At 42.2% G+C, this 72,089-nt stretch overlaps 2 protein-coding genes across 4 annotated transcripts; both read right to left on the reverse strand.

Moving 5' to 3' along the window:
• Positions 1 to 2,894: 2,894 nt before the first annotated feature.
• trit1 (tRNA isopentenyltransferase 1) lies at positions 2,895 to 52,468 on the reverse strand. Of its 3 annotated transcripts, none has more exons than XM_051955785.1 (11): positions 52,275 to 52,468; positions 33,201 to 33,343; positions 28,889 to 28,985; positions 28,322 to 28,476; positions 26,489 to 26,631; positions 26,243 to 26,354; positions 17,811 to 17,923; positions 17,583 to 17,660; positions 6,754 to 6,863; positions 5,374 to 5,491; positions 2,895 to 4,256 (listed from the first exon to the last, which is right to left on the reverse strand). In XM_051955785.1, exons 1-11 carry the CDS (start codon positions 52,431 to 52,433, stop codon positions 4,096 to 4,098), a joined length of 1,389 nt encoding a protein of 462 aa, XP_051811745.1. In that variant the 5' UTR covers positions 52,434 to 52,468; the 3' UTR covers positions 2,895 to 4,095. The 3 variants fall into 3 exon arrangements, with proteins under 3 accessions (XP_051811745.1, XP_051811744.1, XP_051811746.1); XM_051955784.1 differs by having other exon boundaries at positions 28,322 to 28,479; XM_051955786.1 differs by having other exon boundaries at positions 4,138 to 4,291; positions 28,322 to 28,479.
• A 669-nt stretch (positions 52,469 to 53,137) lies between these two features.
• Positions 53,138 to 59,975, reverse strand: myclb (MYCL proto-oncogene, bHLH transcription factor b). The gene is made up of 3 exons (XM_022197804.2): positions 59,569 to 59,975; positions 58,106 to 58,796; positions 53,138 to 56,404 (listed from the first exon to the last, which is right to left on the reverse strand). The coding sequence occupies exons 2-3, from the start codon at positions 58,749 to 58,751 to the stop codon at positions 55,623 to 55,625; spliced, it is 1,428 nt and encodes a 475-aa protein (XP_022053496.2). The 5' UTR covers positions 58,752 to 58,796; positions 59,569 to 59,975; the 3' UTR covers positions 53,138 to 55,622.
• Positions 59,976 to 72,089: the final 12,114 nt, after the last annotated feature.

A 72,089-nucleotide genomic window follows, 5' to 3' on the forward strand; every position in this document is an offset into this window, starting at 1 on the left:
ATATTCTTCACACCAATACTGATAGTTTTCTGGATGGCTTTCCTTCAAGCTCCAGTTGATGGTAGTGTGACTTTTAGTTATTTGGTTCTTGAAGACATTTCAGCACTCATCCAAAGGGCATCTTTAGTTGCAATCTACCAAAGCTCTTAGGATCACCATGACCTGGATGACAATCGGTATCTTTCAGTGAGTTTAAAAAAAAATGTAAAAATTGATCCATATGACAATGTTTTTACTAAATGTCTTTGTACATATAAGAACACAAAAGAACTACAAATGCAAAAAAAAGGGGTAAATTCAAAAACTAGCTATAAAACTTGTAGGACAGTCAGAGCAGCAACAGAGTTTTTTATTTTAAAGTCAGGTCTCAATAGAAGATGATCGGGGTGTCTAGGTGTAAACATAGCTGAGGTAATTGGGACAGTGGTTTCAGTAGGTTGCCTTCGAGTTCCCAGTAAGTGCACTGTAAAGATAAAAATATTACTTAAATCCAAATCTTGGCTATTTGTCTACTACCATGATTTCTTTCAGGATACAAACACCACACAAGAACATTGCGCTGTTCTGCCGTTTTGGTGAACTTTTAACTGCAGATGTTGTGGATCATGTAATATGGAGCAAAACTGATGCAGCAATGCCAAGTTATAGATGTGTAACTGCAAGTGGTAATCAAATGCATAGAAGCTGGTGTTTACATCTACTGTTGTTTCAGAAAAATGCGTGTTACACAAAGCAACAAAGAGCAGGCAAAGACTGAGGTGACATTATGACTGGTGAAACTTTTCATTTCACATTTCCACACGATACACAAACTAATAATTAGTACATGATTTCATCTACAATATTGCTTTCTATTTGTCGAGCGGACAAAAAAAAAAAAAATCAACCTCTGGCAATGTCACCAAGTAGCCCAAATTCATGTGAAAACCACAGATCTGGCAACCCTGCAGTCCAAAGTTCGAAGGCATTTAATTTAATGATAATAAAACAGATTTTTTTTCTCCCTTGCTGGACATTTTCTGGCAATTTCTTCAGCACTAACATCAGCCAATGCCATCCCGTATTCATCGTCATACAAACAGGAAGCCATGTCACAAGCTACTGTATAAGTGATGCATACAAAATATGATGTCTAGTCTAAGCAGTTTATTCACAGCTTACACTCAAGTCAGTGTATGCAGCATAAAGCCAGGGCCTGATGCCAAACAGGCCAGACAACAAGCATCTATAGGCTGCAGCGCGCGTTACATAAGTCAGGCTGCAGTTCCCCTGCGCTGGGCCTCATCCATAGGACAGTGTGTGCTCTGTGAACATATACAGCCACTGATCCGCTATTGGGCAGGACTGGACTGCGAGAGGAAGAGACAGAAACGGGGCTCAAACTGGGTGAATTATTGTGCGGTTTGCTGACTGATGCAGCTATACATACAAACACACACATACACAGGGGAGAGATTTATGTCTGTGCCGGTAGCAGCAAGCATCAAATCAAACACTCAAGAATGCAGAAAAGCCCACTTTAAAAGGACGTGTGTGTGTGTGTGTGTGTGTGTGTACGTGTGAGGTGGTTGAGAGGGGGGCAACGGTTGCAGGTCTCCCATTTCAAAGCCGACCTGTTGTGTTGATTCTTTGTGCTCAATGTCGGCAGCTAATGAATACACTGAGTGGATGTGCGCCGGCGTGTCCACAGATGATCCACTGCATCGCGGCACGTAAATCACTAATTAGCCTTGTGACCGTGGACACCGGCCTACTTCTCCACTTCTGTGAATGTGGACACAAAGTTCAATTGGCTTTGTCACTGAATTGCGCAAACTCGCTCCTTTAAATGCGGAGTGATTCAGCAGTGCCTGGAGGTGCCAAGCCAGACTCGCTGAGGCACTCGAGATAAGCACACATACCACACATAAATTTGCCAAAGAAGAAATGAGGCACTTAAAAGCGTATCGCAAGACTGATAACATTTTCCTCATTCAATGACTGCTCTTATCATGTAGGTTTTTAGAATTACAGAAACGATTGAGACGAATGAAATCATTAGATGAAAAGAAAGCGGCACAGATGTAACATAGATTAGTGTACAACAGAAGAGAAGGGAAAAAAGCCAGACACCAGTTGCACAGTGACCTTTGCTGTCACCGTGACTCCCATACTGTACGGTAAGCCCCCAGTAAGCTTGAGGCCTGACCCAGTTAGGAAAGAGAGAATGTGGGACACACACACACACACACACTTCCAGCTATTATATAGCTGGAAATATTTTTAGTCATGTGGATGAGGTCAAGCACTGACAGCCTGTGAACCGAACACATCCTGAAAGAATACGACTGCGACTGAAAATGTAAAGAAAGAGATGATGGAGTGTTAACCGGGAATACAGAACAATTGTGTGATTCTTGGGAGACGAAGGTAAGAAAAAAAAGAAGTGGCAGGTGAGGAGATGGAAAGGGAGCGCTAAAAGAGGCCTTTGGAGAAACGCCAGGTATTGTGTAAGCAGTTTTACAGCAGGGAGACACACCTTGGTTTGAAAGGGGTACGACATGCTGCTGGATAAACAAAGACCTGCAATCAGTGCTGTGAAAACACACTCCCCTCACAGCCTGAACCGGTGGTTTATACCACTGTCAGGGCAGAAATGAGCTCTGCTAAGCTCCACTGAAAGACAGCAGCACAAATCAGGTGAGCAGTCATTACCAAACAAAAGAACCCGAAAAACGTATTTCATGACCGTAAAACAAGGTGGCCGCCGACAAACAAAGCACAATAGGTGCTGTGTCAGCATGCCGATGAGAGCTCAGTGAGACAAAGACTAACCTTATGTCACTTTGCAAATCCAATTTTAAGGATTTTTAATTTTTCACTTGAGTGGAAAAAAACCAGCACCATCTACAAGCTGAGAAACATCCAGTGTTCTTTGCTTTATTCAAAACTAAAGTGAATTGTGGTTTAGCTTAAGACAAGCTTGCTTAACATTTACACATGGAAGGTTTTGAATAATAAACACTTTATTTAACTTCTGAATGTCAAAACCCGCCAGCAGGTTTGGTAATAATAGAGCCAGAAACTATACAAACAGAAAGACTCGTCTGATTTTCAGATTTTTCATGTGATGTTGCGCTCCATCAGGAAACTAACCCAAATCTAAGATTAAAATAATGATACTTTATCAAAACTGCTTTCATTGAAAACAATCCAAAATAAACCACCTGCACTACATTTTATAAAAACTATAAATTCTGTGCTCCTTGACCAAGAGGTCATTGGCGACCCAGCTGCGACCAACAGTCACAGGACAAAAGTTATTTTAGGTGGAACTGCAGGCTGAGTCGGACAGGTGTCAAACGTGGAAATAAATTTAAAATGAAGGTAGGAAAATATCTATAGTACGTACACCAAACATTAGAAAAATGATTTCTACTCCAGAATTTTTTAAATAAACTTTTGTAAAATATATATAGTAATCAAAGAAGTTCGACTTTTAGTTTTCTCTTTCTTTTTTAGTTACTTATGTCATTAGAACTACTAGCACAAAAGACATTTCTGAGTTCTGTCTACTTCTAGCTTTAGCTGTGTGCTTTCTTTATATTGCAGTGAAAAATGAGCTCACAGAAAGTAGAAATGCGACAGGAGAAAAATAAACACCCAGAGACTGCTTTTGGTTCAGAACGTTAAGGCACAATCTGTAGAAATAGAAAAATAAACCTCTTAAAATGTAAATGAAATTTAGAAAAAAAAGTCATTACAATGCATAATTCTTTGGCTGCACAGACCATTAAAGCTCTAATTTATCCTTTAGAGTTCACATCGCCACTACAAAACAGAACGGCTTCAAGGACCTCAGCTTGTGCCCATGAACATCCATGAATCAGAATATTTTATGCAGGATTTCAAAAGTGGTTTTTGTTCGAATCCACAGTCTTCTGAATTATTACTTCCATTCAGCTGCATGGGAGGAAAGAGCACTGTAATTAAGCGTCCATTTGTTAGCGCGCTACAATGGTGGAAATCTGAATGAAAATGGATGAGGTCCAGAGTCAGCTTTTAAAATGTCACAGGTACTTCCTTGTGTGTTGTCCTGGTGTCTCTGGAAGAATCCTAAGAGGCTTCACTGCAGCCCGGGGCAACAGCAGCTCCACGGTCCTCTGAGACAGAAGAAGACACAGGAAGTGCACTGGTGCTCAGAGACTGGTCACCAGCTGGATCAGACTTCCTCTTTTTCCTCACATGATAGTGATGCTTCTTGGATTTCAGGTGAGCTGCGGGCACAGAGGATAAACTCTCCTGGATATATCTGGCATGAGACAGCACCGGTTCATCTCAATGACACTCGAACATCATGATCCAAATGAGTCATGCATGAGTAAAATAAGCAGAAGTTTTACAGAGAGGTGGTCTTTCTTTAGCATCTTGTAGCTATCTAACCTTAAACATAGAGAAGAGAAAACTAAAGCATCTTCACTAGATTACATTTAGATAATAACAAGTAGAAATGGTTTATTACGGCTTAGGAATAATTCAGTGTCATTTACTGTCATGGGGCAGAAACCTTCACAGAAATCTGAGACTTTTCAGGATATCCAGAGACCAGTTTTACAGAACATATATTGTGATGTCCAAATGAATAACCCTCTCAGCTCCAAAACCTGCTGGAGGGGTTAAAAGGGTGTTGTATTTACAAAAACTACAACATTTATCTGAGCTAGAAACAGAGAAATGGAGAGAACTGTCAAGTTTTGAACTTTCCAACGGTGCTTGAATTACTCATCCGTGGGCTGTCGCTCATTCAGGAAACCTAAATCTAAATTTAAGCTTTAAATCATCATATAATCAACATCACTTCATTCTATATGTCTCAATTAAAAGGTCACCAAAATAAAATATTCGCTCTAACCAGATTAAAGCCATTAGCGACTTAGCTGTGACAAAACTTCGGGGACTTTTCGACTGAACTGCAGGCTGTGCTTAGACAGAGCAGATAGGAAATAGTGTAGTGATAACATATGTAGTTAAATATATCTAGTATGTTAATCCTCTTCTTTCAATATTGGTATAACCTGTGGACACTTACACGTGGACTCCAGTTTTTAATTTTTTTTTGCAAGACAAGCAATCAAAGAAATCCAACTTGAGTTTATTCTGTTTGTGGCATTATAACTCTGTCATACTTCACTGACAACATTATAGAGTTCTCACGACCTCCAGCCAAAGTTGTGCTATTTCTACAGAGGTGCAGGACTTTATATTGCAGAGAAAACTGGGAGTAAAAATATGACAGCAGCAGTAAAAAAACAAACAAACAAAAAAAAAAACCCAAAAACATCCAGAAACTGCTTTTCAGTGTGAAAAAATATCGGTTTATATGGCGTGTCTCACCTGTCCATTCCAGGTCGCCTATTATGACTTTATCACACAGGTCACAGGTGTGGTAGCTCCGTTTGTTTCTCAGCTCCGCCCCCTGCACTCTGATTGGTGCAATAGCTGGCTCCTCACCCTGATAAATGAAGCAAATAAAAAAGCTCACTAAATTAGACCTGATAGCACGTTTAGGACATGCTAAGTGTATGAGGCAATCATAAGTTTGCTGATTTTCTCATTTTATTCTTATGTTATTTACAGTATATATAATTTTTGCTGTAACTTTTGAATCTTAAGTTTACATATTGGTTTAATAGTTATTTCAGAGTAATGCTAATTGAATATGGTTATTTGTTTATCTTTTGGACTGGAACAGACTGTTCACTTTACACTAAGTTTAGAAACAAGGAAGGAGATAGAAAAGAAAAAATGTTTGACAGTTGGTAGGTGAGGAAGGAGAGCAGCAAGGAAGAATGAAACTGAAGGAATATATGATGAAATGGGACAAAAGTGACGAGAAAAAGAAAGGAGGGAAAACATAGCAGAGAAACATAATGGAAACATGATCGTACAGGAACAGAGAAATGTAAAAAAAAAAAAAGAAGTACAGGAGGAACAAGAAAAGCACAGTACTCTGCCAAGACTGCTCAGTTGTATCATTTCCAAAGGCTGAAATCTTGAAAAAATTTGAAAACAAAACGAGCTTGCGCCGAGCACAGGAGTGTGTTATGCATACGAACGTTATGTACGGATACTGAATCATGTGACCTAAATATGCAGCGGGTGGCGAGAATTGATGGGGCTCAGAAACACCCCCACAGTTTAATCAATTGTTCCTTGTATCCACAGTGGTGAATCTGTAGTGGGATCGCAATCATGTGATCATCAGCAAACAGCTGACGTAATCTTTACTTGTAGTCATAGTTACAGTGTGCCGCAATCTGGCAATAATACAGAAATATTTAACAAATCCATGAATTCAGACTATAAGCCGCATCACTGCCAAAATCCAATCACTTGGTCCTTGTGTCATTTCTGACCTTCCCTGAAAATTTCATTCAAATCCATTAGACTGTTTTGAGTGATGTTGCGAACAGACAAACAGACAGACAGACAGACAAATGTACGCTGATCATCACATAACTCTGCGTTCCTTGGCGGAGTAAAAATTGCAAACAAGGAAGGGAACAAATTAGGATGAAGGGAGTAAATGAAGATAAAAGATGCAAATAAGTTAAAGTAAAAGGAAGAAATGAAGGAAAAGCAAACAACTATGTTTATTGCAATGAAAATGGGCAGAATGAAAAGTGTATATGAACAAAAGGCAGTATATAAAAAGACCTAGCCCCACATCTACAGCACTACGTGGTGTAAGCAGCTGCCAGCTACAGGCCCCACCTTCCTGAGACTGTCCAGTATCTGCAGTGCAGGGTTCAGCACCGTCTCCTCCCACCTCGACACATCTGTCACATCCAGGCCAAACACCGACGGGATGTTGTCTCCTGGTCCTGCACACACACAGAGAGGTCAAACACACACAGTTAGCACAATTTACGCATCTCCAAGGTTCATATTTGATTCAGCGCTTACATTATTTAGTTTTATTGACTGGAAGTAAAGCCACTGAAAATTAGAGCTGCTACTAAGTTGCATTAGTGACAGCGTTGCTTTATAATTTACATCAGGAATCAGCCAGCACGCAAGACATGTGTCACATTCATTACACCAGAAAATCTCATAATGCTGTATCTGACCTGCTGATTTCACATCTTGTCGGAAACAAACAGGCTGTCAGAAAGGATCAGACTGACCAGCGCAAACTGGGAAATGTACAGGAGCAGTGATGTGCTGGAGCCGCACCCTGAAGCTCCGTCAACCTGCTGACTCACACTGGCTCGATAATGTCTCTGCCTCCCTCCTTCCTCCCACCCTTCTCTCTTGTGCACCATCTCTCTTGCTCTCGCCATCAGTCTTGCTTCGGCTTTCACTCACTCTCTGATTCTCGCTCTCTAACTGTTCCACCCCCGTGTTTCTATTTTGCATCAGTCAGCAGTCTACAGGCCAGGCCTCAGCACTAAACAGCAGCACCAGTCCATGCCCTGCTCGTCTGTCTGTCTGAGTGTCCGTCTGCATCAAGACCCGCTGCCCTGCACTGACTGAAGATGCACAGGAAAGACTGATGCAGCTTGTAAAGAAAGTGACTTCTAACAGGTGCAACTCTATGCAAACAAAGTCATGCGTTATGAGTGCATACTGCGTTTGCAGAGTGTCGGTCGGAGTCATAAGTAAAGCATTATACTCATAATACGGGAGCAGAAAATACAGAAAAACAAAATCATAGCGTGTAATAAATAGCTTTAATAAAACAAACAAGACAAAGAGCCCTACAAGCGCTACACTACATTAACGACACAAAGGTAACTGACAGTTTTTCTAAGATTTAACTGTTGTCATTTGGGTAAAAAAAAAAAAATACTGCTAAAGAAACAGAATATTTTTTCCGACTGTTAAAACAGTCTTTGAACCAACCACCAGACCGGCAGTTCTTTCTTTCTCTTTCTTTCATTTTCTACATTTAACCAGAGAAAAGGCCCGTTGAGATGAAGAATCTCTTGTCAAAGAGCATGACATCAGCTTAACTTAACAGGCAGACGTAAATCAATCTGAATAAGGTTTACATAAATATTCACATCACAAAGTTACAAAAACACATGTCAGAAGTCCACAATTATGGTTAACAAACAGGGCTATAATGCGTCAGTCTTAATATGAAGTTTCAAATACGCTGAACTCCAACTTAAAGTTGCTTTGAATGAATTTAATTTTTCAGCTTTAAGATTCAGCAAACTACACAAAACAAGCAAAGGGGTCTGCATATTTAAATGCCCTTTTCCCAGTTCAGTAGGAGCTGAAAAATAATGACCTTTCAAATGACCTTTAAGGCTTATATGGCACTGCTGGTAGTTTATCTTTTAGAGGATTTAAAGGTTGGCTCTATGAACAAATGTATGGGGCTAGTACAGGAGAGGAACAAAGCTTGGATATGGGAGGCTGTGATTAGACATTAGACATTATTCTACAGACAGACTAATGATTTAACCTTTGATGCTACAAAATGTAAAAAATGATTCTGCAAAACCTGGGGTATCACCTTTTTTATTTCATAGATTTTTCTTGTCAAAACAACTTGACAGCTGGCAGTTTGGTTGGTATTTTGGGTATTCTATGCTAGCAGTAGCATTTAAGCCTTGCGGATGCACACAGAAATCTGGAGACTAATCTATGACTTTCTAGTCCACTTGGACGACTCGCTTTCACACATGCACGGTGGGCTGGAATCTCGTGGTTTTGTGCCTGTACTAATGTGCACTACTGCCCAACTGGTGGATTTGTTTCCTAAGGATTAGCTAAGAAAGCACAAGTGGTTCAAGAACCAACAGTTTGTAAAGTAGACGGCTGCACTGGGACTGGGATCCCATGAGTCATGTGGAGTAGAACCCGACACAAATCTCACAGGAGCGGACTGTTTCAACTTTGCTGAAGGCGACAGCAGGCGGTCAAAAAATAAACTTCAGGTCCCAGAATTTCCTGCAACCAAAAGGATGGAGTCAACAAATGAAGCCGAAAAGAAGATTAAAGCAATTTTTAACAAAACAAAAGCAAAGCAAGGGAAGTTTGACAATGGGATGAAATTCTCAGTTGTTTATGACAAGGTTGGAAAAAGAACTGGACTTTGTTGCGATGAATGTGCAAAGTGTTGATGTCCAGCAGGCACAAATCTGATACAGTAGCTCTGGGTCAAAGGGACACTTTTTTCTTCACAAATTAAACAAGACACCATTCCAAAATGTATGAAGTAAGTACACATCAATTATGACCCTAGAATAACAAATAGTTTTTAATGCAAGTATAATTTTGCTGTGTTTTTACCAACTGTTATGCATCTTTTTACTAATCTTACACAGTAAAATAATGTGTTTTCCCTGTGGGATAGGAGGAAAAACAACAACAACAAAAAAAAATCAATGGACCCATACTGTACAGGTGAGAACGTCTACAAGTGGAGGCGGGAGTGGAAACGCAAATTGTGATGGCAGGCGGTAACGGTCAGAAAACCTGCAGAGCAGGATTTAGTAAACCGTCTGTCGGGGCATGAATGTACGAGCTGTTCCAACTGTTAAAACTGACACAACAAAGTCCTTTACAAATTGCAAAAGAGCGCGAGACAACCACTGCATCCTGTACTGATGACACATCTTCTTGGTACGCTCCTTTTGAGGATGCATCAGGATGCATTAGTGTTTATACTAAGAAAGAAAAACTGACCACTAATGGTTGAAGTGATCGAATCACGATGCAACACGATAGCAGGTTAGACTTACTTTTATCGCTGTCCACTTGTGATCCAATCTTCCACATTTAAAAACCTAATAACAACAGAGATTTCTTCCTAATGCTAGATGTTTTTTTCATTTTCAAACTTGTAGCTTTCAGGCTCAACTAAATGCAAAACCTGTAAACTGACTGAAGTGTAAATTTGTTGGCGCCTCCATTCACTCTGATGTGTAGCAGGTATGTTAAACATGTTGCCTGTCTTACTAAATCAAAGCAGATGCTAAACCAGCATACATTTAAGCCCGTATTTGTATAAAATATCTACGTGTTAAACCTGCACTGACGCAGATGAATCCCATTAACCTGTAAAGCACTGTCAGCCAACTCAATTATGGCTTAATCCTTTCTACACAGACTGAAGTGTGGATTTGAGGGCGGCAGAGACTTTGCAGACTGAAGTTTGTTAACTCTGCTGGGACTCGTCTGGGCCTCCATTATTGCAGAGGAACACAGAGCGGCAGCTGTGCGACTGGTCATCTTTATAACCAACAGTACTGACTGTGTGTTTGGGAACACTGAGTCTTTACACAGCCACACCCGAGGGAGATAAACTTACATCTTTGCATGATAAATGGCACATTTCATCTGCTTCTTGTGAGTTTAATTTGCAGTAAACTACATAAAACTGCATTTTATTCTCTTCACCTCAAGGCCGGATGAACTGAATAGCTGGTTTAAAAAAAAAAGGGGAAAAAGAATTAGTCTGCACCTGCCTCATTTGGCCTCACAGCATGTGGCTTTTTCTGTTATTTATTTTAGCACCACTAATTTCCAAAGCTCTGTCCTGCATGTGTTTATACAGTCGGTCTATTTGTCAGAGCGTTTTTTTTTTTTTTTTAACAGTAGTTACTGTTAATCAAAGCTTCAAATTTCACTCGCATGGTTACCGTGTGTGCGTGCTTGCAGCCCTTTGTGTTTCGTAGCATAATAGCAGGCAGGTGGCGGCCGTGGCGAGTGTCACCTGGCATACCTTTACCAGATGTAGAGCTTGAGCTCTCTCCATTAGGGGTTCTAACAAATAAATCGCCCCGACCGTCCTGCCTTCTCTGGTCACCACTGTCTGTTCTTTGTCTCTCTTGCCACAAAACCACACCTCCCTTTTTGCAATCACCGACCTCCCGCTGGGCAGAGTGGAGTGCTGCTAAAACAAAAGGGAGATACTGTATGGTGGGTTGCCAGATGCTGGATGGAACCCCCCTCCCCCCCCTCCCCCCCCCTCCTCACCTTCCACCCTTCTTGTTTGGGATCTGGTGAAATTTAACTCCGCTAATCCACTGTGTCTTGAATGAGAGTTGATAAGAAACGTGGAGGGGATGAAGAACAAGGTGGTCGGCGTACACACACACACACAAACTGTGAGCGTTGCCTTTCAAGCACACAGGGGAGATCGCTTTGCCAACAAGAAGGAGCATAATCTGTCGCCGGGCAGCTGCTTGCCAGTGTTGAGTGTGCGTGTGTTGAAACAGTAGTCCACCTGTTGCAACAAACAGGCCAGGAGTCATTTGCTGTGTTGTCCTTGTGTTTGCTGAGTGAGGATGTGTGCCTGTGTGTGCTTTGCTATAAAAACTCCACTACCAGCCTCAGTACAGGCGTCCCCCTCCCGGCCCAGCTGTGCTCCTTTGGCTGTAGTACACACCGGAGCACGACAGCTGGCCCCATTCACTCGACAGCCTCCTTCCTCTTACTATAGTTCCTCTTCCACTTTTTGTCTCCCTCAACTCCTTTGTTTTTTTCTGCCGTTTTATGATTGACACGTCTGAAGCAGGTTAAGCACCTCGGTTCAAGGATCTGTCTGGCAAATGGGCCCAGAGATGGTCAAAACATTCAGCATTGAAGAATTCATTTTGTTGGATTTTGTGAACTGAAGGAATCCAGCCCTTATATACATTACATGGCTTCTGTATAAACAAGGGATTCCACGGCTTCTCGCAACTGAATGAAGTTACTCTTAGTAATGAACCAGCAAATCGGCCAACACTGCAGTGCCATTCATGTAAACAGAAGACTTGAGTATTGTTTGGTTTTTTGTGGCTCCAAAGTCACTGTTTTCATTCCTTCTTAATGTTTTATAAAGCCGCCTGCTGGAGGGCTAAAAATACACGACACATCTAGCACTAGGTAGAGACCAAAAACAGAGTGAAAGCAGACTAAATATGAGATTTACTGTCACTGGGACTCAATACACGACCCCAAATTATAATGCTGCTCAGAAGCTGCCAAGTGTGTAAATAAGCAGCTGTTTGCTACCAAGTTTGCCTTAAAGGATGATAATTACCTCACTGTTGTGTTCAGTTAGTTTCTGTTGCATCCAAGTGGTCATAAAATCCAACTCTATTCTATTTTTCATTTTTTTTCACCACTGGAGTTCTGCAGATAATCCTGACTCAACTCTGCAACCTGAACTACTCGTCTGTGTTGTGCTGCTCAATTGGAAAAGGTGGAAAATCAAATCAAAGCTTAGGTATTTTATCAAACTCACTTTGTTCTGTAGGTTTCATTTTAAGAAACTCACCAAAAGTAGACGGCTGGCTCTCGCAAAATTCTGTACAAAACCAACTGGGCTGAACTGCAGGCCGTGTACACGGAGCACATAGGAGATAAGAATAGAAGCTGCTGGCTTATGAACAAATGTTGTACATGTTGAGTCCAATTCGATTCAAATTCAACATTTGCTTTCCCTTTTTTAATTATCCATGCCAATAAACTACTTATACAGCACATAAGACATTTTTGAGTTCTTCCTACGTCCAGCTGGAGGTGCAGGATTGTATATTGTGTTGATAAAAAAGAAAAAAGAAAAAACACCCAGAAAGTGCTTGCTTTTGGGATTCAGATGGTTAAATCGGCCTGATGCGAGCAACACGTGAGTCGGTTTGTGTTTTCAAACTGGATCAACATATTGCAGTGAATGCGACTGTGTATAATTAACGGAGCAACAGTAACTCTGACAAATCACGACATCTCAATGCAGCTTTTCACAATGCCAGTTGTGTTATGTCACGAATGTTTTTGTCTCCTCTGACTCACATGTACCCTGTGGTGTTTTTATGAGGCACTATGGTGGCAGAGAGGGGGTGACGTGCACCAAGGGCCCCTGTATGGACTCAAACCAAGGACATTAGGGTTACATACATACCTCTATGTGCCCCTGCTATTTCTGTTCTGTATTTATGTGGGATTCTACTGGAGCGGAGACATAAGTTCTCCTTCTCAATACCCTAACTCTTCCACCTCAGGAAAGCGATCATTTAGATCTAGAACCATGCCTACTACTGCGTCTCCCATTAACCCTTCCTGACATCCTCATCTTGTCCCTGCCAACTCGTGGAGGTCACAGAGAGGTTCCTGTGGCGACGACAACGCTGGCTTGACTTTAGCTGCGCGGGAGGAGGCTGCATTTATGCGTGTGTGTGCTCACGAAAGCTTCGCACTTGCTAGAAGACAAGGGTGTAAACTCGCCCCACACCTGTTGCTCCAGCTGGATCAGATTACCTTCACTCTCCATCCACCCAGCTATCCATGTGCCATTCCTCCCTCGATCCATCCCTCCCTCACTCCTGGGACTAAAAGATACCTACACCCCTGTTATTTAACACTCACGAGGCCTCAGTCCAGCTACACCTGTGTATCCTGGTTACAGGTGGAGTGCGTGTGTGTGCTTGCTTGCATGTGCTTAGGGAGTTTAAACCAACGCTCTCATAAAATGAATATAACCTCCGATTAACATTTTCTTTAAGAGTGATTAAATCCACTAATTAAACACAGACACACTCACAGCCTATATGCATACGCCCCCAAGCAGACGCACTTAAAGGCAAGTCAAATTAAGCGTAATTTCATTTGAGCTGGCTGGCCTGGTGTGTAAATCCCCACAGCAACCAGAGTCGAATCCATCTAGAACCGTGTATCCTGCGAAAAGCATTGAACGCCCACCTGCTCACTACTAAATGCTTCAACTGTGATCTGTAAAACTGGGTTAAAGTTGTGCCCTCTAGCTCTGCGACTCTGCCTCTTCCTGTATATTTGCATGCACTCGACATTCAGGTCATTTTCTAGCTTTTGTGTTTGCCCGACTGTCGTTTTTAGTTCGTCTTTCCCTTTGACCCCACTAGTCACTGTATGCCTGAGTTGGTCTGCGTGCACCCGGGTGACCCTCTGCCCCCGAGTTTGTGTGGTCGGGGCAAATTCCCAGCCGCTCTGCAACGCTTCAGAAGATTAGCCTGCTCAGCTGAGGCCTGCCGGCATCTGTGTGAGCGTGTGTGGGGCTCGGATGAAAAAAAGAAAGGAGGTCAGCGGCAGTCACAGCAAGACAGAGAGGTAAACAGAGACGACGCAGGACAGAAAGGTGGGGTGAGCGAGGTTAAACAACAAAAACCTGAGGGGAGGACAACACTGGCCAGGAGTGAACTCAAGAACAGACTGTCTCTCAGCAAAAAAAGTTCAAGAAACCTTAAAAAAAAAAAAAAATTACAGTAACATGAAGGACTAAATTTGTAAAGTAGAACGCTTACGTTTGTCAACCTGGGTGGTATTCCCATATTTCTGTCCAGTAGGATAACATTTGAAGCATTATCTCTGTTGCAGAGATGTGGAAAAACACAGAACTGACTTGACTGTTTTCCAAAACCTTCCCATTTCCCAAACATACGCGGTCATCCAGCAGTAATGCTCCTCAGGGCTCAACATTCACGTCAAAGTCATCCAGAAGGCTGTGCGTTAGCTAATGAAATATATGCAAGCGTACATTCCTGGAAGATTATCTTGTAACATGAAGGCCTTCTTCTTCATGCCATTTATTTTCACTCCTTCAAACCCCTCCCCATGGTATTCTAACCTACTGTGAAGTGCTTTGGAATCTGCAGAAAAATCCTTAAAATCGTCAACCTGTTACTTTATCTGAGCTTCCTGGTTTGAATTACTGCGTCACATTAACTAACACACCAATCACCAATGCCTTGCAGTTTTTAAAACTACTGTTTCTGAACCGAATGTCCACTAAATTCCAGGCTGACAAAGACCTCAGAGACTCCTGGAGATTCTGCAAACACAACAGAACAGACACGGACACCTTCTTCGTACTTTTGCTTTTATGCAGCGTCCTCAAGAACTTCTAGAAGTACAAAGTTTCAGATTTTGAGTTCACCTCCTCTGCTGCCACCTGTGCGGTCAGACTCGACTTTGCAGATGACTGTCAATCACGTTCAAAAACAAAGAAAAAAACCCAAAGCAATTCCCTGGAAACCCCTGGAGCTACCGAAGTGAACTAAAAAGCAGTGCCTACAACAGCTACACATATTTCCAAGGGAATGTCTTTTGTGTTTACTTTAAGTCAGGCTCAAAGAAAACTCTTCTGGATGACTTTTGGAATGCTCTGGGAGGCTCGCACTCCTTGAACCGATTAGCATCTTTCTTGCTGAGTATGCATTTCAAAACCTGGCAGGTAAAATGTGTTTTCATGGCCATCGGACTTAAAAATGTACAGATTCAGAGCAAGATCCAGGCAGGCAAATATCATTAACAAACAGAGCAAGACACCGCATTAAGCATTTCCCGGGAGAATTTATGGGACAGAAAGTTTTTGTGCTTTAAGAGTTGATGTGATCTGCTGCCTCTTGCACTTTCAAGCCGGATGCTACAGAAGAACAAAGTGTTTGAAAACAGTCGCCCAGCAAAGTTGCATGAAGGATACATGCAAAAACACAAACAACTTCAGACAGATTACTGCACATGTAAAACAACAGCAACACAGACAGACACACACATGTGATGAAGACCATATGGTGTGTGCAGCGGGTAGGCAGGCGCTCAGAAAGAGGGGTATGGAGGTTTAGGGCCTGGCGTGGCCTTAAGCCACTTGGGCCTAACAGGATTAGGAGGCTGGGTTACTGCAGGGCATGCTGCTGGTGCTACAGAGAGGCCAGGCTTTAGTTTTGGGAAACAGAAAACACACTCAGCCTTTCTGTACATCTTAAAACACATATGGACTTCCAGGGTGGGAAATCACCTCCTGCCAAACAGGTTGCTTTTGGCTTTGGCTGGGCACATTTGTCCGCTCTGCAGTGCCAGCTACTCTGGCAGGTAACCAAACACTAGAGTTCATTTCTATGCATCTGGTCGCACCAGGAAAAAGCAGCATTTGAGGGTCTTACTTGCAGGTGTGTACCGGGGATATGTCTTGAAATATTATCCGCTGCACTACGTCATAGCAGTTCACACACGCTGCATAAAGTCAAATCCAACTTTGTTCCAGTGAATAAGTTAATCTGGTCGTTTCCACTGGTGAAATACGTCAGATAATGCTAGTGTACATGTGAAGGTTCAAACAAAATAAGCTATTAGAGTGGTTCTCTGACAAATATGAACCTACAGGCAGAAAGTGGCTAGCATAGCTTAGCATAAGGACTGGAAGTAGAGAGAACAGTGAGACTGAAACCACAATTTGTTGTCTCTACAATTTTGTTTTGTTTTTTGCAAGGAATAAACAAATGAGAGATAATGTGCTGATTAGTGAGTATTAGATGTGATTTATTTCTGACACATGCCAGGTAGCTGTTTCTCTATGCTAATCCAAGTTAAGAGTCCCCTGGCTGTAGCTCCATAGGTAACTGTGGCATCAGTTTTTTTGATTATTTCACATGAAGCTTTTTCATTTAAAGTTTGTCTCGTATGAAATAGCTTCATTAGAAACAAAATTTAGATATTTCAGATCCCCTTCGAACAAGTTAAAGTTTGCTTTTTACCTTGTTATCGTGTCCATACGGTGATTTTTAGAAGCTAGAAATCACGTGATGAGTGAAATAAGCAGTCAACACCCTGGACGAGCATTTTCCACATTGAATCTGCAGTGTGTAGACGATAGTCTTAAAAACAAAGATTCAGACTTCCAAGGTTCCATACAATACACACCTAAACAACCAATCCTGTAAACCTGCAGGGTTCAGCTTGTTCTATCACTATTATCAATTTCTGTAATTATTTAATCTACAAAAAAGAGCCTAAAATCAACATGTACAACAATTTAAACTATTTTTTTTTTCCAAATGTCCACAGATTTTACATACATGGGAAACAGTGGATCTGTATACTACAAGTGTTTTACAACTTTTATTTATTTTTCTTAATTTGTTTCCTTTCTGCACAGTGAAAGCACAGCTTGCAGTTCATCCCAAAAGTCCTAAAATTTTTGTCATGTGACTACGTATTCATCACCCATGAGTCAATCACAGCTTCTGAATTGCACCAAGGAAGGAAATATTTTCTCCTTTTTACAGAATCGCGTTAGAGTAAATGCTTTATTTTTTGACAAATTTGTCAATTAGAAGCATAGGATAAAGTGATTTTAATAATTGAAGCTTAGATTTGGTCAAGTTCCCTGTTCAAAGATCTTTTCATAGAAGTTTGTACAGCTTGGATAAATGGTGTAATTTCAGTGATTGTTGTAAAGACAACATGCCTTTCTGGGCCATCTTTCTGATTTTGGGTTCAGAGCCCTAAGACAGAAAATACAAACAAACTTCCAAATATGCACATTTGATACACAGAAATGAGTTTTTAGGAGTTTAATCAATGACTAGAGAGATTTTGGATTGAAAAGGCAGGTTAAAATCTCACAAAAAAAGAACAACAACTTTAAAACATGTATAGGAGCACACACGCTGCTGTTGTACCACGGAACACAACACGGAGGCTGAAAGGCTTACTGTACGTCTAATGGAGTACATGAATCTCATCTTGTTAAATAGAGTGCTGATTGCTGAGGAACTGGACTGCAGAGGACAAACACACACACACACACACAAACACACTGCATGAGTCGGGTAACGAGCACTCACGTTTAAGGAAGCGGTTTCGGACCCATTTATTCTGTTTGCGGGCGTAGCGCCTCGTAGCAATCTTCAAAGCTTCTATACCTGGACATAGTTAAAAGGAAAACAGAGTTAAAGCAGAGATAAGAGGGAAAAAAAATCCCTAACTAGAGTCTTCTGGTTGATCAGTCAACCAGTCCACCAACCAGTGAATCTAAATGCATCTCAGCAACTTTGATCAGGTATTTCTCTGACCTTTGTCTCGTAGTGTGTCTCTCTCCTGCTGGGTGCTGCTTTCAGGGGCAGTCAGGTAGTCATGAAACTCCTTAAAACCAATCGACTGGAAAATCCCATGTTGATAGTCCTGACTGAGTGGAGAGGAGAGTAGAAGAGAGGAGAGCAGAGGAAACGTTATCCATCAATAGAAAAAGTTTCTGTCTCCAATTTGACATTTATAGACACCCGGTGGTGACTCATTTCACCTTTTCCTCCTCCTCCTCCATCTCTCCTTCCCTCCCTGAACAAAGAATATCAGTCTGAGCAGATGTGAGGCCCTTCAGGGACAAAAGTGACAGAAGGGCATTAAAAATAACGGAGGAGCCCACAGGTGCTAAGACTTGGTGGGGTGACCAGAGCGACGCAAGGTTGGGTCAGAATCCTGCCAGTTAACTCACCAGACAGATCGTTTTAGTCAATGTCAAACCATATCAGTCTAATTTGAGCAGCACCGCCGGTTCAAGCTCAAGCTGTACTTTTTCAGATCATACTAATAATTCAACAATTGGTATGCTCAATGACCTAAACCTTCTCACACTCTGCGGGGATTTCAAAGACGGTAGATTGTGGTGCAGCTTTTCTTTCCGCCACTAAATGAACTTATTTTATTTGGTTGTATCAATCAGATCATTTTCTATTCTACTGCTACCAGAATACAGCAGTGCTGAAGTAAAGCTTCATCCTGCACTGCCGAACACATCATGAGGTTTGAAGATCAAGTATGATAAATATTCTAATTGTTGAGCTTTAAACTGTGCTGTCAGCAGTCAGTAGATTCAGGTAAATCCATATTGATGAAATGTCAGGCTGCTCCAGCTATAAGCAGTTCCTCTAAAAACAACAGCTACCTTAAAGGAAAACACTACAGGTGACCAACATGAAATTGCCCCAGCTTACTGCTTACAAACAGACAATGATTTTTTGTGCCAAAAATCTTCTGAAATATTACATTCAAATATGAAAATGAGATGGTGCATATCTAAAAAGGCTGTAACCTGCATCCATTTCCAGAACAGCAATATGATCAGCGGATTAAACTAACTGGAAGAGATTAGTTTGTCTGTAGACATATCACAGACAAAGGATATGTTGGCCACTCTTTTTACAACTCCATCAGTCAGAAAATACTGTCAATAACAATCAACAAACCCCTCTGTAAAAATATTCAGAATACGGTCAGAAATAAAACCGGAAACTTTTATGTTTGCGAGTGCTTTTGAAGTGGATTTCTGCCTGCCTGCCTGAAAAACGACACATTTATGGTAAAATTCCATGTATTTTATTGTTAGTCACAGAATTTTTACTCCGAGAAAACCCACGCTTACACAGGGAGAACATGCAAACTCCACGCAGAAAGATCCCATTCCCAGGCCGGGAGGCAAACCAGGGATCTTCCAGCAAAGCAACAACGCTAACCAGCCCTCCTCTCAGAAATATTAGGTTTAAATATCTAAATGAAGCATTCACTCATTAAATATGCACTAATTTGCACATAAGTCCAATTAACAAAACGTACAGCAAACATTTAATGTGTATTCATGATGTTTCCTTTCCAGAGAAGTGACAGAAGTCGTAATATGGAAGCTAAATATCCCAAAATGGATCAGTTCAAGCCTTTCTAAAAATAAGAGCTGAGGACTGAAATATAAGGAATCCATTTTTATGCGTTTCCTAAGACCCCTTACACTTCAGAATCCACCACCGCACAACAAGCTGCAGTTTGGTGGCCATTCTCAGTTCTTATGATAATTTAATCCTCTTTCTGGCAGGTGAACAAATATTCAGTAAAACCAAATCACAGCCAACAGCAAAGAGAAATGGAAGAGACACTGTGACCTGTGTTCTACTCAGCGATACCACAGGTCACCACACCGAAATGCAAGTAAGAAATCTGTATTATTGAGATTAGATTATCCTTTTGTCCAGTTCCCTTTCTCTCGAACAAACATTCTAATAACAATAAAAAGGACTATTTTGGGTTCCTAATTTATACACTTGTAAGAGAAACAAGTAGAGGAAATAACAAAAATAAATCTGACTAGACAGGCAGAGACAGAAATTTGAGAATAGCGACAGAGCACAGGAAGCGTAGAGTCAATGGAGGGAGGAAAAGAAAGACGGAGGCAGGCAGGGAGGGAGAGATTTGACCTTGATGTCTGGCCACAGCAGCCAGTCGGGGATGGAGACATGAGGGTAAAGGAGAGAAAGAGACAGAGAGGGGGGCGGGGGGAGAAAAGTGCAATGGCTGATCGGATTGCTGAGAGGGCAATAGTGGCAGAGATGGAGGGGGGAGGGGGGGGGATGAAGAGGGAGAGGAGGAAGAAGAGGAGGCTGGCTGATGAGGTGGGGTGATGAAAGGAAGGAGGGACGAAAGGAGGAAACCGGCAGCTTCCTGGGCACAGTTCCACCAATGCATCAACTCCCTGCAGCCACACCCCACCACACACATGCAATATCAATATCTGCTGCCAGGAGAGACTGCACATCTCTGCCTCAGACATCAGAGACGCTCATGCACACGTTTAAATGTTGCAACCGGAAAACATTATTAGTGTAAATGTGGTCCTTTAGTTGTCAAATGTCAGCAGTAAATGTTACATTCCAACCCACAATGAACACGTTCGATTCATGAATTCTGAATGTGTGGAAAGTTGAGAACAAGATGTAGAACATCAGAAATCTGGCTAAATGCCAAGAGCAAACTGAATAAAATAAAGCAGATATTACAATTTAATGCAATTTCCCTCTCCCGTTGCACCATATGGGGAGTAAGTAGCTGCTGCAGCGAAGAGTAAGAATGTCCTGGTAGAGATAACAGCAGAGTACTGCTAAAGAAAGTGCATGTTGCGAAAAGTAAAAATAACACTTTGCTGAATCAATAGCTCTGTGCGCATCAGTGGAAATGTCAGTCATGACATTTTCCGTCTTGTCTGTGGGTGATAATTTACGGACAATCACGGAGATTCTTTAACCTCTTCTGGTGCAGCACATTCCAAAACGACAGTGTGGAAAAGTAAATACATTCCAGTTGTTTCAACTGCTCACAAGCATCTTATTCTCATCTAACATTATGATTTCTCTTTTCTACTGGTCAAAGAGTTGGCTCTGCTAACTGTGGGAATTATCCAGAGGAACCAGGACATTGCTTATGAGAAAACTATTACTAACAAGAAAAGCACTCAGACAGTGCAGTACTCCGTTGTATCATTTCCAATGGCTGAAATTTTGAAAAAATTTGTGGCAGAAATCACAGCACCATAGAATGTGGCCATTTAACCTAGATGTACCCACAAACAAAATGACCTTGCGCTGAGCACAGTTATGTGTTATACATGTGTATGTTATGTACGGATAACGAATGGCATGACCTGAGTATGTAGCGGGCGGCGGGAGTTGATGGGACTCGGACACACCCCCACTATTTAATCAATTGATCCTTGTGTCATTTCCAACACATAAGTCCCGATAAGTCTGCAGCAGTGGATTTGTAGTAGGATCAATCATGTGATCATCAGCAGGCAACTGACGTAGTGTTTACTTGTAGTCATAGTTACAGGGATGCCGTGCCACTATTTCGCAATGATACAGAAATCTTTAACAAATCCGTGGATCCAGACTATCAGTCACATCTCTGCCAAAATCTAATCAGTTGGTCCTTGTGCCATTTCTGGTCTTCCCTGAAAATTTAATCTAAATCCGTTAGTCCGTTTTTGAGTAATGTTCCACACAGACGGAACAGACGGAAGGGCAAACGTATGCTGATCGTCACATAACTCCATTTCTTGGCGAAGTAATACACTGGACTGATTTTTTGGGATTGATATATATATATCAACACCAATCAACACTCAAGGATAAATGCTTAAAAAGTTCCCTTTTTTAAAAAAAATGTAAGTAAAATATTCAACTTTGCTAAAATGAACAAAACATTTTCAACAACGTTTTGTGTTGGAGTTTGTTTGATTTTCATTTTGTACTACAATATATATATACATATATACACACATATATTGCCCTCTCAGCAATCTGATATATTGTACAATTAGTTTTTTCCTGCCTCTTTTGGCCACTCTTGGTTTTGACAGAAGCATGCAGCTAAATTCAAGCTAAATTTAAAATGTCCTTGAGTGCTCTAAAAAGCACAATACAAATAAAATGTACAGTATTATTATTTATCATTATCTGCCGCGAATCTGTTTTACTCACTGTTACTCCTTGTCTCGTGTGAATGTACATGACAAATCATGTTGAAATGGGCAGACTCTGAGGATTAACATCACCAGCGACAGCCTTGAAAGCATCGGACAGAGCTGCCATAATGTAACCACAGGAGATCAGCTGTTCGATTTTGAAACGCATGCAGCAACGGACAAAATTAGCATCCCTTTGAATCATGACCCTGAGACGTCATCACATAACATCATTTTTCTGCCGGCTCAGAATGGGCTTTTGGGATGTGACCACCCACAGCAGCAATCATGATCAGTCCACATTCAGTAAAAGCAGTGAGTCTGTGCAGCTTTAGTCTGACCTACTGGATCTAGACTTCAGGTATCCGTCAGTAACATTCAGTTCAATTCAATGCTACTTATTAGTAAGTAGCAACAATCCAAAGCTGCGTTTGGATTCCCTATGCAAGCAGTCGGTGGGAAGGAACCAAAAACAACACACATTTACCATGTCTTCCTTGACCCGATATAACAAGATCAACCTTTAAACAGCAACCTGCATGCTGAAAATAATGATTTTTACCAAATATTTGAATCAGACAACAACTAAAGCCTGCTTGGTTCTTTTAGTAAATTAACAGTTTTAATGTCAGTACTCGCCTCCACACGTGCAGACGTTCTATCTAAATTTCCGGACATGGCAATTGGTTTGAAGAAATACAAACAAGCCAATTGTTAATGAGGTGCAGTCAGACCATTCTTCAGTGCTGACACAGCAATGTGTAGACATTTATGGCTATGAGAGACTAGTGTTGCCCTATTTGACAGAAATCTATACATTTTCCTGTTATTTCTGACTAAAATATACACTGTCTAGCTAAAAAAAAAAAAAAAAAAAAGTCACACTAATATTTCACTGGACCACTCTTAGCTTTGATTAGGTCACGCATTTGCTGTGGTATTGTTTTGATAAGCTTCTGCAATATCACAGCATTTATTTCTGTCCAGAGTTGCATTAATTTTCTACAAAGATCTTATTGATGATTGGAGAGTTGGAACCGCTGTGCAAAGTCTTCTCCAACACATCCCAAAGATTTTTAATTGGGCTGAGGTCTGGACTGTGTGGAGGCCAATCCATGTGTGAAAATGATGTCTCATGCTCCCTGAACCACTCATTCTCAATGTGAGCCCCATGAATCCCGGCATCGTCATCTTGGAACATGCCCATGCCGTCAGGGTAGAAAAACTCCATTGATGGAAAGACCTGTTCATTCAGTATATTCAGGTAGTCTGCTGGCCTCATTCTTTGGGAACATAATGTTGCTGAACCTGACCAACCCCAGATCATAACCCTAACCCCACAGGCTTGTAGGCCCTAGTCACGATGAGTGCATCACTTCATCCACTTTTCTTCTTACTCTGATGTGAACATCACTATGAAACAGGGTAAATCTGGACTCATCAGACCGCATGACCTTCTTTCATTGCTCCAGAGTCCAAACTTTATGCTCCCCAGCAAATTGAAGTCTTTTTTTCAGATTACCCTTACTGAAAAGTGGTTTTCTTCGGGCTACACAGCTGTTTAGTCCCAGTCCTTTGAGTTTCCTTAAGGTAGTGTCTACAGATACGGACCCGTACCCGTAGCCTGTGGGCTACGGATACAACTACCTTTCCTTAACATTGTGTGTGTGGAAATGCTCTCACTATTGAACATTTCCCCAAGTTGTACTGTTGCTTTTTTAACGATATGAAGTCACCAAACGTTTAAGTACTCACCGACCATGATTATTAAGGATTTTTTCCGACCACGTTTGTTCCTAGAAGATGACGGTTCATTACTTTCCTTCTAGGTTTTAATAATGCATTGGACAGTTCTTAATCTGATTTTAGTAGCTTCAGAAATCTCCTTAGGTGTTTTGTTTGCTTGATGCAGGCCAATAATTTGACCCTTCTGAGACAGATTAACATCTTTTCCATGACCACAGGATGTGTCTTCCAGCATGGTTGTTTAAGAAACGAGAAACTTCTCACTGCATCAGCTAGGGTTAAATAAGTTGTTGCAGCTGAAACATAATCACCCATGCAGTAAGTATCCAATGGGAGCCTCATCAGGTGGTGACTTTTTTTGGCCAGGCAGTGTATACTATGCCTGATACCAATCAACAGAACTGGTTAAAAAAGTAATTTCCAAATCACTTAGCCACATTTAGCATTTTTCCAATCATCAGTATTATTAGGTTTTTCCAATAAAATAAATCAGTTAAAAACTGTCTCATTTGATGCCTCAAAATTCCCCCATATGCAGAAAAACCCCTGCATTCACAGTCCAGGAAACAGTGAATCTATACCACTGAATGAGTGGTGCAGCTGCAGTACGCTACTGATCATGTGCTTGCTGTTAAGTTAATGTCAGACTGAAGTAGGTAACTGTGTGGAAAAACAGAGTTTTAATCATGATAATCTTTATCTCTAAATAGCATCTCAAACAGATAGCATTGTACTGCATATAATTTGTTCTGGGGCCACCATAATGTCCATTCAGTGCGGAGTTAAAACTACTGAGGCTCAGAGGTAATAAGTACTGATCACCAGACTCCCATGATAATGCTAATGTGGTACAGAGGGGGGCTTATCTCTGCAATTATTAATAATCACTGCACATCCTAAAGAAATATCGGTCCCATCTGAACTGAACTCCCTACTGTCTGGGCTGTATCTAAATCCATCTCTGGGCCACTGGGAGACAACAGCGCACAGAACAGAGCGACCTGTCAGGCTGGGAAGGAGAAATAAATAACTGGATAGCTGCTTCAGTTCCCTCCTATTGCCCTGGTTACATGAAGAGAGGAGCTGACTCTGGGTCTAGACTGAATGTCAGGATCATTCACTTAGATAGGAGGATTGAGAATGTGATGTTGAACCTGTGTCACATTTATACTATCAAACCAAACTGCCATTCTTCTTTCGATGAGTTGGATTTTAGTTGATTTTGCAGCAACAAAGAAAGAAAAAAGCGCAAGCCATATCAGCACGTCCAGGCGGTGAGACGGGAGGACATTCCTCATGAGTGTTTAAAGGAAACTGCGGCAATTCTACGCATCAAAGTCAGTTTACAGGTCTTGGGGAGTACTACTGAATATGTACAAAAGTTTAGCGAGCTCTGTCAAGTGTGATAAATTGCCTCAAGCGATGTCACCTGAGTCCACATCGGTTTGGGCTGAAGACTACAAGATAAAGATGAAAAACCTGCGGGTGGACAGAGATAAAGACAAGGGAGCTCAGCAGACATCCACAGCCTGCCTGATCTCCGCTTGAGGACAGCCACTCAAGCACATTAGCCGCTGCTAGAATAAAACGGGCAAATCTCCAAGTGGTGGTTGAGTTGCATTGTGGGTAATGTGGACACCAAGGTCAAACAAAGAAGAACACGATGAATAATAAAAAACTATTACGGGCATCAAATATATGTAATCTGTCCATCATATTGCACTTTTTCTGACATGATTTCCCTTACTTCAGTAAAAACTGGCAAACAAGATGTGCATTTTTCACTTTCTTGAGGACACTTCACGTTGTCCACACACCTACGCACACAGTGGAGTCGCACTACAATAGGTACACAGTCACTTTGCCCTCATATCAAAACCACACCAGGCTCCTGTAGATGTTTCTGGAAGGCCGGTTGTGACTTTTTTATAGAATACAGCAGCGACAGGTTGGACTGTAGCATCATGTCAATCCAATTTATCTTCAGGTGTGCAGACAGAGCACAGGATTCCTAGAGAATGTAGAGCTTCCCATATATTTGGCACTGCTCCTGTACAAATCAAAGGGCCTGCAAAACTTTTTTATAAGGAGTTTTTTAAAAAGCCTCTCCTTTAAACAAGCAATTGTTTTAGCGCCATTTCTTTTCCCGGCACAAGTGGAGCCACCATTCCACTTATTATAATACTTCCATTGAGTTCAGTCCACATGATCGCAAACTTTATGCTACATGCAGACAATCACAAAGGGCCATGTGGACCCTCCGAAACTTTCGTAGATGACAACATTTAAGTCACATTTACACCTGCGGACCCTTGTGGATGCATGAATTGGCCCTTGAAGTAAAACAGCTACACAGTCAGAGTAACAAACACGACAAATTTTGACATTATTCAAAAATAATTAATTCAGGATGAACAGAAGCTGGCTGATTGTTTTCATTCAGGAGGACTGTTTTTTTGCGGCTGATTTCTTTACCTGTCCTCTTTGACTTTCTGCTGATTGTATCGGATATGGAAGTCTCTGAGCTCCTCTATCAGCCCCGAAGACAACATCTCATCTACACGATCATCCAACCGCTTGTCCAGAGCTGGAGGACAAACAGACCCACCAAAAAGCTTGTTTTATGCGGCATTTAGGCTCTTGTTTCTAGATATTTTATTGCATTTTTCTTTTTCTTTAATTGAATAGTAATTTCTGCAAAGAGGACACCTCGCTCCTCACCCTCCATGTCAGCATGCAGCCAGAAGATGCAGGGGTCTGGGTATCTTAGCGGCCCTCCCAGTTCATCGCCTCCCTCCTGCTCCCTCTGCTCCTCCAGCCAGCGGCTATGGGGGATCCCCGTCTCCTCGTGGATTTGAAGACTCCTGCAGATGACAAGCAGTTTATAGTTAAATAAAACCCACATTTTATACTGGAACATTTGCAGACAAAAACAAGCTATTTTTTTCCTCATGTTTGACACAAATTTGTGTGATCCCGTATAATAAGAAGTTACATTTCCCTCCCTATGTGTCAACCTCGGCAGGAAAACTGAGATTACAGTAGATGATTTAACCATCCGCTCATCCATTAAACCCAACGTAAATGAAAACCTCCAACTCCCCTTGTGAGACACAAATTAAGAGTCTAGTTGTAAAGTATCGAATGTCGACAACTGCTGCTCCAGAAACACACCCCGAGGACAAACAAAGAAATAGAACAAGCGGAAATATAAACCGTGATCAAGAAAGAAACAGCTACTGTGTGAAATCACATTCTTTCTTCTCAACGGGACACAGTCGACATTGAAACCGAGCTACAGAAAGACGTTGAGATTTAAATCCAAACCAGACGCTTTGGTTATGCCTGACTGCACGCTGAGGTTATGAGGAAAAGATGATTCCTGTCGTCTCCTGTCAACTTAAAGAGCAGGGTAACCTAACCTGCTCACACAAAAGAGCAGAGAGCATACTGCGACTCATCAAGCACTGTGTGTGTGTGTCTGTGTGTGTGTGTGTGTGTGTGTGTGTGTGTGTGTGTGTGTGTGTGTGTGTGTGTGTGTGTGTGTGTGTGTGTGTGTGTGTGTGAAAATTGACACTCCCTGGCTGGAAACTGTGACTGTCAGCCTGAGATAGAGCATGAGTCCTTCAGTATTCCACAATAAACTAAATAAAATCTAATTCTGATGCACCAACAAGGGACATAACTTTACACCATTTTACCCTAAAGCTAATCTCACTCTAATGTACCTATGGATGTACCTTTAGATGTGTTTGAACAAGGAAAGAAACAATGATTTTAATTCTTAATAATGGAGAAAGACAATTTTTTAGACATTTTTTTGCATTTTTGCATCCCTTCGATTGTTATGTTGAAATCTTAGAGCCTAAATCTGTTGTTCTGTTTAGGATAATGCACCAGTGAATAGCATGACACAGCAAGAAAGTGAGAACAGCCCTCAGCACGACACAGCATTTATTTTTTACCAGCTGCTCCTGTTGTATGGCAGCTTGGCGCCATTACCGAGTAAACGTGTGTGTGTGAATGGGTGAATCAGAAGCGCATTGTAAAGTGCTTTGTAGAGCCTATCAAAGGTTAAAAGGCCCTATTTAAGTGCAGACCATTTTCCATTTACACTGCAGATTATAGTAAACTCTGTGGGGACAAAACAACTGTCAGCTGGTTCTGGCAAATAAATGCAGACGGGTTGATGGAGAGTCTGAAGAAAAACTGAATGATCCCTGAACAACACACGGCAGTTATTCCCATATACTGGTAGCCTGATTTATGCAATAAAACAAACCCAAACCCATGAAGACCCCATCCCAGAATTCCTAATACCCAGGAAATCTGTGCCAGACACCACAAGACACCTCCAGAGAGTCCATCCCTGACACTTCAGAGCTGTTTTAGCAACATGAGGGAAACCTACATGATATCAGGTAGGTAGTTTTAACGCTGTAGCTGGATGGTGAAAATTCAAATCACAGAAACCGATAAATCACCATAACACATTTACCAGAGACAGATATCCAGCACAACCTACACGCATGAAGAAATCAGCAGCTGTATCACCTGGCTATCTTGCGCTTGTCGTTGGGGTGCAACATGGCGGCCATTTTGGGGTCCACCTTTGCCAGTCGCTTATGTAACTCGGCTCCTCCCACTTTCTCCAGCTCCATTTTCCTGTGTGGAGCCTCATCTCCTCCGTCCCCCGGCTCCTCGTTCTCCTGCTGTGTGACACATTTTATTGTTTTTTTTGTTTTTAGCCAAAGTTGCCGTCAAATCCTTCTGCTTCCAAATCGTTATTTGATTAATAGATTCTTTTAAACCAGTGCTCTGGGTCAGAAATAATGCACAATGAAAACCGAAATAAAGACCCGAAATGGCACCTCAGGCAATTTCATTACCATTAAATGACTGTAGCCTTTAAAATTCATATCTTGGCAGCCAAGAAATTAAGCTAACGGACCATTTTTTCCTACTTCCTTGTCTTTATGCTGTGAAAGCTGCATACACTGTACCTTAAGACTGGTTGTAGAGAGGGGTGAAGATAATAAGACATTAATACATTAATGAGCTTAACCGCATCAGAGAGGCATAAAGGACAAATCAAGGTGTATTTGAGTCACTGACACTCACCCCTGTATCCAGCAGGACCCTCCACAGCAGAGACTCAATGTAGTAGTTTGTTCCTCCGACGACGATCGGCAGCTTGCTTCTGCTGTGCATGTCGTCGATGTTGGAGTGTGTTAAGGAGGAAAGTGATTTGAGCACGTTTTATGTAGCTGAACAGTTCCAGGGTGACAGATTTCACATGAACGCGCAACAATTAAAACCATTCGGAAATGACCTGTTGAGCTCATTTAGTGGCATTCGAGCTTTAATGACATAAAAACAACCACAACTGACGCTAATTTAATAAGCGAACCAGTTGTTTTTCTGTTTTTCATTTATTTTTTTTGGCCAAAACCACAAAAAGCACCGCAAGCTATTAATGTTGACTGTACAAGAAGCAAATTAAATGGTTTAATATTTTATGCCCATTCACGAACAGAGTGAGAATCCAAATGAGACACAGACTATAATTTTTGGCCTTTTTGATTTCCAAACATTACGACATGAAGTAAGTGTTCAAATAACAGCACAACACATTGGTGAGCAGACAAACAGAACAAGCAAATAAATACGACAAAGCCTGATTTTAAAGTGGCATCGGATTGGCATCTTTTCATCTGTGGATGGAATACGTTTGTTCCATATAAACCAGGAAAAGCAGGACAAAAAGATGAAAATGTAATAACATCTCAGACCATCATGCTGCAAAACTGTGTGCTTCAAGGAACGGTAAAAGCATCGGCAAACTGAGTCTGTCTTCTCATGGCTTCATGCATTAACACAGTATGTGGCCCATAAAAGTAAAAGCCTGAGCAGAACAGGCTAAACAAAAATAATGTCTCTTCAAATCAGTAACAGACTGTAACACTATAAAGTGGACCATGAGAAAAGGATTACAATCAACATATTCTCTCAACGGATTTCTTTTCTTGTCCTAGTTCACGGTATCTGTGTGCACTGACACTGATCCACCCTTATTGTAGTCGATGAATACACCGCAATGTTTGCTTGTCTTTTGCCCTTTGACAGTGTATTTCCATCCATCCATTTCTTTTGAAATTCACTTCTAAGTGCCAGGAACTCGCTCGAAAAGATACAAACATCACACCAAAACAAAGTTTTCATGCTTGGTCAAGGTGAACAAACAGCAAATAAATCAGAAAGCAAAGCCGCCGGCGCTTCTGCTCCACAGCAGAGACAAATAAAGACAGCAGAGAAAAGAATCAGATCTGTGTGAAGCGGTGAGACGACTGCTGCCTTTGAGGAATTTAAGCATTAGGCAAACCTAAGTGCTATGTTTCAATAGCGCTGGAGATTTGACTAGAGTTTACCAACACCGGTCTTGTGCTGTTAATGGCACCCAAATGGAGAACAAGGAGCGTCAAGTGCTTCTCTTGAAATACTTGACTCCTGATGCTCTCATGCAAGCAGTGGAGAGAAATACACATTCATTTCTAATTTATTTTGCTTCTTATGTGGAAATTTGGTTGAAAAATGCAACATGCTTCAATGGAAACCCAACTTGTGTGTATATGTTTTCACCTTTAAACTTTAGAGTTAGTCAGGCCTATAAACATAAAACTACTAAATATCGAAGAAGCAAAAGAAACCATGCGATATGTAGCATTACTGCTTCATCAGTCTGTTAAAGTGACAGTATTCGGTCATTCAGACAAAGGTCATTTCTGCATTAATGTTCCTCATGGCATCATTTAGACATACACACAATGGTGATGGAGACCGTTGCAGCAGAAGTGATATTTGTCATACACACAGAACTGGACAGAACAATAATTAAGACACTGTATATAAAAAGGCACAAATAAATACAAGACTAAATCTCAATCCATTCTGTAACAAATGATTGAACGGCAGCCTAGAAACTGTGACTTTGTGTGACAGCTCTCCAGTCAGAGGTGAAGAAAAGTTCACAGCGTGACCTGCTGTTAGATCCCGACCGATCCCGTCTCCATGTCAGGGAATATTTACTATCAATAATTTATGAAGCTACCTCTGTTGTGCAATGTGCGTAAACACATGCAACTTTCTTTCTTCAGAGATGCTGATAAGGGTTCGGCTGCCGTTTGATGCTGCAGAGAAAAGATTCCTACAAGCAGCTGGAAGCGACAAACTATACCAAACTCTGGTTACATTCATGGTTTTGGTGATCACTTGCCTTTCTTAATCTTGGTAAAGTTTTCTTCGTGTGCCTATTTGAGTTGGCAACAAATGTAAAATTCTAGGGCAAAATCATCAAGAAAGGGGCCGATTTTGACTTTCAATCTGTGTCTTTTGCTCTCTGGGATTTTTTTCTGAACCAATATTGGTACTAATGTTGAAAAACCCTTCCTGAAATCACTTCACACAACCTGAAGTATGTCACCTGTGCCCGTCTATCCACTGATGTGACTGCAAACACTTCAGATTTACACTGCTGAAAGCAATACAGAAATACTAATAGGTCCAACCTAGCAAGACTGCAAACCCAACTTTAATTTTTTAAATATGGCAAATCTTTCATTTTATGATCTCCCATCAGGGTATTCGCTGCAGTAGTCTCATTATTGTGCGCATGGATGCATTCCCATGACTGCACACAGATCATGACCTCACTAATCATTAAGGTAACTACCAAAACCACATCGCTTGATGGATCTGCCAAAGTGTCACTGCAGATCTGGAATGCTGCTGAAGTAATAACATAAATATGTTACTATGTCCAACCTAGTAAGATCATGAAGTGACTTTTACAGAAAAGTGAGCTGGGTTCTCATTCAGACATATGTTTAGATAATGTCAGATTAATGGAAAGGGAGGCAAAGGAGTGTCTGAAAGGGGCCGAAAGCTAGGAATAAGTAAAATAAATAAATAAATGAAGTTGCAGAATTTTGCTTTTTAATCTTTCCCATCCCAATAATCATCTCATGACCCATTACAGACGTTCTAATCTCCAGGTTGGAAGTCACTGCTCTGATAGTAAACTGAATATCTTTTTTTGTTTTATTTGCTAGTCTGATAACACAAGTCATTATCTTTATAAATTTTAGAGACTAATTGAATCGTTATATTGGGTTCATAGTTGGCAGGTGAAGCAATAATGATGCAGTTAGAGGGTTACTACTGTCCTTTTTTAAACTCAATTTCACCCCCATAAATAAAATCGTCTCTTGAAATATAAATAGATCCCACTGGTCACACAGACAGAGCCTGTGTGCCACACCTTATTTCCTCTCTCTCTTCTTCTGTCGCATCTTCTCTCATCTTGCACCTTTCCTTCTCTCCTCCCTCCCTCCCTCTCTCCAGTCGCCCGCCTTCTCTACTCTGGGATAATTAAATAAGCACTCAAACAAGATAAAGGCCCATCAGCCATCGTCACTCACCTCCTCTCCCTCTTTCTCTCACAGAGGGCTACATCTCTGTGCTTGCAGAGGAGAGAAGCAGGAGACGGGAAAGAAAGTGAGCATGATCAGGGAAGAAATTAAGGGAGGGAAAACAGAACGAGGGCTGGAAGCTTGAGAGCAAAAGAGGAGTCGGAGAGGAGGGGTTGAGAGGGAGGCGGTTTGTGTGAATGGCATGTTGAGTGAGGGATTGATAGCTCATGATGCGCCATTAGGTCCTGCGTCTTTGAACTCCTCGAGCTCGACAGCCTTCAACCGTCACACGCTCCTTCCTGCTTTTTTTCCTGCTTGTACAGTTTTTTTTAAAAATCCCGTGAGCCGCTTCTATCCCTGCTAATCTGTATTCATCTCTTCCCATTCCTCCCTCTTCCCACCAGCAGCCCAGCGCTGCACTGAGCCTATTCTTGGAGCTACCGCATCCCCTCGCCGCACTGGTGTGTGAGAGAGAGACGAGTGTGTGTGTGTGTGTGTGTGTGTGTGTGTGTGTGTGTGTGTGCATGCTGTCCTGATCTATTAATACCCTCTCTAGTTATCGCCTCCTCTCTCCACATCTGTGTGATGGCCAGTGTCTGCAGGAGGGTGTGACTTCCCAGAGTCGCTGTGTGTGTGTGTGTGTGTGTGTGTATATGCAGACGCACCGCAGGCACAGACTCCACTATAAGCTATAAATACCGTCTCTAGTGAGCTCTCTCTTCTCATTTCAGTGCAACATCTGCAGCGAGACGCACTGACAAAACGAGGACACAGCAGATCTCCGGCTCCACACACACACAAACACATATGTGCACTTCCAGACCAATTAGTAAAAGTCACATCGACTCAGTTCCTCCCCTGCAGTTACCGCTTAATAAACCGAGCACTGAAAGATGTGGCCGGGTGCAAAAAAGGTGTTACGGAAAACATCACTTTGCCGCTTTCACGGGCTTCCAGGAAAGGATATCAGCGCCAGGGCTTTGTTCCTGAAGTCCACCACCGTGTAGCCGCTCACTAATGGGTCCACAAAGCTGATCATGTGATGTCTGCACTGGGCGCGCTCCTCAGCCGTCACCTTATTGGTAATGATGTCCAGACCCTGGTACACCTGAGGGGGACACATGCAGAGGAACGAATCAAGTTACAGAGTCTCAGCAGAAGCAAAAAGTACAGAAGAAGCACTGCAAAAGGTGTTATAGTGGATCTCTTTACTGGATAACGGCATTAAAATCTGCAATAATTCTGTGTCCACCAAAGCACAATACCCTACACAACACTGTAAAAATAACTTCAATAAAAAAAGCAGGCCAACAGATTGATATATATATGCTAGAATGAGGGCGTGTGTGAGCGTGTGCATGCATTTGTCAATGTCAGAAGCTGGAAGCGCGGCCATTATGGAGGAAAGAACGAAGAGCATGGTCCGTCTTCAAAGTGAAACGCCTCCGACCATTCCTACAAACGATGATACACTTCGTCTGTTCATTCTACATCACCCAGCGAAGGGGCTCCCTCATGGAATGTGACAGCCACGTGTCATACAGTAGTCCGATTCTCCTTCCTCACAAGCAGAGGCAAGACTTTCAAATGGATGTCTCGGTTTGCAGGCTCCTTTAGGAGTTTTACATGCACTGTGAGATTAATGTCTCTGCATGTTTTCTAGCAACGAGAGGCATTTGTTGATCTTTGCATTTGCTTTGGAGGAGGACATTACAGTAGATTTAGACTTTTTGTGCCTTACAACTACAATCTAATGTACGTTACTGAAATATTTAGTATATTCTGGATAACAGTGCATGAACTAATTAATCAGTGGTGGAGAAAAGAAAAGCTTGGATCCTTGGCTGCTTTAGAAGTGTACTTATTCAAATGTGTGAGCAGTTTCAACAAGTTTTTGGTTATAAAGTTAAAAAAAAAGGACCTTGAGGGGTGAACAACAAGAGAAATGACTGGAAAGATATTCGACTCTATGTTGAGCTGTGGTTTGGTCTGCTCTTCCTCAGAGAGTTGTCAGGGCTGTAGTGGAGCTAATCTATGGTTACCGTCCTCCAATGGCAAACCACTTTGCTGCTCTGAGGCAGCTTGTTCAATAAATACCGCACAAGAACTAAATTAAGACATTTCTGCTCGGTGGATCAGGTCTAATTCTTGCAAGGGACGGCTACAGGTGGCGTTTGGGAGAATCTGCAACTTTGAACTTGTGATCAAAGTAGGCAATGACTGCTCCCATATTGTCCCTGTTGTAGTGGATATACACTGCTAGCATGCGATGTGTGGTGTATCATGATGTTATGGGACTGTGTTGCATGAAGCTCATCATGGTGAAATGCATACACTACTCTGAAGATCCGGGTCGCTGCTCATGTGGCTGACCAGTCGACTCGTAGAGCAGTTTTTATAGTGTTGTCCTGTTATTCGCGTCTTTGTCAAGTCTGAGTAGTCAGTACATAGTATCGTATGTGTTTTTTTCTCCTGTCTTTAATAACTTGCTAAACATTTTTTAACTCTGCGAACACACGGTGAGAACACACTCTCGCCGACGCAGTAGATCTGCTAGTGCCAGCTACTAGTCAACTTCTACTAATGATACGACCACAGATTCCACTTCAAATTTTTCCTGGAACACTCTCCTCACCATGGACAACCAAGGACTTCTTTGGGCATTACTTCTGTTGCAGTTTTAGTTGCCCCCTGGGGACAAATAAAGTTTCCTGAATCACAATCTACCGTTCAAAAGTTTGGGATCAATTAGAAATGTCCTTATTTTTGAGAGATAAGCATTTTTTGTCAATGAAGATAACATTAAATTAATCAGAAATACAGTCTAGACCAGGGGTCGGCAACCTTTAACACTCAAAGAGCCATTTCGATCCGTTTCCCACAGAAAAGAAAACACCGGGAGCCGCAAAATCCTTTTGGCATTTAAAATGAAGACAACACTGCAAATATCGCTTTTTTACCTCTATGCCCTTGTTAATCAGTCGTGATTAATTAATTACAAAGCCTCTAATTAGATAGATTCATTTTTTAATTGTGTCCTACCACTAATATTTATCTTACTTGGTTAATGTCATTTTTGCTCCTGGACCTCATATGTTATGTAATGTTAGCTGGAAATCAATATTTTGCGAATGTCTATTTAACTTGTAAAATCTATTTATCTTAAGCTAATAACTTTTCTCCGGTAAGTCGCTGCCCTATTTTCCAAGACGACACTCCTCTGACTCTCTGACCTGCTGCCTGGATGCTGGACGTGTTCTTGCGAGTAACGTGTATTACCCTATTATGAGTACTTTTGACTCAAAGACAAGACGTGTCTTTCTTGGAGTGGAGCTTTAATATACAGGCTTGCCATTCTTGAGTACAAAACGATGTGAAACTACAGGCGTTGCTTCTCCAGGAGTAAAACAAAAAAAAAAAGGCATGAAACGTGTGGGAATCGGAAGCTCTGTGTTGTCTCTCTGCATCAATTTTGCGCTCTCATGTCACAGGGGAAAACCCCAGCAGCACATCCGGTGGAGTGACACGTCAAAATAAGAGTGGTAATTTTACAATAAAATTCTCTATATTAAAATGCACAGAAAGGCAGAACAATTTATTTTCCAAAGGTTCAGGGAGCCACAACAGAGGACTGAAAGAGCCGCATGCGGCTCCGGAGCCGCGGGTTGCCGACCCCTGGTCTAGACATTGTTAATGTGGTAAATGACTATTCTAAGTGGAAACGGCTGATTTTTAATGGAATATCTCCATAGGGATACAGAGGAACATTTCCAGCAACCATCACTCCTGTGTTCTAATGCTACATTGTGTTAGCTAATGGTGTTGAAAGGCTAACTAATGATAAGAAAATCCTTGTGCAATTACGTTAGCACATGAATAAAAGTGTGAGTTTTCATGGAAAATGTGAAATTGCCTGGGTGATCCCAAACTTTTAAACGGTAGTGTATAACGCGTAAACTTTGCTACACGTTATTGCAGCCTCTGACAATTGCGAATTTGCGGCTTCTCTACTTAAACAGGAGCAGACAAGAAAACCTCACATTCTGGGTCAGTTAATAGTTGGGACGATCCAGCCTTCATGTTGAGGATGACCACTAATGACCAGAGGCGGGTCTGCAGCTATCAGAAAGAGAAGAAACAACGGTTTTCAACGAGGTCCACGGTCTCCAAGACAAGGAGCATCAAGTCATAACCATCATCACCATCACTGTTTTCTTTAACATTTACATGGTTGTGCATCAGGAATTAGCTTCCCAGTGATGGTCTTGAGATCGGAGGGGGAATAATTGGTGCAAAGGCATGTAGATGTTCCAACTGCACTCTGGTCCCGGTCACAGGCTGGGGACAATGGTGTCGCTCACCACCCACTCTAGTCACTAGATTTGGCCACTACAAACCCCTGAACTACATTTCTTTATTTCTTAAGTGCATAATGCAAATAAAGATATTCACATATTTCCATATTTCATGTTGTGAGAGAGAAATAAATACCGAATAAAATAAAGGTGATAAAAGAGTAAAAGCACAAAAATTACAATCAAATAAAGGACATCCACATAGACATGAGAAAAAAATCCTTGATCAACCCAAGGAATCATTTAAATAATTCCCCAATAAAACTATTCCAACCTGAATCCAAGTCTTCCTTTTCCTACATTTCTAACCTCTCCTCTACCGTTGCTCTACTACGCACTCCATCACGTCCCAGCTGACTGAACTCCATAAAGAGTCTAGTCACCAATATATAAAATATCTGAGTCTGAGGAGTAAAAAAATAAATAAATAAATTTTTGCTTTCCACAGTGGATCTTTTGTCTTGAACTGTTCATTTTTCACAGCGGGAAAAATCAGCTCACAAGTTAAAGTCGAGTGACTTCATTGGTTTGTCCGTTCATGCTGTAAAAATAATGCTTGTGTGTTCATTTGGGAGTGTGCTTCAGTCTCTATAGCTGCCTGACTGCTAAGAGTAAAGGGTGTTTTTTCCGACTCTGAAATACTGAACAATAGAGTGCTTCACAGAGCTTTTTTCTTAAAAACTCCTGTCCAAATCAAAGCAGAAGTTTAGGTCTACTGGTAATTTTTGAGTCAAAAGGGTTTCATAAAGTTTTCCTGGCAGCTTCAGGCTGACTGACTTTCTGAGCCACACACACATGAATGGTTGATTGTAGACTACACACAGATGCTGTGCAGGGGAAAAAGCCTTAGGTGTGTGTTTATGTGATAAATGTGGAAAACTGATATTTAACACAGCTTCCAAATTACCTCAAATGTAGTTTGGCATTTTTGCACTTATTGTTACTTCTCGGTCGACATATCCACCAAACACTGATTAACTGTACACCGATTAGTCACAAAATTAAAATAGGTGACGTGAATAATATCGATCATGTTACAATCCAATGTTCTGCTGGGAAACAAAGGTGCAACGAATAATGAGTATAGTAAACAGAAACAGATGATTAAATTAGTCACCAGTTAGTCTAATTATTGATTAGTTATTGCACTGACTCAGAATTCTCTGACTTGAAGTTTGTCCAATTTAAGTTCCAGCGTGATGTGACTGTATAATTCACGTACCACTTTCTCACAATGAGCAAATTCACGGCTGAGCTCAGCACAGGAGAACTGGAGGAAAACTGGAAAAACCCAAAATAACAACCAGAGTTTCCACCAGTGTATTGCAAACCTGGCAGCAGTCGGGTCTAAGTTGACCCCCAAAGGACCTAATCATCTGGTGAAGAGGTTTTTAACCCGTAGCTACAGTGGAATGGCTCAGCTGGAAAGTTGACCACCTCACGTTTGCAGCTTTAAGTCGACTGGTTGACAAACACTGACCAGCGAGTATCTCATCATTAAGTTATCACAATATCTTGTTTGCAATGGTATACTGACAGTAAGAACATGAAGACATCCACACATTTTTAGCAACTCAATCTGTCTCTTTACCAGCCCTCATTCAAGGTGCATGACAGCATAATAATAGACTGTAAGATTCATAACCCAAAGAGTCAATTATTTGCTTCAACAATCAACACATTATTCAGCTATCAAAATAGTCATTATTTGCTGGAGTACTGGGAAACCTTGGGTCTTGCCATTCATGTTGCAGAAAAGGTACCAGCCCTCCCTGACAGCAACAAGTCTTCCCCGCAACACTGTAAAAACTGCTTAGAAACACTCAAGGAGCACAACAAAGAGCCCAGTGAACTGACCTGGCGCCAAACTCCTCAGATTCCCATCCAATCACACATCCAAAGGCTGCGCTGGACAAACCAGATTCACTGAGACCTCGCTTTGCAACCCACAGGACCCAAAGTCACATTACTGCCAATAACCCACTGCCAGAGGTCTTGGGTCCATGCTGTGATAGGTCAGGACTGTTTTGGGAGCACAATGGGAACATACAAAACATTACGCTGGTGGATTTAATGCCATGGTGGAGATCCGTGCATCAGCAATAAGCTAGGGTCAGGCTATATGTCAGGCTAACTAATGCATCATTGCAGATCTCCTCAGAAAGGCACAAAAATGTTTTTAAAGGTGCCAGTGTTGGTTGGGTGAAAGCCTGCCTACTTAGAACAGTCAGTTAAAATGTGTCCATCTGCTAGTCCCCTTTCCCTCAACAATGACCAACTGATCATGGCTCAGAAAGCTGAGCTGCACTTGGGAAGCTTTTTTCAGTATTTACAGAGTTTGGAGGCGCTGTTGTCTTATTTACCATAAGGGACAAATTAAATAATAGTTAATTAAATAGTAGTATAATCTATAGTCTATGTGCCGTTAGGTAAGCTGCAATCAAGGCTGTGTCTGGATAACTTGCTTACAGCCATAGTTCTAACCAAATATTACTTCCAACACCATGGAGCACATCATTAAATAACAATGCTTCATCAGTTACATGACTGTATGATTTTACACATTGCAGTTTTTAAGGCCTATTCACTACTGGTGCGTCCACATTGTGAAAGCTAGCAGTAGGCTAATCTCAGCTGCTGCACTGATTAAGGTTTACACTGCAGCAATCCAAACCGAGAGTATCCAAGATGGAATTTCAAACACGTTCATCATTTCACATCATTTAAGTATGTCACATCAAAGTTTTCCTGTTGAACATACATACAAGTTCATCTTTGTCATGTGTATCAGAAATACAATGAAATGATTGTGCTCCGACTCTCTGCCTCAACACAAAGGACAAACTACAAGACCTACATAAACTATGTACACAATGAGTTCAGGCATTACACAATGGGTTCATACATTATATAGACACAAACTGTACAGTACATCATAATACATCAATGTGAGATGCAATGAGGGCGTCAGCTCTTCAGCAAGCTGACTGTCTGTGGCATGAAGCTGCTACTGAAGGCAATATGTGAGATATGACACTCCTGCAACATTTTTCAGATGGAAGGAGCAAGAACAAAGCATGAGCTTGGTGACTGATGTGTTCAATGATATCTTGAGCATTGCTTTTGCAGTGAGCGATGTAAATGTTATGAGGTTTTGGTAGATCTGTGCCAACGATTTTTGTTGATGTCGGTTGAAGCAGTCTGCTTTCCTGAGCAGTCGGGTTGCCAAACCATACTGTGGTACAGTCTCTCAAGACACTCTCGATGGTACTGCAATAAGAGCTTTGATTCTAGCACACTAAATACCTCTACACTGCAATCCAAGAAATAAAGCTGTTTCTCCATTTACACATCTTTTGAATGCGCTGGTGAGGATGCTGAGTCTTCGTCTGAGACGTTGGAGAAAAAAAAGAGCTGGAAGCCAAAGAACACCATCCAAAACGTGAAGCATGGTGGTGGCAGCATTATGTTGTGCTGGTGCTTTGCCACAGAAGGGACCTGTGCTCTTCACAAAAGAGCTGGCATCATTAGGAAGGTAGATCATGTGGATATATTGAAGCAACATCTCAAGTCATAAGCAAAGAAATAAAGGCTCAGTTGAAAATGGGTTTCCCAAATAGAGGATGATCCAAAGCAACCTTCCACTAATTCCATACTCAGCTAAAAACACTTCTGTAAAGAGGAGTGGGCCAAAATTCCAGCAATTTATTATAAGAAGCTTATAAAAATCCTACCTGACATCTTGACCCAAGTGAAAAAATTTAAAGACAATATGTAATGTTTAATTAGTCTCACAATGCACATAAAAGACAGACTTGAGTACATGATACAAGTGAGCGCCTGTGATTGGAAAACCGTCTCGTCCTCCAAGTCCACAAATGTGGTCCTGCAAGCCCAGAGCTGACGAGTGCAAGCTCGACCCTCCCAGGAAGCTGCCAACGGCTCAACACATGCTCAGAGTCAAGCTGGCTTTGGAGGCAGGAAGAATGGTCCGTGTCTCTGTTACTATGGTAACTTTGAACACTGACCATGACCTTCGATGGCAGTTTGGTTTGATCACTGACATGCAAAATCTTACATTTGACCCCACCTACAGCATTTGTGCATGTGCTGCAGAAATCCTCATAAGGAAGCTTTGGCACTTCCAGGTACTGGTCTGTCTGCACCTGAATATTATGCAAATTTAAATAAAATTTCACATTCTTAAAATTAAGTAGTAATCTTAACTGACTTGAGATTGTAAATGTTTAGTAGAATTTAATGTCAGAAATATATATAAAAAAATGAGTTTAAATGTATTTGGCTCTGGTGCATACAAAAACTTAAGCTTTAGTGTCACTCCTTTAGCCCAAGACAGCAGTTTCAATCAACTAATGGAATTTAGCTTAATTAGCAAGGTTGTTTCTCATTTAAAAGTGTCAGAGACTGTTTCTCCGACTGCATATGTGAGTTTTGCTTTCACTTGTACTATTTTGACTTCAGTTTGCTCTGTGAACAAAGCAGACCATGTCAGCTCAAACCAAGCAATTCCGTTTTATCACATTTCAGCTTTGTTTTTCAGATTAGACAGCATTTTGCGGTACAAGACGTGCCCACATCCTCTTGAATACTTCCTAACTTCACTATTAAGCATCTGTCGTCTAAATCTCACATTTCAAGTCAACAGCCACACAGGCTGTTTAAACCAAGGCGCTTGTACTGTGCTAATCACTACAGCTGTGCAGGTTATCGATCACATCCTCGGCGACTGGGTATGTGGGTTGCGTGTACTTCACCAAATGTTCTTCAGCTCCGTGGCAAGCCAAAAAGTGGGGAGCAAGGCAGGGCAGAACAACCAGGCTGATAAATTATTCACAGTTTCTCTGCACGACACTACTGTCAGCCAAGGGAGGGATGGATGCTGGGATGGATGGAGGGACGGTTAGATGGATGCACAAAGGAGATGGAGGGCAAATCAAGGAAGATGAAGATTTGAAAGGCCTTTTGGAAGAACAAGAGCGTTGAAGATGTAAAAGGAGATGAAGAGACATAAGAGGAGACAGAAGAGCGCTGTGTACTTGTTACAGAGAACAGGATGCTCCCTGACAAATTTGCACACATTATCCACCGCCACCCCTCCTCTGTCTTCACTGCTCTCTCACAGACTGAACAGAGAGGGGACAGGATGATAGTTAGCAGAAGGATGCTGGAAGAAAGACTGATAGGCATGGAGCTGGCGCATGTGTTTGTTTAATAGAGAAAGATAAAGAGAGACACTTAGTGAGTGTGGGTCATGTTTGTCTCATTTAGAGCCTCCACATTAACACACTTTTGTTCCACTCAGGGTGAAAAGAAAAAGGCTCCATTTGAAACGCGCAACTTTAGAAGTTTACACAACAATCCCCCTACACGGTTCATTTAGCATCTGCTTTCAGCTTTCAATCATATCATACGCTCTTTATCACACGAGTATAAAATGAACCTCTTGTACATTTTTCAGATCAGCCCATCCATCCATCCTTCCTCCTCCCAGTTTCCGTCAGTTTGTCCGTTCGTACCTGACAGCACACTCTCTAATAATTGTTACGCAACCACCCCTGAAAGTACATCCGTGTCTTCTCGTGAGACCGCCGCAAAAACAGATTCTGATTATATTAATTTTGCCTTAAAGAGGACAAGCAGACCCGAGAGGAAAAAGCGAGCAGGAGAAAAAGCGGAGTGCAAATCAGAAAAGTGAAAAGAGCTGCTTGAGTGGAGGATATGAAGAGCAAAAATGCTTTGAGGGGGAGCTGCAAATGAGAGCGAAAATGGGAAAGAAATTAAGACTTCCAGTCGAGGCGGTGGAAATGAGCAACAAATTGCAGCGATGTTCGCGCTCAGAGTTATAAAGGAGTCAAAGACAAAAATCAACACGGCTAATCGTGTTTACACGGGAAGAAACTGAAAGAAGATGTCACAATACAACTGAGAAGACCGGATGACTGCCAGGCGTTTTTTAAGCAAACATTTGAAATGATGCAGATCATCAGAGAAGACACAGAATGTTGTTATAGCAACAAAGGATGGCAAAAAAAAGTGAAGAAGGTATTGATTAGTGCTGAGCAAGTTATTTGGTTGCAGCTCATGCAGGTCATATTTCACACCATGCGAAGACCAAACATGAAAGTCCACTTAGCAGTTTACTAATAATGTGCAGCGCATACAGGGAAATGCCTGCATGCATGACATTTCGAGGAGGTGGATACTTTACAGCTGCGTCTGAACTGCAAAGAGGTGAAGCAACGCATCACTCCGTGGGTTATTTTTCCAAAGTGTTGCAGTCTTGAGGTGTTGTGTCATTTATTCACTGAAATTTATATTCAAGGAAGTGTAAAAGGGGTTTTTTCCGGGCAGTTGCTGAGAAAATCTTTCAGATTGCACTTGTGACATGCAGCTTTTCTCATTCCAAATGTCATAATTCACATTGATATACTTCAATGGAAAGCCAGCTAATGTGGGTTCAGCTGCCTACTCCTTCCTGGCTCGCGTTTAAATGGATGTGAATGGATGTGACCGTGTGGCTTGTGTGCGAGCGAGAGGAGAGACAATGAGCTCAGTGTTCGAGCTCCGCGGAGCCTGCAGCCGGCCTGCCTGGCCAACCTTACGCCCTGCACGAGACAGCTGTTCCTCTGCCACAGAAATGAGGGGGGGGCATGGCCAAAAGAAAGAGGGCAAGAGAGACAGAGAGGGGCGAGGAAGAAAGAAAGACACACAGAGAACAAACCCGAATTGAAAGATAAAATAAGATTCAGAGAAAGGAAAAAAAGGATAAAGAGAAATGAAGGAAACTTTTCAGGACCGTGATAGATCAACTGAATGTTACTCTGTGATCATAGCTGCTGAGAAAACACCTGAAAATACTGCTAAATAGTTGGAATATATCAATCGGATCTACTGCAGCACCAATAGTTAACCTAAATAAGTTGATCAGTTTGGAAGTAAATAATGAAAAAAGCTCCTGTTGAAGCTGTGCTACTTCCTTCATGTACTTTACTATTAATGCATTTCAGTGGGACAGCAGTGGTAACCTTTACTTTGAAATGGAATTCTCCACAAATGATTTGTAGTTAGACAACTTTAGCTAAAGTAAGACTGACTCTGTGGAGTTTATCTGCACTTTGGAACAAAATGTCATTTTGAAACTGCAGCGACGTAATAAATGTTATCACGTTACTAATAAAGCTTGATAGCAGACCAATATCACATCATGATAGCAACTAGCATTTGCAGCAAACTGTGATTACGAAACAACTTTTTTGGGGAAATACTTCAAATTGGACGAAATTTTGATTTGGCAAAATACTGTATCTCTTCGTCGTACAACATGTTATTGATACAATGGTTCCAATATTGATTGTTTTTCTAACTTGCATGATCTCTAAACTAGAGGTCCATCAATTATCTGCTCCGAGATTCAACATCTCAGATTTTTGGTACTGTTTCTGTTTTTTTTTTTTTTTTTTTACCAGTCACAATCAAATAAACTTATCTGCCATTAATATGCTGTGGTCATGAGTAAAGTCCCGCCCACAGCACTATCTGATTGGTTGCACATGACGAGTACCAGCCAATCGGCGATGAAGCATAAAAGTTAAAAAGATCCGTTTTGATTAAACATACGTAAGACATAAATAGACAAAGGAATATCAACAAAGTTTTGTGTTTGTATTTGTCTACATTTTGACACTAGAAAGGTAATTTTTTTTAATCACAAATAGATGTTGGTTCTGAGTACAGATTGTTCATTTTCTTCACTGCTAATTGGCCGACCCTTGCTTTAAACAGATTCCCATGTCCAGTTACATACGAACACAGTCATCTCTTCATGACTGCTCATAGAGCTGCTTATCAAATCATTGAGGGTCAGCAGAAGCTAACAAACCTGGAGTAGAGAAGATTAAACTCTGAACAGGAAAATGGTAGACAGTGGAGCAAAGCAAAGAGCTAATTAACTGAACTGCCCTATTATTCATATTGAATTGTAACGATAATACACATACAAAATAATACACACATCATGGGCAATGTATCGTGACAGCATCATATCGTTAGCTACTCTGTAATTCTCACCTCTCACACATCTTCACCATGAGAACGACACAAAACAAAAGTCGCACTGAGAGACGGCATTAAATACATTCAATTATGTGATTACCAAAGAAAACAAGGGCTGACGTTGAAGCAGCTGGAGTTATTAAATACTATGGAGGCATTTAACTTGTTTTGCGCAAAGGGAAAAAGACACTGAGTGAAGCTTTTTCCAGCAGCGCAGCATCTCACTCAGCTCATCTGACCGGGAACATGTTAGCACGAGTCAGCCACAGTTAGAAATTTACATTTTTTCCTCCACTGAGCGGTTAAAGTCTCTCCTGAGTGTTGTACATCAAACAATTCAATAAAGAGATGCATTGAAAAGGGAGCGAAAAGCTCTCCAACCCAACAACCTTGGTCACTGCTTGCCAAGTGTCGCTTTTTTTTTCCTATCCGTTAGCTCAGTGGCTAATGGAACAATGGGTGTGACTGCAAATCATGGCACCTTCATTTAACCCTCCTCTGTCAAGTGAGGATTAAATAAAAGATGTATGAAAGGCAGCTGACAGGTCACAGCAGCTTCTTTCATTGCGGGCTTTCTGTTCATCTGATACAAAAAGCTCAGTTTTGTCTGCAGCTTCAGCAGAATTCACTTCGTTATAACGCACACAGATTGAACTCGGCCTCCATGGGTGAATCCACTAATTGCCTTTAGACAGGTTGAATGCGACGGTGTGTCTGTTGCTATGAGGTTCACGCATAGTAACGTATAATCTCATAATCCTTAGGGTGTAATTAAAAGTTGCACAAGCCTAAATAAGACGTTGAGCATCCTGACTTTCCTACAGAGGTTCACAAATGTTGCAATCAGAACAGTAATCTGAGTGTGCGCATTGGAAACAGTCAGATCAGCACATCTATGTAATAATTCAGCAACGCATGACAGGATTTGTAAATCAAACCGAAGTTTTATCTCATTAGCCTGTGTTTCAGTGAACCCATGATGATGTAAATTGCATTTCAGTGTAATTTAGAAAAGACTTCTACTTGGACTGTTTGCATTTACAGACAACATTTACTGCCATAACCTCTAAAACGCAGAGATCTTTCCTCAAAAGCAGCTGGAGGGTCAGTTATAACCAGTCGGCCCTGCTGTGGAGATAAAGACGATGCAGTTCATCCTTATTCTGACCTCTGATCGAGGGGCTACACACAAAGCTGTAAGCCGGTTTTACCCCTCCCTCCCTCCGATTCTTTTCCTCTGTTACACCTACAACCGAGTACCTTTCTGCCTATTTTTTCTTTTTACCCCTTCTATCCTTCCCCTCAAGGCACCATCCTTCAACAATTTATCCCTCCATCTTCTCCTCTGTCTCTCTGTGGGGAATGGCCCAGTAATGCCAGACTAATAAATCATTCATGGCGTAGCCCCACCATCCCCACTCTTCTTCCTCCTCATCCTCCTCTATCCTGCTATCCTCCTCTCCCTCGCTGCTTTACTGTAGCGGTGACCACAACACCACACCCGCAGACTACAACACACACACACACACACACAAACACACACATAATGAAAATAAGAGTTCATCAGCTCGCTTTTTTGGCTCTCTCCTACACCAGCTTAGATTACTTAAAAAGATTCATCATAAATCGGACGTGGGAGGCAGCATTGCTGGAGCTACAATACAAACGGAGACGTCAAAGCCCAGACAGGTCATAGCCACACCAGACAGATAGAGAGACAGTGGGAGGGGGAGAGAGAGAGAGAGAGAGAGAGATGCACAATGAGGGAGAGAGAGAGGAGGAGGAAGGGATGACTGCGAGCAAATTAGAGGGATCTAACACATAGCTGCACAGTTCTCGTGTGTAGGATGTGTTTAATACGCAGATAAGCAGTTGGTGTTGCTGCATGCGTGTGTAATAACCTCTGGCCAGTAATGAGCGCAACCTTTGAAAGAATACAAACCCCTCACCACAGTCAAACCCTGGCGACATGACCACCATGTTCCAAATTTATGACTTAAAGGAGAATCAGCCTGTTCCCGATGAAAGACCGCGTTCTTTCCAATTTTATGCGACAATAAGGGCCGAAATGACGCGACAGCTTTCCTGCTGTTCGGATCTATTTTTTACATTCAGCAGAAAATGAATAAGCCTGACAAATCCTCCTCCCTTTCACTCCTCATGTTGTCCTTTAAGAGAATACGGCAGCACCTTCAGTCACGCACGCATAAAGCCAAGGGTCATTGGCCACCAAAACGTCCAAACACAACACTAACCGCAGTAATGCTGAATGCGTGTGCATGACCTGTTAAATTGCCCCCCAGGGCCTCTGATGGCCCTTTAGTGTGATACCCCCTCTTGCCCCGCCCACACACAACCTCAAACTGCCTTTTATTTTTTAACAGCCTGCAGTGAAACTATTTATTTTGTGGTAACAATGTGTTATTAGTTAATCCATTGAACATGTGACTTTGAGGAGGCGTGAGAAAGCCGCTCTTTGTTTGGAGAGGAGGACAGTGTTGAGTAATTCAGATCTTTCACAAAGCCTTAACAGAATCATACTGGTGCTTTGGACTAGACTCTGCTCCAGCGGTGATCCTTTTAGATTAGTTTACAACTTCCAAGGCAACAACTGTTCTGTTATTTCACTTTTCAGTATAATTAAACTTTGTAGATATGTGAAACGTTCTTGAAATAGAAACCCTGTGTAAGTGAACATTCAGTTATCTTTTGTTCAGAGACAGCTAGTAGCTCCAATCAGCTGTTGATAACTCTTCCTTGCTGATGCATTCAAGTGTTCCTGGGAAGCTAGAGTAGAGCCACACCAATACTGAACAGTATGTATATGCATGACCGTTCAAAAGTTTGGGGTCACCCACACAATTTCATGTTTTCCATGAAAATTCACACCTTTATTTGTGTGTTAACATAACAGCACAAGGGTTTTCTAATCATCAATGAGCCTTTCAACACCATTAGCTAACACCATGTAGCATTAGAACACAGGAGTGATGGTTGCTGGAAATGTTCCTCTGTACCCCTATAAAGATATTCTATTAAAAATCAGTTGTTTCCAGCTAGAATAATCATTTACCACATTAACAATGTCTAGACTCTACTTCTGATTAATTTAATGTTATCTCCACTGGAAAAAAAAACACTTTTCTTTCAAAAATAAGGACATTTCTAAGTGACCCCAAACTTTATACATATATATATATATATATATATATATATATACACACAATCTGCTACATGTGCCTCAATCAGCTCCTTCTCTAACATGTTCAGCATGAGAAAATAAGCAAAAACATATCTATCCATATTGGACACCATATACATCAATTCTAATATCGCAGTCGGGCCCAAAACTAAAATATCCAGGACACCCACAACATTAAAGATGCACTGCTTGTCTTCTCAGGCAGTTTGTTAAACAGAATATCAGAAATGTATCAAGGTTGAATCACAGTACTTGTGAGTGCTGATTATTATTTAATTAGCATTGTAAGAATTGCATCATATTTATTTTGGGGCTTTTGTGTTTCTGTGTTGCTAGAAAGAGGCAGGAAATGCAGAGGAAGTGAGCAGCAGAACTGCATGCAGTAAACAGTTTTACAGTCGAGATTTGACTACAAGACTACAGTTCATGTAGTCTCACATACCCACAGCTATCTCTACAGTACCTATTATCATTCTGCTAAAGGTGAATAAACACCTTGGCTTCCTTGGATTTCTCTAAACCAATCACAGTTGTCTTAGTTGGCGTTCAGTGCAGGATGCAGCAATGGTGTCCCTGCAAAATAATGTCGGGAGAATTTCTTTGCACACTGTGATTCGAGCACTGTCATCAAAATAGTTTGCTCACTGAAAGAAGGTTGATGTTGCCGCTTCCCAAAGTGGTCATCAGGTCACCCGGCATCATAGCGGATCTTAAAGAACCTCATATTTATAACCTTACGGTGACAGCAGCAAATGAAAAGTGAGACACAGACGTCCGCAGTACATTTCACTCCAATAGTACAGGCAGTATATGAATGATGATCACAGTTTTAAGGTATACTGATTGCACTCTCCTCACATGAATCACTCAGTCCATCCACTTACTGTCACTCTCCATGTCAGCTGTTTCTTATTACCAATAATGCTCTGCTAAGTGTTGCCAGTAAGTGATGCCTGAATCAGTCATCCTCTCCCGTGGGGTGATTAACAAATGTCCATCTGCTCCAGATGATCAAAAGGCCGATGAAATCCTACAACTTGCTGATGTATTATTGTTGGAAACACATTAATGCATTTCTCATTTCTCTGATGAAAGTTGCCTAGATTCCACCACACCTCAACCTGAACCCCCTTTCATCACGCTAACTCCGGCTCACAACCCACCACTAGCAGGATGTGCACAGTTTTTGCATGAATTCTCGGAAAATTCTTTGAAGCCAGGGAAGTCGTATCATTTAAGAGCAGCTGTCAGTCGTCTGATCCACGTTATGCATCCAAGATACCCGCTTAATACATTCCCCCAAAGTAAGCCAGGCTCAACACCGCTGTAGCACAGGTCTTTGAGGGTGTAATCTTTTAAACATGAGAATGAACAAGTCAGACAGACAAATTTAAGCCCATGTAGACCTCTTTGAGTCTATTGTATTTGAATTAATGGCCAATATAACCAGCAAATTAGACAGAGATGGAATGTAGCCTATGCATGCAGCACAAGACAAGGAGCCTCAGGAAATTGAAAGCAAAAGGGCATGGAGTCCATTTAAATTTAGTAAAACACATGCTGCACTGTACTACTAACCTAGTTCTGGATTCAACGAACACTAAAAATGGTGCAGCGGAGATTCTCTGTGTCAAATAAGAAGACTTTAAATAACTGGCTAAATTAGGAAATCTGGTGAGATGATTTTGTTACATATATATGAGGCGATGGGCGTTAAAATCAGTCCCACAGTGTCCCATAATTCCGAATATTATCCTGAGGGACCCCTGCTGGTCCCTGGACCCCACTTTGGGAAACCACGGGTTTACACTATTTGGCAGAGCCTCATTCAATGACAGTACAGCGAGGCACTTGTGTGTTTGCCATAGATAGCATGTTCATTTAATGAGTGAATAATATCCCCCTGCATGTCCAATGAACTGTGGGCTGGGGGCATGGGCCAGGGGCAGGAGGGGGTGATAGCAACACAATAGGAGTGTTAGGGAGTGTGGGAACCAATTCTCCCCGGGACAATAGACACTTCCCAGTGGCCACAGCGTGCCCATTCACTATCAGCTGCTGGGCCGGCGTAGCGCGGCGCTGAATATGCACCAGCTCAGCACAATGCTGCTTTCTCCCAAACAAGACCAGACTGTTTCCTATCCCAAAGACAACACAGGGCAGCTCTAGCCTATACACAGCCTCATTCTCACATAAGCAGTCTCTTTCTCACTCACTCCGTGCCTGCATGTCTCTCTCGCTTTCTCTCGCTGTCACACACACCAACAGGAGGGTAGCAACAAGGCCAGGGATTGTGGAGATTGTGGCTGGGGCTGCCGTGCCGTAACTAGGCCACTGTTTCTCTCCACCGCCAGAGCTGCTGGTCGTCGAGATATTCTGGGCTGAAATGTTATTAGCGTAACCCAGTTTACCCACTACCAGGTGACTGCTGGAAGAGGCGCTCCCCACAGGGACAGACACCGTCAAGGACGATGCACACCAAGATGTGGGAAGAAGGAGGAGCAGAAAGGAAGGAGGGTGAGGAGGAAGGTGGAGGTGAAGCAGGAGAAATGAGATGAAAGGTGTGATTAGCCGCTGAATCCGGCAGTCAGAGAAAATCACGGCTGGACACTGGCAGATGTGTGCAGCTGAGAGTTAGTGTGTTTGTTTCTGTGTGTGACCCAGGCGCTAACCGGTACCCAACCTTCTCCTTTTGTGTGCGTGCCCTCTGGTTGCTGTGACAACGGAGCCTGAGAACCAGAAGGCAGGGAGGGGCTGAGAGAGAGGAGGGCGAGTGACACAAGCGTGAGAGTTTTTAAATGTCGCCGCTTTCACACAAACACACACACACAGACGTGTCTCCATCGCTGCAGGAGGCATTACATTGACTTACATTCATCACCTGAGATGTGCCATAATGACAGCTTGCCTCGCCCAGACATAAACCAAACATTATATTAAAATTCAACCACAGAACAACGTGAGCGATGCAGGCGATACACACAGCCCAGATGAAGCAAGCAGGTATTATCCTGTGTCAACACAGAATGTAGCACTAAGATATCGACTGGATTAGCAATAAAAGTCAGTAATGGATCAACTATTATTTTATAGCAACATTTCATTGATCCCTACACTCACCCATGACTCATGAGCTCTCACTCTGACTGGGATTTATTCAGCTCAGGCTACATTACACAAGACATCTACACATTTCAGCTGCATGCAGCAGGCATCAAAACAGGGAATTTCTCAACATATTGTACCTTTTCCCTGATTCTATTCCTCAAATAGCATGCTTTGTCAGATTAATGACTTTATTGTAAATTAAACAGCATATACTATTACTTTGCATGCTTTTTATTTTACAACAGATGCTCATGATGCAGTCTGGATTTTAAAGTTACTAATTCCCACCATGCATCCAGTCTTGCATGTTAAGTCAGTCTTCTTGTGTGGAATTAATCAAGTGTATCTGAACATCATTGGGTTAAACTGAGTGGTACGGTTTTAGAACAACACTATATATGTATCTGCATTACTTGGAGATTTTTCACAAAACAAAAGCCAGCGTGTAGACCCATAATATGACATCAAGCCAAACAGAAATATGACAAACTTCCAAAGCTGGAGCACAATGACTAATCAAATTAAAAGCTTCCACTTTATTGTATTCTGGAAATCTGCTGTGTGAGAAGCACCTGTGTCAGCTGCAACCCAGCTTCTATTAGAAATGTAACCATTTTAAAAGTAGTTTAAAAATCACTCAATAATTTAAGTTTTATAAAACATACGACACATGAGCTGTGCACCTTGACATCAAGTAAGTCTGATTTAATGCACCTGAATGTCACAAGTACTGAATTACAGCTGAGCCCTGTCTGTGCATGAGTTCTTGGAGACTTAGAAATATACTTCACCTTTATATTTACTGACCTGATCTCTTTGTGTTTAATGCATTAATAAGTGAATTTATTCTTGCATTCAGCTGCATGTCCTTGCGGGGTCTACAGGCCGCTCAGACTGAAGCTAAAGCAAATCAGACACCTTAAAATCCGAGCTCCTCTGCAACTCCAACACTTTCTGAGAGGAGCTTTCGAGTTGAATGTAGATTCGATAGATCTCTGACTAGAGATGGTAGAAGGAACAAATTATTATATTGAAAATTTAAAGCCATTTTCATGTTTTAGCAGGTTTTGCTAACAGCTGCTATCCGGCGCAGCAGCAGATATTCGACTTTCTGTAGATTCTCAACCATTCAGCATTACCCGAGATGATCCTCTGCTTCTTTGCTTTAAAATCTGCACTAACTTCCCCGACAAGCACATCTTTTATTCGGATTATTCCAACAATCCGAGCGTCATTTAAAGCACAATGGCTGCCATGTCAAGGACTCCCTGCGCATTTCCTCGCGTCAACACGTTTCCTACCTGCATGGAATCGGCGCTGATTATTTCGCCCTGAAGCCGTTTTCCGAGCTCGATCGCCAGTTTGGACTTGCCGGTGCCGGTAGCTCCTAAAATCACCACCAGAGACGGGACCATCGCTCTCTGTAAGGCGCGCTGCACGCTCAGAGTGGACGCCGCCATGATGCTGCCTCCTCGGCAGCCCAGCTGACGGCGCCGCGCATGCGCGTTTGGGAAAGAGATGACAGATGGGTTCTGTTGCCAAGGGAATGAGCAGTTGTTACTGTGGCAACGTGGATTGATGGGGGGATTATGTGGGGTTGTGTATGTGTATATATGAGTTTATTTTATTTAGGATATTTTTAGTATTTCAGGCTTTCTGCTGTGAATTCCGCTGATTGGTTCCCACAGTTTTACTACTGGGTCACTGCAGTGTGGGTTATTCTGGCAACAAGTCATCATAATTGATTTATGTTGCTTTCATGCTGCATTTGAGCAAACATCAGATTGCTGGCTTCATTTACGATATCTGTGAAATGCTTTACGGAGACAATTTCATCAGCATTAGTCGCCTATTGTTTCTATGGAAACTGTCAGAGCTCTGCAGTAGTAGAGCAAAGATGCTTGTTGCCATGGTTAAGATGCCAGGAGGGGTTACCTTGGAGACTGCTGAAAACAAATAGTGCATGGGGGAGAGGAAGATATATGTTCATTTATACAAGCGGTTCTAATAGGTGGAAGAAAACGTGTATTGTAATAAAAGTCTGACCCAGGTCAAAATGAGACATAAAGGGATGCTATATCCAGATATTTGTGATATTTGTAGCCATAAGATTTCTTCTTTTTTTTTTTTGAGAAGGAGACAAAGAGACCACACAAACAAGTCATTATTGATGTCAAACCAAGAAATTTATTATTTTTTCTGACTTACTCTTCATACATAGAGGCTTATGAGGTACAGAAAATAAAACAAAGTGCTGAGACAAGGCTCCAAAATCACCACCGTTGAACTCACCAAGTAAATAAGCAACGTCCACTGCTGCTATGACTGTGCCACAGCAGAGACCAGTGACCAATACAAGTCAAAGAAAAACAAATAGTAAAAAAATCTGTGCAATCCACTGCTGTGGGTACACCATACTCGAGCAAAAAAAAAAAAAAAAATCCAATCAGGGCTACTGGTGGTTTGTGCTGAATTAATTAGCATTTTTGAGGAAGGAAGAGGAAGAAGGGAAACAATGATATCTTTAAGTATTTATTCAACCCAATCCATCAGGACTCTGACGTGTTGCTCCATTTTCCATGTCTGAAGTGACTTTTGAGGTTATTTTATGCATACAGCATGTTATAATAGGGGGCATTTTTCTCAAGCGCAGCCTATGGCCCTATCACAAAAGCTACGGGCTGCATGGATTTTCCTGAGTGCTTATAAAGCAGGGCATGCTACTCGTCATGATAGAGTCATATACAGTACTAGATCCAGGGCTACAGTGTTGTCTGTCACATGGCTTACGGGGCAATAGGCAGCACCAGGCTTGCAAAAAAAAAAAAAAAGGTCACCAAGGGCTACACACAACCAGAAGTTTAATCGGTAGATCCTCTTAAGTCCCCACCCTCCTCCACACCACATCTAAGAGTGCTACAGCTACAGTGACTGGATTAAATACAAGAGCATTCAGGTGCTTCCCACTCCAGAGAGAGAAAGCAGAGCACACGTACCAATTTTCAGCACATAACCACCAATAAAGCCCCGCCAGCTACAGTAACGAAAACAGTCATTAGCTCACACTGAAACACAACTCGGTAGGAAAATATAGTATAAAACTTTTGTCAACTCTGACTTGTACAAATAAAGAAACCCCAGAGACAGAAAAGTAATGAGCAGTAAAACAAGTAGGCTTTGCAAAAAAAAAAGAAAAAAAATGTGACAAAGTGGCTAGTGTGATCAATGTCCAAAGTGTTTTATTTTGACTCTTTTTCATAATCATTTTATTAACAAAAATATAAGCTTTGAGTTATCTTTGAAAAGCCAGCAAGCTTGGCCCCGGTTTAAGATGCAGGGCCCGAACAAAAACTAGGATGAGTATAGTAGACAGCTCTGGTTTTGGTTTGGAAGGGACTGTACAGTAAGGGTCCTATATACATAACATCCAACTGGATAGCCTACATACATTGAAAGGCTTCTAAAGGCATTACATAAACAAAAAATACAAACATATCAGACAGCAAGATGAAAGAAATATACAGTTAGAACTCAGTGGGCTTCATTCCCAAGCAAAAAAGATGGCCTTTCTGATGTTGTTCAAACACAGATTCAATTTAAGCCATTCTTGAAAAGTTTCTTTTTAGGCCATTAACTGAAGCCGACATTCAACTTTTGGCTGGTCTCCATGGCACAACAATAATAAAGTCTTCAATAGGGTTTTTGCAGATTTTTTTTCATGAAAATCAGTTGAATCTCAAACAATGTCTGCATGGCAACATATTATTTTCTCCAAATAATTCTACAAGAACAGGCTCTTAATGTGGGCATGATGCTGCTCTCCAAACATCTGTGATGCAAGAAGGAAATACTGAAGTTACCAGTGGAGCCTGCAGGCACAGAGGTTTAAGATTTAACCTCGTCTGTTCCAGATATGCAGAGTGACACTGTATCCTTTCAGCTGCAACATTACTCTTGAAAGTCTCGGGCATGAATGAAGCTAGAAACTCTACTGATGAGGAAAAGGAGCGAAGAAACAACCAGGAACAAACAGAGAAAAGTACAGCTATTGTGAGATAATGACAGGAAATAAAGAGAAATAAAACAGAGCAGGGGAAAAAAGGCTCAACTTGAAATTTACAAGTTGTGTGCCAAGCACTAAGCAGCAGAGGACCATAGAAGAGATTAACTTTGCAGGGGGGGGTTTACAAAGAAACTTCAGGGAGATATCACAGCTGTGCAAGCACAACAAGCCCTGTCACAATCAAGGAGACCAGTGCAGCCGTTAACAGCACAGTTGAAGCAGTTTATCAAATAAACACTGCTGCAGTCACAGCAGGCCTTCCTGCAGCAAACAACAGTTTGGAATATTTTTCACAAGGGGGGATAAAACAGTTTGACAAATCTATACTGAGTGATCATGGACATATCAATCTGCCCATAAAATGCCCCATAACATCAGTCCCTAGCTTGCTGTCCTGACGGCTTGCGACCTTGTCAATCACTCAGAAGCTAATGTGCAAACCACAAAAATAAGAAAAAAAAAATTAAATCCACCCGCACTATTCCAATGTGACCAACTCAAAGTGAACATTAGTGTCTTTTCTCCTTCATATAGTCCCCATTCAGTTCTGTGAGTGTACGTGTGAGGCGACAGCTGATCCCGTCGTTCAGGACCTTTTGAGCTGAGCCAGCCTCTGCAGCAGCTGCAGCTGCCTGGCTTTCAGCTGCTTCCTCTCCTGAGTCTTCTGCCTCTCGCTGGCGTGCAGCTGCTGCAGGTACTCCGTGGCCCGGGTCAGGATCGCCACTTTTGGAGTCTTGGGGCAGTCCGCTAAGCCCGGGATCTCGTCCCGCAGTGACAGAAACCGCGAGCGCAGGTCATTTCGTCGCTTGCGCTCCAGGAAGTTGTGCGCCTTGCGTTTGTCTGTGTCCTCGCAGTCAGACGACTGGGGGCTGGAGAGGTGGTGGAAGGAGTGGGGCTTGGAGGGGGAGCTTTGATGATGGGAGGAGGAAGAAGAGGGGGGAGATGAAGGCGACGAGGAGGAGGTAGGAGACGAGGCGCTGAGGTTAGGGGACTCCGACCTGACTCCCGCCGCCGTCACGTGAGACTTTCTGCTGTCCAAGTTCAGGGGGGCGTGGCCCGGCCGGGGCTGCTGGTAGTGAGAGTTCTGGTGGGGCTGGGTCACCTGAGTGGAGGCCTCCTGCCGGACTCTCTTGCGTGGCGGCTCGGCCGGCGTCGGCAGAGTGTCCGGGGAGGGGGCAGCGTAGTTGTGCTGCTGTTGGTGGATGGAAATGTGGAAACGCTTCATGCCAGGGTCGAAGGGGTCCGCTCGCACCGTTATGGTCACCGGCTTACGGGTGTTGACCAGACGACGAGGTTTACGCTGCTGCTTGTGCTCCACCGTCACCACATCAATCTCCTCCTCATCCTCATCTTTGTCATCTTCATCATCTGAAAAGAGATATTTAATAAACTGAATGTTTCAGGAACATTTTAAAAAGACTGCAAATGACAGCTGATTTGAAAAAGTGGGAGTGACATCAGGAGTGACTGAGCAACCCCAGTGGACACACTCACTGTGGCCTTCTGCCTCCTCAATCAATTACACCCTACTGTAAAAATGAACTCACAACCTCATGAAATCAGCATGATCACTCTCCCTCTCTCGGAGAACACACACTCACAAATGCTCTGAATCATCATTGCATTAGGTCAGCTCCCTGAGTGGAAATTCCCTCTCTTCATTCATGTGGACAGAGTGAGGATGAGAGGCAGAGACAGGTTGGGTTAAAAAGCACTCAGGTGCAAATCGACAATGCTTCAACTTGTTAAAACGAGCCCACTAATATTCAGTGTGTTTAAAACCATTTGCTGCTCCGTTTACTGGTGTGAAAACTGGGTATTAAACTTGACGAAAAGGTCTCATTGACTTGATTCCTGCAAACTGACTGGACTCTTGGGAGGTTTTCAGCGCTCTTGTAAAGTGATACACTCTTTTAAAGTAATTGCACTTGTGTAGATGTGACTGCTCAGAATCTCTATACGATGGGGACGGACAAAAAGCTGCCTGTCTATTATTCTTAACACAATTCATGTGACAAAAGATGACATCTCATATTACAAGGCACGCGGAATAAATTCTTTCAACTAACCCTATAATAGGCCTTCAGTGAAGCTGAAGCACACATTTATTTCCTGCGATTGCTCATTCTCCTCTTCTTTGAGCACATATTATCCCCTGAAACGGTGTGAAACGCTCCCTCCAACTCGTTTCAAAGAATTCTGCAGGCCCAGCCGACCTCGTAAATGGCTAATCCTGCTCTATTCACAGCCCGGGCTGGCTCGGACCAAATCCACCCACTGACACAATTGGCGCCGCAGCCTGTTGAGCGCAGGAATGCAGCAACAAGTTCCCTTTGTGACATTCCACACACCATTATGCATGGTCCAAGCTCAGCATCACATGGCAGCCTACATACCACACTCAATCATATGGGTTCAGGGGATGGAAAATGGGGAAAAAAATCTAAAGTCGGTCTTTAGTAAGGGAAAATGTAGGCTAGACATAACTAAAAGAGGCGTGATTTCTTTTCCTTCCCCTCCTTTGCCTCGGTGTTACATAAAGTTCCAATAAGCACCACTCTTTATTGAATTCATGTCAAATCCGCACCGGGGAGCGTGGAGAGGATATTGTTATCATAAGTCAGACTGGAGGAGCAGGGAGAAGGAGCAGCTGGTCTGCTGGAGCCCTGCCAAGGAGCAGATGTTTCAATGGGCGTGTCTCTCTCTGGGCTTCAAGCATGTGTTGCATGCACCAAGGTAACGCAATGCAGTCATCATGTGCCATGCCAGCCATTAGTGCCAAACCAAAGCGGAATATTGACTAAATTAGTCAAAATGGCATGATATTTCAGATCTCATACACTCTCAGTCACAATTACAGAAACAATAATTTGAGTGGACAGGCAAAGAGAGATTACAAAGTGCACACCTTTTAGGAAAATGTGAAACAATATAATCTTTATGACCACTAAACTAACTAAAATAACACACTGATGCTCCAACTCAAACTACAACACAGCTTCTAGTGGCTCTTCCTCTATGTTTAAAAAAAAAAAGAAGCCTGAGTTGCATATTTCGTGTGCTACTGACCTGATGAGTCGGTGTGTGACTCAGAACCGGAGGACACTTGTTTCTTGCATCCACCGGTTAACGGGAAGGTCAGCACCGCAGCCGGGTCCACGCAGTCCGCAGCCAAGCCGCTCAGGGCCGAGGTGTCTGCGGGGGCTGCACCCTGCACCCTCCCCGGGGATGCGACTGCAGACCCGGCGGCGACTTTGGCAGCCGTCCCGGGACAGGAGGCGCAGCGCTCCCCTACTACTCTCTCCAGCTGCTGTCCGGCCGAGAAGCCGCTCCACATGCAGTCCTGGATGATGATGGAGCTCAGGTTCCCGAAGGAGTCGTTGGCTGTGGTCAGTCTGCAGGGCAGGTCCTGCTGCTGTTGTTGCTGCTGCTGCTGCTCGTCCTCCTGCCCCAAGAACTGAGAGACCCACTCCAGTTTATCCCCCAGAGACGGGCACAGCAGCCCGACCCTGCCCGACCCTTCCACCGCCCGGATGGGGGACATGGGCGGGGTCGGCACCAGCTCGAATTTCTTCCAGATGTCCTCGCTGGGCGCAGTGGACTTGAAGAAATCCTCGTCCGGGTCGTGGTCGTCGTAGAAATAATGCTGGTAGTGGTCGAGGTGGTCCATGTCCCAGCTCTCATAACGAGGCGCGGTGGAGCTGATGCCCGGCATGGGGGCTGCAGGCAACGGGGTGAAATCACTCCCTGTTCCCGGTGTCTGCAGAGACGCACAGAGCCAAGAGTTGTGTCAGAACTGAGCCTTATTCTCATCCCAATAATCCCACCGCTGTCTGAGGGCTCGAGCATAATGCAGCTATTTTGCATACACCATAGTAGTTTGTTCATGGGAACCGGAGGCTGCTGCACTACCATTCAAGAAAAACAATGTGCGTAAAAGGTGATCATTTAAGGTTCCTGTTTACCAGTTACAACTACAACAGAGTAGAGAGTTGTAAAGCTGACAGACTGCAACAAATGGCGACTTTTTCCCAAAAGCATAAGCAGCTAATAAAGCCTCCTGTGCTTCAATACTGCAAGGTTAAAGTTAGACTACTCTGCATTGTTGCTGAGAAGTTCCAAGTTTCGCAACAGTGTTTCATTACATAACACTGTTTTAGTAGTATACTGTGACAGCAGGCAGAGGAGGGGGACTGCTGCTCACTGCTCCAAATTCCATTTAAATACATTAATTGGACAGACAGGTACCCGTCCAGTCTGCCTGCCACATGGACCCGGTTCGGACGGGAGGGGGTCGTATGTAAAGTGGTTTATTTTAGCTCCTCCTCGGTTCAAACTCCTTATCAAGCTCAAAGAATTCAGCTGCGACTACAAAAAAAAACAAAAAAAAAACACCGATCAGTTAATTAAGCAGCAGGCGCGCAGGAAAAGGCTTGAAACTTTACCCGGTTTGATCTGAAACACCTATTCCCTCTGTTTGTAGTAACACTTAAGAGAAGTTGCTGCGAAATGTTAAAAAGAAAAGAGTTTACCTGGCGTTGAGAGTGAGAAACCTGTCTGCGTCTTCATAGATCCGCCGTGCGTAAATTTAAGTCTCCATAAAGCAGCAGCAGGCGCAAGGATTCCTCCCGAAGCGTAAACGGCGAGATTTTCCCCGCTTTGTGTCTTTTTTTCTGTTTTGTTTTGGGGGTTTTTCTCAGGTGATAAACAGCCTCTAAAGGTAAAAGAGTCCGTTTGGTCTCGGTCCCACCACTCACAGGGCTGGATAGAGCGCTTGGCTGTGGTCACTTTCTTTGCAGACTACTGCACTATATGATCCGGGTGGAAGGAGAGTTGGCTGTTATGCATAAAAGGCGGGTCGTAGTAGCAGAGCCACGCCTGCTGTTTAAAGGAGCAGTGCACTCAATACTCAGCAGCAGCAGCAACAGCAGAAGAGAGTTATATGACACTGATTTCACAAGATGACTGCTTTTGCAATGGGCTAATTATGCACACATAACAAGAATGTGTGAGAGTGCAAACACACTGGTGCGAATGCATGAGCACCTGTGTGTAACCGGCATAAAAGAGCGATTTGAAATAAAAAGGAGGCCGTCTTCCAACAGATAAGCAGTCGCTGAAGCGCGTGTGTGGTCACAGCGATTTCACGTGCACATATGGCTGCAGTATCTGGTGTCACTCATGCATCTCAGAGTCTCTGTGATCGATAGAAAGCTTCTGATGTAACCCACCCTCCTCCTGAGGATCAGTATGGAGGCGTCGCTGTGCGTCTGCCCTGTCATTTGGTGTCTTTTCCGCAGCTGCTGACACTTGCCACTTCTTGGTAGTCGTGAAACTGTGCCACACAAACTTCAGGCCCCTCTCATCCTGACTTGATTGGGTAACATCCTCCCTCTGAAGTTCGGCCCCCCTCCAGCTCGGCGGCGAAGCAGACACCGTGAAATCCTCGTCTGTCCACCTCATCTTCCCATCCACCTCAGACGCCCACCCTCCTTCCTCAAATCTTCTGTCACTCATCCTCCATTCTCCTCGCTCTCGCCTACTTCTCTCCTAACTACCCCTCCCTGGCCCCCTCATGCGCTTTTATCCCCCAGTCACCCCTGATCAAAAAGATCTTGACCCTACATGAAGCGGCGGAGACTTTGGAGGGTTATATCCTCCGTTTCCCAGGAGAGGCCCTACAAAGACACAGTACTAACAGACTTGAGAAACAGAAGCAGCAATCTTTCAGTTTCCCCGCCTGTATCACTTTCTCTCTTTCTCTCTCTTCTCAGCCCATCCTGGTCCTGATCTCTCTTTCTCTTGCCGCTTTCATCTCGTTCCTCTCTGTCCTCTTCCTTGTTTCATACTTTGAAATGCTTAATCTGCCTCCTCTCTTTGAATTAATCATCAAAAGTGAATGAGTGCAAGAACGAGCTCCTCAAAATGTACAAAGAAATGTCTTTTTAGATCAAATAAGTAAGTGAGTTTAAGGAGTCCCTGAGGCTTTAATCATTTGCATGAACAAAAATTGGCACTGTCTTATTTAAGGACAACATTAAATTAGTGAGTAAATGTAAATATGATGTATGTGATTGTGACTGTGAGGCTCCCAGGGATATCGTTAGAGTAATTTCCCTGTGGACTAGCTGGAAAATAGGAGGAGTAACTTGTGATGTGCACTGAAGCTGTGATCTATCTTCCTTTAGTTTTTCTCTAACCACAAAGCACCCATACATGATGCAGACATGCTGCAAACAGTCTCATAGGATTACTGAAATGTTATCAGTCACAAGAAAGCCTACCAATTAAGTGATATCTTCTATAGACAAGCTGATGGTGTTGATGTGCACCCTGAAGATTAATATGTAACCGCATGGTGCTAGTGTGTAGCTGCTGAAAGCAAAAACATGAGTTGATGTGAATTGAATTCTTGGTTAGTTTAGCATAAAGACTGCCCTGGTTGTGCCTAACTGTTAAAAAAGTGAGACTTCTCTCATATGCAAAGCATGAAAATCAACGAGAGGTGACATAGTCCCTGCTATGGAACCACAATACTAGATCTGGGAGGAGGTCAGGGTGAATGCATGGGTCAACTAAACATTTGATTTCAACACAAGTTTGTTTCTTTTAACCGTGACTCTCCAGTAATTTTAATGTCCTTCTTTGGTCTTGATAAAAACCCATAAATACCCATCACTGTGTATCAAGAAGTTTGTCTCATTTCTACCTAGATGCTCAAACGGTGTCCGCAAGTGTCCACTTGAGTACGCAGTGTTCATGCTTGGCAGTATTTTGCATGCAGAATTCATAGATACAGTCTTCCATGTGGACTCCCGTGGAATGGAAAAGCAATATAACAAGAAAAGCACTCAGAAAGTGAAGTACTCTGCCAAGGCTGCTCAGTCGTTGTATGATTTCCAATGGATAAGTCCCAATACATCCACAGCTGTCAATTTGAAGAATGATCACAATCATGTGATCATCAGCAGGCAGCTGAAGTAGTATTCACTTGTCATAGTTACAGTGATGCCATGCCTCTATCTTGCAATGATACAGAAATCTTTAACAAATTCATGGATCCACACTATAAGCCGCAGGACTGACAAAACCTAATCACTTGGTCCTTGTGTCATTTCTGACCTTCCCTGAAAATTTCACCTACATCTGTGAACCTGTTTTTTAGTAATGCTGCTAACAGACAGACAGACCAACACCGATCATCACATAACTCCACCACAATCCTTGGCGGAGTAATAGCAACTTAACCTGGCAATAGCCAGATTAGTAATTGTGTAGTACTTGATAGTACTCCACAATATCAATCTGGGACCGCTCCATGTAAATCCGTTCGGAGGAAAGAGGCACGGATTGGACAATGCAACAGTATGTCTCTGACAGGTTTGTTTTTAGCCAGTCGCGGGATCTTCACAACGAGCGGAGCCAATTGGTAGATTAAACTCTTACCAAAACCCGTAGGTAAAAAAGCACAAACATCTTTACCATCCAGAAATGCGCAAAGCGCCTCTTGTTGTTCTTCCTTCAAAGAAGCGATAGGAGATTCAGCTAAAACTGACTTAATAGCAGCATCTACACGATCGTTGTCCTCCGTTGCCATGTTTGTTTTGATCTACTGGCGCTTGGTGTCGTCTTCACACCCGGATATCCCGCCCCACACACGAATACTGCTGCGTGATTGGCCAACTTGGCTCTGTACGAACAGTGAATGCGGGAGCGGAGCAAGATGGTTTCTTGAGTGATTTGTGAACTCACAAATATCGCGAAAAATCAACTTGCTGGCAAGGTTAATAGTAACTACACGTCTGGAGTGTCCACAAGAAAGTGTAATCAAGGCTTCCTGGAGTTGCTTTCTTTAGAGCAGGGGTGTCAAACTCATTTTGGTCCAGGGTCCGCATACGGCCTAATTTGATCTCAAAGGGGCTGGACCAGTAAACTTATAGCATAATTACTGAGAAATAACAATAAGTCTAAGTTTTTCCAACATTTTAGTACAAAGGAGAACAAGTATATTAGAAAAATATTTATATGTAATGAACTGTCCTTTTAAAAATTATATTAGAAACAACCAGAGATTAAAATAAGAGCAATTTCAACAACACTACGACTCAGTTTAACATTTATTTGTGTGCATTGTGCATTTCAACTGATCACAGTGATTGTACAATGGCACAACATATTTACTCACAGGTATGTGTAACTTATAAACATAGTCCTGGAATTTAAAAAAAAAAATCTAACTTATCAAGATATAGAGATTTTTTGAAGTCTGTTTTCCACATCTGGAAAGTAATTGTGAACACCTAAATTAACTCTGCACACTTTTAAATCTTAAGTAGCAGCTATTTTATACAGACAGTTAAGAAAGTAAAGTTGTCACCTGCCTTGTTTATGTATAAAAAGTATATGTAAAATATACATAAAAAAACTACATACATAACATGGATGCATCCATTAGAAATAATATTCCATTCAACCAAACACTTTTGTCGTGAATCTGACGACCAACACTGAATTTCACAGTATTTACTACAGCAAGTTTTCATTTAGCAACTGTTTGTTTCCTAGGGCAACAATGTTTAAAGCAACATTTTACAGGATTTATTCCTGAGTTGGATTTGAACCCCTGATCACTATGTATTGCTCCTGTTTATAAGTAGTCCGTTTAACCTGCTGAGCTTCAGGGGATGGTAACTGTTGTAGGTCAAGGGAAAGTAAGCATGAGGACTTGCCGCTGCTGTGTATTCTGGGAACCCGTGTGGTTTTTTTCCAACTTTGTTTTACCAACAACAAATTGTATTTTCAGTTTATTCACAATTACAAATTTAGACATGTTGAGGTACACACGACTGGTCTGATGTGTATTTTCATGTCAAGTAGTACAGCTATTTCAATTTTCATGTTCAAACAAATCAAAATACCAACTCTGCTGAACAGACTGTAGTTACCTTTTTTACAGTGCACGAACTCACAAAATTCCTTGTGTAGCTCAAGAACTCCATTGAGAATCTTTCCTGGACTCAGCCAACACACCTCTGTATGATAAGGAATGTCGGCAAATTCTAAATCTATTTCTCACCAAAAAAAGACTGAAATTGCCGGTGGTTCAAACCTTTAGCTCGGATAAAGTTTACAGTTTGCATTACAGTACTCATTAAATGTTTCATTTTTAACACTTTACCACACAGTGTTTTCTGATGGATGATGCAGTGATATGCTGTCAGCTCACCAGTACACTTCTCCTGCATCTTTACTCGCATCCTCCCCACTTTTTTCACCGTACATCGCCGGTGCTTCATCTGTTGTAAGTCCAACAAGTTTGTCCCAGGGCAGTTTCATGTCGGTTACACTTAGACATACTTTTTCAAAAATGTCTTTTCCTGTCGTTTTCCCGTGCATCGATTTAATGTCCAACATTTCCTCTGTAACGCTCAAATTGGAGTCCACTCCACAGATGAAAACGGCTAGCTGTGCAGTGTCCGTCCTGTCAGTACTTTCATCAACAGCAAGAGAGTATGCAATAAACTTTTTGCTTCTTTCAGTCAACCGTGTTCTTAAATCGGTGGCCATCTGACAAACCCGATCAGCAACTGTATTTCTACTCAGGCTTACATTTGCCAACATCTGCTTTTTGTCTGGACAACTTCAGCATACAGTTCTTCAGAAACTCTCCCTCGGTAAATGGTCTGATTTGGCTATCTCTTCTGCCACAATAAAGCTTGCTTTCACAGCAGCTTCACTTTGTGTTTTCGCTCTGGTAAAAAACGTCTGCTGAGATGTCAGATTCTTCTTTAACTCTTCTACTTTCTGTAGCTTCTGGTCTCCATGCAGGTTTTTCAGCTTGTACCTGATGTTTTGTCTCAAAGCGCCATCTTAGATTAAATTCCTCAATTACAGCCACATTGTTCCACACACGGCTTTACCGGCAATGTCAACATACATACACTCAGCCTCCCATCGCTTTGAAAGGCTCTGTTTTCAGAATGAACTTTTCTTTTCGCGATTGATAAGGGCTAGCATTGACGTTAATGAGGCGGAAATGTTCCCAGGTAACCTATCATTCGGCAAGGCAGCTGTTGCGCTGCATTATGGGATCTGTAGTTTGTGTGTTATCAACGCGTCATATCGTCTGGCTGTAAATGTTATTATTTAAGATTTTGTTCACATTATAAATAAGTTTATATGATTTGATGTTAAAAATAGTATTTCTTAACTTGTACTTTGATTAATTAAATTAGTTAAACGAGTAAAAGGGTTTAACGTTTCATGTAGGAACTACAGTTGCACGGTTTTTGTTCCGTCACGAACTGAGAAAGGGACGGCACAATCGCAGGTCAGGTTCCCGAGCCGATCTGGATACATTTAAGTGATTCTACGGACCGCAAAGACTTTAAGGACACTCTCATGACTGGCAGTGCAACGAGGTATTGTTTGTATTTGTTTGTGAATGTCTGGACGGTGGTTGTTATTGAGAATTCTGTTCTCAAAGTGCTTCCACTGTGCATAATTGCAGTTCTCACGGCGTTAGCTCGACATTAGCCTGATCTGAGCTTGGCATGAATCTGGCACGTGAAGATGAAATCGCTCCAAAGGCCGCCATGAATAGCGCCTGTTCCAAAGAACTACCTGCGTCTGTCATGAAGAGAGTTACAGGGCCATTAATAACGATAATAATAAATCAATGTAAAATGATCTCGCGGGCTGGATATAATTGTATTACGGGCCGGATATGGCCTGCGGGCAGGGCCGGACTGGGAAAGAAATTCAGGCTGGGAGATTTCCAATCAGTCAGGCCACTTCCGCCACCGCAAGGGTTGTGTCACGTGGGATAATGCACCAAAATTTTGTTTTTTTTCCTTCCAAAAATATGCCTTTCACAGTTATGTTATAGCAATTACAACACTACTAAACAGAGAGTAAGTCTATTAAACACAACCATAACGACAGCTCCATACAGTCCAGTACTTTTCTCTTCTCTAATCTCTTCACTACCCTCACCAATTTTTCCAATGTTTTCCTTTTCCTATTATTTATATAACATGTGGAATTAAAAAAATATATATTATTTTGTCAGCAAATCATTTAGATGTCAGCTGGTCATAGCTAATAGTATATGCAAACACCAATGTTCATTTTATAACTGAAAATTGTAAGTCAACTGCCTATCCTACCTGAAGAGGGGGTCTCAAACGTTTTCAGGCTTCCTGCAACCCACCTGACACCTGTGGAGCTTATTTGGGCCAGATATTTTTTATTATATTTTGGCCTTTGAAGTCTGATGATGCATTTGTGAGAAGAACCGACCGTTTGTAAACTTACTTGAAGTAGCAGCATCATTTATTTTCAGCTGTACACTGCTGGACCTGGGCGGGGGTTGATAAAACGTGTGTTATTTTATAACACTTTACCCCTTCCTCCTCGAGCAACCTTTTTTCTTCTCCATCTCCCTCTCATGTCCACCTTTTCTCTTCGTCTTTTCTCGTTTTTTGCCACAGCTTTCTCAGGGTGCTCCATAATCTTCGCTCCTTCCACTCTCGCCTCATATCACCGCTCTGCAGTGCATGCTTCCCCGTTGTCGCTATGAAGGGGCGGGCCATAAAGCAACTAACCAATCATGGCACGTTTCTTCTAAAAAAAATGTCACTTTGACCAATCCCTATCCTTCTGATTTAGAGCTCAGAGCACGTGCTTTGTGTGAGTGACAGGAGGGTGGGCGTGTACTCTGTAAGGCTTCTAGCGCTGCTGTCTCTGGCCTGTCTGCCAAAAAGCCGATCAACTTTTTTCATTGGCCTGCCAGTCCGTGGCTGGCCTGTCCAGGCAGGCCAATAAGGAGGCAGGCCACCGGGAAAAGTCCCGCCTCTCCCGATTGCCAGTCCGGGCCTGCCTGCGGGCCTTGAGTTTGACACATCTGCTTTAGAATATGTAGATCTATGAAATCCCTGCCAGCTCACTGTCAACTCTGCCAAATCACTGTAAAATTTCTCCACACTACACAATGGCAAGTTGTAAATATGTATCAGTTCAGCCATACATGTCCAAAGCAGACACTGATTCTAAGGCTGATACAGATAGCTTCACCTTCCTGATAGACAAGAGCAGTTCATGAGGTATGTTGGGTGGAAAACCTTTGAAATCATCTGTAAACTGCAGTTTCAACATAAAAATGCTCTGCCATGGCTTCAGCTGCTTTTTTCCTCATGTCTTCCAGCGTATGAAAAACACCATATGGACAATGGCGGTCCTTCTTACAATAAACGATCTTTGCCAAAACCTGATCGACTCATTTCTGTGCCTAAAGCTCACTAAACAGGCATAAAAAGAAAAAATAGCTCTCTAATTCCCCAAACATTCCTACAGGTTCTATCAAGGACAAACGATCCATACTGTCATTCAGGTTAGAAGACTTTTTAAAAAAATCCAGCTCCAGCACCTTTAATGTAATATACTTTCAGCCTGAATTCTTGCTGACTCTTGGCCAAAAATTGTATAAATTTTCACAAAATGTTGAGCTACTGCTTTAATAGAAAGCAGCCTTGATAAAACCTTGTGGTCCTCGGTGTCACCTAAACTTCCTTCACTCTTTCCACAGTTTTTCACCTTTTTAATTCCCTACTAGGATTAGAGTTGGAGCAGCTCAGTTTTTTTTTTAAAGAAATCAAATTGACTTGTACACAACAACACTACTTGTATCATTGTTTTTGATGCAGTACATTGTGTATAGAAATGTGTGTTATTTTAGTTTGATTTTGTTGCTTCTAATCATTAGTCTACATTAAACTGTATGGCAGTGATGATTTCCATGAGGCTGCTGTTGCAATGGCAAAGGATGTGACATTATTATGCAGAATACTGCAGGTTACAAACATGATCACACTTAATATGCAAAGAAAAGACACGAATCAAGAAGTGCAGTACAATAAACCTGTGTTATGTATACATAAAATGTTTGCCTTTGCAGTGTAGTTCAGATTCAAGATTGGTCAGCAGATAGATGAAAATGCACAGAGCCTTGTTTTCTTCGCTAAATACACCAGAGAAGCAAATAGAAGATGAAGCTGCAGAAAGGAATGATGATCGGTAACGTAGGTGGACAGAGGCGATGACAAGTGTCACCCCTCCTCCCCCCTTTCTGGGGTCACTCTTGTCATTTTTCCAGCCACCCCCACACCTCTTCCCCTCCTTTGACCTTTCAGACTCATCAATGAACACCTAGTCTGGGGCCCACCCATCCGGGTCTCTGTGGGGTCTGGGCGGCCGCAGGTTCACTTCATGTAATCTGGGAGACCGGAGAGGAAAAGTGACAGCTGCTACCCACTGGATGGTGTTGACCTCCTGCTGACACACACACACAAACACACACACACACACACTGGTAAGTGAGAGGATTGCCTTTCAGTCCAGCTGCTCGTTACATTGAGCTATTGCACACTGAGCTGCACACACATGCATATACACACAGTTTCTTTTTCTCCGTCAGACCTTCCGTCCCCCTTTTTAAAGGATCACTTCCCCCAAAGCTATTTTGTTCACGTCTCTCTCCGTTTATGTAGTGATGGAAGTGTGAATGGAAAATAGTTTGTGCTGCTCTCAGCCTTAAGGCCTGGACAAGCATATTTTCCCAGTCTGCTTCTTACAGTGTGTTCCAGCACAAAAGGCTGCCATTGTTAGAGCAGCATTGAATATTCCACAGGAGGCATTACTGTTCTTGCATTTTTTTATTTTTGCTACGTTTTCATCCAAAGTGGGGAAAAAAGTAGGAACTTTTTCACCAAACTAAAAAGTTTCTTCAGATCGTTTGTCATTTGTGACGGACCACCAAAGACCCATGAAGGTTGGGCAAAGTAGTACACATGTATGAAAAAGTGATGGCTGTTTTTACACCATTTTTGCACACAACAAACTGCTACACTCCAGGACATTACAGTAATAAGGAAAGCTATGCAACAACAAGTGGCAGTCTAACAAATGTAAGGATGTAGGAGATTCAAGTGTTTTTGCTGCTGACTGGGGTTTATTGAATTGCAAATGACGTCACGGAGTTAATGTTGGAAAAGAGACAAGTAGTGACTGCAAAGCAGACTGAAAACATGAAAAACTAAATGTAAAGCAAGCAAACAGCTTAGGAGATACCGTAAAGCTGGAGGGTGAGATGACTGAGATCGGATTCAAACAACAGATTTTAAAAAGTTTTTCCACACACACAAGGATACATGTCAAAGATAGTCTTCTCTCTGATCTCATGGGGAAACAGATGGAAACAAAATGGGGTCTCTGGTGCAAGAAGTTGCTGCAACACCAATAATAATTTGCAGTGACAAAAAACTATCAAAAAAGCAAAAGGCAAAGCAAGTCTAGATAAGAAAAAGGTTGGAGAGACGTGCTCAACATGGTTTGTAAATTCTTCAGTAAGAAGTTAAAGTTTTAATATCTGTTCCTAACTTTAACCTCACAGGCAAAAATGTTTAGATCTGATTCACCGCTTCAGCTGCTTTAGTATAATACTTGTAACCATCACATTTTTACTCCTAAATATCAAACATGATTGATATTGTGGTTCAGCAGTGCCTTGGTGCTTAGCACCGTCGCCTTGTGGCTAAATGATCCCCGGTTCGCGTCTCGGATTCCCTGGATCGTTCTGCATGGAGTTTTCATGTTCTCCCTGTGTGTGTGTGTGTGGGTTTTCTCCAGGTTCTCTGGCTTCCTCCTACAGTCCAAAAACATGCTCAGGTTTATTGACAACTCTAAATTGTCTGAAGGTTTGAATATGAGTGTGATTGTTTGTCTCTATGTGTAGCCCTATTATAGACTGGTGACCTGTCCAGGGTGTCCCCTGCCTTTGCCCTTAGTCAGCTGGGATAGACTCCAGCTCTGCAACCCTAACTAGACGAGCCCTCAGTAGAGGGCAGAACCACGCCCATGCATGATACTCTGTATCAATTTTGATCATCCTATGTATATCCCTTCCTACTTGATCTGCTGACCTGTAACTCCACAATTGAGCAGGGGACCTTAGACTGATCTTCAGTGCCAAGTTTGATTATCCTGACTTCAGCACTTGGAGAGATATCTGACCGGACATACACACATACATACTTACCCAGCCAGATACCAAAGCGAATGCAGTAACCCCACTGACGTACGTCAGGCGTGGTTAATGAGGATTAAGTGGTGTACAGAAAATGGATGGATGGATGGGTTGATATTGTCTGGGATGTTTAGCACTGGGTCTGTAAACCCCTCACATTAGCGAATAGTCCAGGCTGAACACTGGTTCAGATCAAGATCCCAGACTAGATTTCTCCTTTGATTGTTGTGAAATGTAAAGCAAGTCAAATCAGTTCAAACTCCTTTAACTGGAGCTAGGCATGAGGCTAAACAGGATGCTGTATACACCCGTCCAATCAGAAATACTTAGCAATGCAAGCCCCACTTTTAAAGTTTAGGATTTTTTAAATGGTATTAAAGCCCAATTCATGCTTTCTAATTTCCTCATCTGCAAAGTTACATGTGATGAGAATCTAGTCGTTCACCCAGGTCCATGACGATCGCACAAATCATCCACGTGCTGCCCAGAATGTGTGACTGCTCAGACTATCTGCACAAGTATTCTGACTGTGCATGTGGAGGTAGAAAACAGATAACAGACGGAAAGTGCATTAAAAGCACAAATAGGTCAGAAAAACAAAACACAATCTGATAAAAATGTAAAACACTTACACACTATATCCTGTTTTGACTGCGGTACGCAATCCACAACACCAGGAAAACCAGTAATACTGAAAATGAATACCTGGTTTGAAGAGAGACTGCAGAAGATCATTCTCCATCATTCACGTCTTCATAAGTGTAACACTATATTATGCAAATATAGTTTAAGTCTACATTCTCCAGAAATCTTGTGTTTTGTCTGTCGATTGTTCTCAATCATCATGACACAGTGCTACAACCAGGTCTGTAACCAGATGCTATGTCTCTGTATGTGTTTCTGTGTCTGGTATGAGGGGAAATACAACAGACCGATGTGTGCCTGTTGTAGTAGGAACCACTGGTGCATCCACTGTCCACTTATCAGCCTGTGCACACAGACACAGAGACCATGAATTGGCCTTACCTCCTGAGCACGGACCATTTAGGGAGTCGTATACTCAGAACCTAATTTCCCTGTGGTAGAAATGCACCAAAGTCCTCCAAAGGTTCTCAGTCGGCGCTGAAAGCTCCTGCAGTAGAAATGTGGCTTTTTCACTGGAGTCCGATGGACAAATGTGATGTCACATATTTCTAGCAATCAGACTTTTTAAATAATTTTGATCTTTTAATAACATATATACTTTTAAAATGCCTTATTTATTTAGCACTTTTAAAAATAAGAGTTTACAAAGAGCGTTGACAGATAAATCTGAAGCAGGATACCCAGAAGGCAAAAAAACCCAACAGAAAGGTCAAACAAAGCAATGCAAGATTAAGGTGAAATGAAGATAAAGTTAAAGCAAGAAGACAAAATGTGAATACATAAAGTGAAATAAAGACCCCAAACCTTTAACAAGCGATACAAAGACATTTTAATGCTTATCTCAAACTAAATTATACTTAAAGATGTTTAAGTTCAGTCTTTTACTTTCTTTTTCAAACCTTGTCATGTATTTTTACTTACGACTCAAAACCAAGCTTTCAATCACTTTAAAATGTCTGTATTGGATCTTTTCAGTAATGGACAGTAGCATGTTTTCAATTTAATTAGAAAATCAAAGTAAAAGATTCAGCAAACCGTCCGTTTTTGCGCCCTTTGACAGAAAACTGCGTGCAACACATCTTTGACTTCCTAATCCGTTTACGTGCCTCCAGGGCATCCGTCACGTTTCCATAACCATCCCTACATGACCAGGTCTGTGTACGGACAACAGCTGTGTGTAATCAAATGAGAAATTGATTTTAATCTAATGGCGCTGCGGCTAATGATTGCAGCTACAGCAAAAAGCATCAAAGTGGCAAGAAATCCATGCAGCCTTGTGAGGACACGACCGAATACCATAAGGGCTTTCACACGTAATGCAGACAG

This window comes from Acanthochromis polyacanthus, chromosome 11, assembly GCF_021347895.1.
Source record: "Acanthochromis polyacanthus isolate Apoly-LR-REF ecotype Palm Island chromosome 11, KAUST_Apoly_ChrSc, whole genome shotgun sequence".
NCBI lineage: Eukaryota > Metazoa > Chordata > Actinopteri > Pomacentridae > Acanthochromis > Acanthochromis polyacanthus.

Excerpts from the sequence above, each read along its gene's own strand:
- trit1 (XM_051955784.1), bottom strand. The coding sequence starts at position 52,433 with ATGGCGGCGTCCACTCTGAGCGTGCAGCGCGCCTTACAGAGAGCGATG. Across the intron at positions 17,924-26,242 it reads CAGAAAGTCAAAGAGGACAG|TCAGGACTATCAACATGGGA; the intron begins GTAAAGAAATCA and ends CTCTCCACTCAG. Across the intron at positions 17,661-17,810 it reads AGACACACTACGAGACAAAG|GTATAGAAGCTTTGAAGATT; the intron begins GTCAGAGAAATA and ends AACTATGTCCAG.
- myclb (XM_022197804.2), bottom strand. The coding sequence starts at position 58,751 with ATGCCGGGCATCAGCTCCACCGCGCCTCGTTATGAGAGCTGGGACATG. Across the intron at positions 56,405-58,105 it reads GTCACACACCGACTCATCAG|ATGATGAAGATGACAAAGAT; the intron begins GTCAGTAGCACA and ends ATCTCTTTTCAG.